Below are 72,089 nucleotides of genomic sequence, written 5' to 3' on the forward strand. Positions count from 1 at the left end.
ACAAAGAACACCTTCTGAAGGTCTTGGATAGACTAAGGAAAGAAGGTCTGAAGTTGTCCCTGGACAAATGCAGATTCTGCCACACCTCGGTCACCTATGTGGACTATATTGTGTCCACGGCAGGAGTAGCCACCAACCCAGCCAAGGTAAAAGCAGTAGTGAACTGGCCTAGACCAGAGAATGTGATGGAGCTTCGTTCCTTCCTGGTATCCTGCGGATACTACAGGAAATTCATGGAGGGATACTCAAGTAAGGCCAAGGATCTCAATAACAAGCGGAGGATCTATCCGGAAGACCCTCTGCAAAAAGCAGTGACTCCACAAATGCTGTTCAGTGACAAGGCATTCGTTGAGCTTAGGAAGAGTCTTACCGAAGCGCCTCTCTTGGCCTATGCAGATCCGGATCAACCGTATGTGTTGCATGTCGAAGCCAGCTTCAATGGACTGGGAGCAGTACTACATCAAAAATACCTTGCGGGCCTCCGGTCAGAAGCCTATGTGAGTCACAGTCTGACGCTGAGCAAGTATAAATACCCAGTCCATAAACTGGAATTCCTATCGCTCAAGTGAGCTAGTGTAGATAAGCTACATGATTATCTCTATGGGGTCTCCTTCGAGGTACGGGCCGACAACAATCCGTTGACCTCCATCAAATTGGAAACCACCAGCCACAGGTGGTTGGCTGCTCTATCTAATCACCGGTTCACCCTGAAATACAAGCTGGGTCCCCTAAATGTTGGAACCGACGCTCAGTCCCGAAGACTGGTTCAGCATCTGACGACGGCGAATGGGAAGAGATTCCTGGTCCTGGGATTTGGGCGATGTGCTCCAAAGCGGCTATAGTGAATGACAAAGTAGCCTTTCCGAACTCAGAGTGGCAGACACCTTGGGATGCCAGTCAGAGGCACTTCCTGCCGCATACTGCCACCCAGAATCCATGTCCATAACTCAAGACTCCATAATAAGGTGGAAGGAGCTTTGTCATGGTGCAGATACGGGATCCTGTGGCTGGAGCCCTACGTCAGGCCATCCAAGGAAATAATCCCTCTTTAGTGAAGCGTGCTCCCGCAGATACGGTCGCTACACATATTAGGGAGTGGGGCAAGTTCCAAATCAACAATGGCCTTCTCTATCGAGTTATCCCCTATTACAACCAAAAAGATAGGTGACAACTAGTTCTGCCGAGAATATTGCAGTACCAGGTACTAAGGTCTCTACATGATAACTACGGGCACTTTGGAGTGGATAAGACCTTCGGACTCATAAGAGACCAGTTCTTTTGGCCCAAAATGTTGGAATCAGTGGAGCACCATTGTCGGAGATGCTTGCAGTGCATAGAGCGGAAAAAACTGCCTACACTCGCAGCCCCAATGGCCATCTGAAAAGCTCTGGTCCCATGGACCTAGTCTGCATGGACTTCCTATGTATCAAGCCAGACTCTAGGGGTATTGGGAATGTTCTCGTAATAACTGATCACTGTACCCGATATGCCCAAGCTTTCCCCACCAAGGATCAAAAGGCCCTCATGGTGGCTTAGGAACTGTGGGAAAAGTACTTCTTTCATTATGGTCTACCGAAACGAATGCCCTCAGACCAGGAGCGTGACTTTGAGAGCAAGCTAATTAAAGAGCTACTGAAGCTACTTAATATCGAGAAGTACCGTACAACCCCTTAACATCCGGAGGGAGATGCCCTTCCGGAGCAATTCAACCGGACCATACTAAACATACTAGGTACCCTACGGGATTCCGAGAAGGCCGGTGGAGCAAGCATGTAGAGCATTTAGTGCATGCTTACAACTGTATGAGGCATGAATCCACAGTGTATTCACTCTACTTCATGATGTTCGGCAGAGGCCAGACTACCAATAGATATCCATCTAAGGGTGTCCACCGACGGTGTACCGAAAATGACCCACTATAAGTATGTAAAAAGACTATAGGATAACCTCCATAGAGTGTATCAGTTGGCAGAAGAAGCCACGCCAAGCTGAATCAAAATAACATACGGAGGTATGATTGCAAAGTTCGCTATCGGGAACTTCGGCCTGGAGACAAGGTTTTCTTGCGGATCCTGGGAATACCAGGAAAGCATAAGCTAGCTGACCGATGTTGAGAAGCTCCCTTTGAAGTGGAGTCACAGATGTCTGGGCTCCCCATATATACCGCATCAAGGATTCGGAGGGCCGGGTAAAGGTCTGGCACCGAAATCATTTGCTTCCAATTCCTCAAGTAGGGGGAAGTGATACCGAACCATCGCCCGTAATACGTCCGAGAGAACAGGAAGATTCCAGCGGAATCCCGGAAGCCTTAATGGAAGAGAACCAGGATCCAATGGAAGGTACTTCTTCAAACACCCACGGAGACTGGTGTAATCCTCCTGTCCTCCATGTGCCATCTCCAGTGGCTTCAACAAGCCGGCCTCTGGATCCACAGAGTCCCAGTTTCATACCTAACAGAGACAATGTAAACCAAGAGTCACACCTTATTAGAGGGTACGGAAGAAGAGACTCGTAGGAGTCAGAGAGTGAGACGCCCTCCAACACGAGTGGTGTATGATTTGCTAGGGGCACCCCATTACGAGTCTCAGCAGTTGTCTCGGAGCAAGTTTGCTTCTATGACGGTGCTCAATGAAATCTTTAACATTGTTTAGATGCGGTAGAGGAACTCTGTGTATGATATAGGGAAAGGCCTTACGATAGGGATTCCTTCACTATATCAATAGAGAGAGAGATATGCTGCAGGACAGTGCCTGCATGTCTTTGCAGCTTGATAGCTGAAAGGATATCTGGACTCGATAGTAGAGACTGTTACGAAAGGATCATCCGACTGGGGGTCCCTCCTCAGAGGAGTCAGATGGTGGAATCATCCACGCAAGGAGCAGCGCGCCGCGCAGCAGGACCACGTTGCAGAGCCGCTGATGTTGCTGTTTATCCTGGTCAGGAATATGACCAGGGAGGTATATTAAGTGCACCACCGGGCTCCAACACAGAGAAGCGCTATCCCTCACACGTACACTATTGTTTGTGGACACTCAGGGGTTAAGTGCCCAAGCACATTGCTATGGAAAGGACTGAGGGTGATGCAATGATTGACATGTGGGGAGGTACCATGATTAACATGATGAATGATGCAATGATGTCTATGTAAAGAGGTTATTATTATTATGCTTAGTAAATACTGTTCTTATTCAACTGCGAGTGTCATTACTGTGTATGTTTATTTATTTTTATTTATTTATAAAAATGTTTTACCAGGAAGTAATACATTGAGAGATACCTCTCGTTTTCAAGTATGTCCTGGGCACAGAGTTATAAAAAATACATGGTTACAATAAAAGAACAGGGTTATACAGTCACTTCACAGACATTTCATGGACAGATAAAGTAGGAAAATTGGGTACAGGGGATAAAGGGCTTGTGAGTTTCAGATAGAAATAGAGAAGCTTGAACATCAGCGAACAGCAGCAAACGGCTCATGCCCCTTGGCTGTGCCAAAGGCTGTGCGCCTTTGGGGCAATGCAGATGTACATTGGAGTGAACAAAAATATCTTTTCTTTGTGTCCCCATGGCTCATTAACATTCCAGTGGGTGGGGTTGCCGATTCAACAAAGAACAAGCACATATTAACCCTTAGCACGCTGGTCCTGTGCAGAGGGGAGCAGTCCTTGGGGGGGCCCCATCAGGCTGTGCGCCTTTGGGGCAACGCAGATGTACGCTGGAGTGAACAAAAAGCTGTTGGTTTTTGTGAGGGAACACTCCCACCACGTTGAGATCCCTCGCCAGTGGAGGTGCTGCACCGTGTATAAGTATACCCCAGGCTCCCAGTGGCGGAGGTACAGGCCTCCTGTTAGCCACACAGGTGACAGCAGCACGCGTAGTTGTAGTACCCCAGGGGGAAAAAGGCGTACACAAACATCATGGGACTGAAGGAAAATTGGTTCTTCGATGTTTTTAACCAGTGCACCAATTTCCTCATGGTATTCTAGGACAATGTGGACAGCACAGGTCAACTGTAGACTGGAAAACTGTACACAGAACAGTTAAGTGTATTAGACACTTATCAATACAAGGAAGAGACTGGTGGTAATGACACTGCTTTTGAAGCAGGTGACCCCTGTTTTAATCCTAACATTGGCTCCCAAGTCACTTTATCTCACTTTGTCTGACAATGTAACCTCCATCTGGGCAGGAGACTGAGGCTTAGAAATTCTATTTGTAGCATCCCATACTCGACACATTAATAAAATATATAATATTTTTAATACATGCACTAACACAGAAACCCAATTTTATTATGTGCATTATCCGTTTGTCCACATCATAAATAAGGTGACCTGTTTGACCGGGACAGTGCTGGTTTTAGGTTTTAGAACACTTGTGTAAAATGTCTCATTTGTATCGGTTTTGAAATTGCTGCTCCAAAACTTTTGGAGCGGCAATTTCAAAACAAGTTCACATATTGATGAGAAGTTTTAGTCCCCAGCTCTGGCCTAGCTTCCACTACCACCACCTCCGCCGTCGGCGCCAGATGTTGGGCCGAACTTCCCCACCTGCCCGCAGGTCCAGCACGGGACCGGAAGCACATTTTCTCATGTGTTGGTTATAAAAAAATTTTCATCTCTACATAACTATTATTATTATTATTATTATGGTAAAAGTATTGGTTTTATTTTATTAGTGTACATAGTTTTGTACATTTGTCACAAACGCCAGCAAATGGAGAATGTGGTGCTGTGAATCTACACTTTTTGGTATCTTGCTAAATAGCCCTCTTAATGCTATATACACGGATTGGACATACATAGTGAGCTGAGCAGAGAGGGGCTATGTGAACGTGGGGACCTACTTAATAAACTGTTAATAACCAGTACTTACAGATCTTGGGTTACTCCTGTGTCGGACGTAGCATTTCAATGTCGTGTTGACTGATCTGTTCTAAGTCTCTCTCATGCATGGGTTTTTATAGCCAGTAGAGCTGGGATTCTCCGATAATATTTTATCTTTGTGTGCTGTATTTGAATGTGTAGCAAAATGCCAAATAAAGAAAAAGCTCTTCTCAGAGGAAGCCAAACACTATAATTTGTATCCTCCGTGTCCCCCCAAGTCACCATAATCAGTGTCCTTTTTTTTTTTTTGCCATTGGAATTCTACAGAGATTTGCAACAAACATGTTTGTGAAGAGGGATAGTGACAAACGTGTTTTGTTTTCTTACTCTGCAATACCACATGCTCCACCCCAAAATAATATTTAACCCATGTTTTTAAATATTCTAGCCTGATTTAGGCATATAGCATCACAGGTGTCTGAGACCTACTCTATCTTATGTACGTGGTACCCACCAACTGGTAGGGCCTAGTTAGGTCAGACAGTATCACAACACATGTATTCATATAGTAAGGCTTGGTATTTATTAAATAACCCCTCAACAATCCTTTTCAGATTCTATCAAGAGGATCCAACATTAAATTACACATTTCACACAATATTTAACCTGTGTGTATATTGCAGTGCTACTGTCTTTCCGTGTCTCTCTCTAGGTCCCAATAACCCGTATTATCAAGGGGCACTTGTGGGAGCCTGTACAGCATTGGAGCTCCTTTCATATGTTTGGTAATACAGTTGCCGGTCTGTTTCTTCGCGAAGACTTGGAGAAACTCTTACTGTATGTGTTGTCAATGGTACTGCAGGGTTGCAAGTGTGATCCCTTTGTGGGTTACGCACGACTCCAAAGACACTATAGACTGCAACCTGTCTTTGGACCTTGGCCGGGCTTTACAAGGCGATTCTGACCCTGTTCAACTGGGATTGTTATGTTTGCGTGCTGATCTATGCCTACACCCTCCTTGAGACAGGGTCCGCTCTCCTCGTCTCTGTAGCTCTCCCCCCTCTGTCTCAACACTGATCAGAGTGAATTCTGGCGGGTAGTCCATAGTGCACAAATTACTTTTCCCGAAGAACCTTGACAACTGTAGTGGCTTGCTGGTCTTTGGTCAGGAAGGATTGAGCATACATTGTGAAATTATCTGTGACAACTAAGAAATTGCTATTGTTCTTATTGTCTGGCTCTAAGGACAGGAAATTCATGCATACAAGGTCCATGGGCCCGCTGCTGGTTATACAGTATTCATGAGAGAGGTGACCCATTTCGAAGTGTCTTCTTTGGCACACATCCACCACAATTCTTACAATACTCTGTAGCAGTATCCAGAGGAGCAGTAGGAGCAGCAGCATGGGCAGCAGGAGGTGCGGCTGCACGTGGACATTCCGAGGGCCCTCGATTTTCCTAAAGCTTTGCAAGGGCCCCTGACCTTTCAGAGCCCTCACAAATACTATTGCCCAAAGTTTTATTTTAAAGGAACGCAGCAAATGTTACTTAATTAACATTTGTTTGTTTTTTGGTTTGATTTCAATAGTATATTGCTTTTAATTTTTTATTTGTTTTTATAAACATTTTTTATTCAGAGATAATGTTTCTACAATTTGTTCTGGCATAGGTAATTTAATTGATTTGTTGGAAATGTATTCAAATGTTTAAAAACGATGACAGCCCAACCAAGTGGAGTCAACATTTCCCAACATGGAAATTGTTTTACGGAATTTCCTACCAATGACGGTCACAAACTGCGCAGGTGAAAGAAACGTATTAAGAACGAGCTCCGCAGTTACTGCTTCAACGGAGATTGTACGCTCTTTCATTGATGGCAATCGAATGTTAAAGTCCTTCAACTGTGCCACTGATTGAGCCACCTGTGCTGAAGCTAGGATATCATGAAAACCTGACATGTTGGAGAGGTCTTAATGACTGGAGTTGAGCACCACCGGTATATATTGTTACCGGTATAACCAAACCCATTTCTTTAGAAGAATTTCTTGTGTAGTCTCATTTCTGAGGATTGTATATTTGTATTGGTGGAGAGGGCCCTGCCACAGGAGAAAAGTGGGAGAAATTCATCATTTAGCCCAGAGGTTCAAACTCCAGTCCTTAAGACCCACCAACAGGTCAGATTTTTAGGATACCCCAGCTTCTGCACAGGTGGCTTAATCCACGGGAGCGCCTTCTTTTTTTTCTGCACCCCCCTGCTGGCTGTCCCCATCTCCTCGCGCCCCACTACCCCTTACCTCGGCTCTAGCGTTCTTGGCATCATATTACAGTCCGCTGGGGGGCAGTAGGATTTTTTTTTTTTTGCTTCCTGGATCCCGGTCTTATCTTCATTTTCGTTCTGCACTACAAATAAAAATGTTTAATTTCTTTTTACCTTTTTCCCTGTGCCGAAATGTTTTCTCTCTCAATGTTCTGCACAATGTAACATTTGGAGTCTGCATGTTAATGTGTGGGTATCAGTCTGCATGTACACGCGTGGGTATCGGAGTCTGCGTGTGAACGTGTGAGTAACGGATTCCACACATGGTGGTTAGGGAGGCCCCACTGTGGAAGTGAGTTAAAGCCTTGTAGAGCACAATGACTCTGCCAGCTGGGACGCAGAGAACCTAACTTCTAGGCTCACCTAAATTTTGCCAGACTAGTCCCCCCTGAAACACCAGGTCCAGGTCACTTGTCCCTCCCCCCTCCCCGGCGGGCCTCGATGTAGTATTCTTTATTTCAAGAAATCCGAAAACATCATTACTTTCACACAGTAATAGATTACAGCTGATATCAAGCCAAAGTTAAGATACTTAATGCAAAAGGTATTCAACATATAACAGGGATTACTTATCTATCACAGATAACCACCTTAGATCCAGCCATACAGTATGTAGGTAGTTCTAGCGGTGAGGTCCATGTATTCAGTCATCTGATTCAATTGTCAGAGCTAATTGAATAACATTTGAGCTACAGTAAATGTACTCTGAAGACAGACTACTCTACAAGGCTGTGTCCAGGGGCCTGTATGTCTGGTGTGAGTCTCTCTGATGGTCAGAACACTGTCTTTGATGTGAATTATCCCATTGGCATCCCAGTGTTCGCTCTTCTTGTCGCTTTGGACTGTATTTACCAAGTAGTCTTCTGCTGCTGGAAGACCTTCCAGCCGATTCAAGTCAATTGGTTTTAAAGTGTCTTTCAGCGAAGGAAGGTGTCTTACGACACAGCACTGCTTTGTAAATATGGGCCACTATCTCCCTGTACTTCAGGCACCAGCATTAGATTGCCAGCTCTGCAGGACATGGACTTGCAGTATCTACAATCCTCTATGTACAGTGCCTCGGTGCATTGTTATTTAGGATTACATTATATTACACCATGTACGTTTCAAGGGAGCTGGTGGGTGAATGGTAATGTACTTGTAAAATTATCACTATCTGCATCTTTCTGGCTCCACTAGGTTTGACAGGTCTGTGTTTAAACTCTGTCACCCACAGCTGTATTTAAAATTAGAAAGCAAAACACGTTTAATATCCCCTCGCCTTACAAATGTCTTATCCCTGCAGAATTCCAGCAAAATGCACAGTAAGTGCCCATCATTAGGTTTATTTTCAGAGCAGTCAAAATTATATCACTCTCACATTATATAAAGCAATTCAATCTGCGTTGTGCTTGGAGGACGGATTTATTTCATGCATTTGGCCATACAGACATACTGCAGTGACTTGTTCACAGTTACTGGGACAGATATTCTGGGCAGCAGATGAAAAGGGATTTGAAAGCGGCCGAATTACAAACCATTTCCGATGCTGTGTATTCACCTGCCTGACCAGAGAGAAATTTCTCAGTGTTTGATCCAGAAATGTGAGTATTTGTTCAAACTCATACAGACAATGTACAGAGATATTTACAATGGTAAAGAGCAATAGCACAGATAAAAGATTTAACCTGCAGATAACGTGTATCTATTCTGTTAGATACCTTAGTATTTCTTTAAATACTAATTTGTGCGTGTGTGGGGCCGCCGACAGGGGGGGACAGCCGGGACAAGTGTCGCGGACCCGTTGGCTGCGGGGGGCCCGGCGGCCGGGCAAAGCAGTTGGGCCCGTCCTCTCGATGCCACCTAGCCCCGGCTCTCCTCAGCCTCGAGACTCCCTCCATACTGACTGTCCCACGCTTCTGACGTCCGCGTGTCACCTGGCCTCCCTCTCATGCCGGTGCGCACCAGAAGTTCAGTCCAGCTTACTTCCGGCACTGCTGATGTCATAGAGGCCCGGCGCGCCCCAGAAGCTTGACGCGCGACAGTCAGTGAGGAAGGAGAGGCCTGTAGCTGGGGAGATCCCCCTCCGCAGCCCCTGGGCCCAACCTGGGGTGGGGGGGGGTTTAATATGTATTTTGTTTTTTTTAAATTTTTTTACATTTTTTAATGTATTTGGAACTTTTTATATGTATTTGTTTTTTTTTATATGTATTTTTTTTAGTATGTATTTGTATTTTAGATATATGCATGGGAGGGGGGTTATATGTACTGAGGGGGGATTATATGTTCTGGGGAGGCGTGTTTTTTTTAATGTATTTGGGGTGTTTGTATTTATTTGGGGGAGTGGGGATTTTTTGTATATGTATTTGAGGTTGGGAAGGTTTTTTTGTATTGGGGGTTGGTTTTTTTGGTATGTATTTTGTGGGGGGGGGTTGTGTGAGGGGGACGGAATCACTGTGTGGAGGGTGATTAAGTGAGAGTTGGGTAATTGATGGAGGGGGGAGGGAGGAAAAGAGGGATTAAGGCTGCGTCCATAGGACTGCAGCCGTGCGGAGGCGCGCAGAGGCTGAGGGAAAGCGAGTGCTTTTCCTGGCCTTGGTCCGCACGCCCTCCGGGGGCATGTCGGGGGGGCTGTGATGTCACAGAGCTGGTTCGCCCTCATTGGGCGAACCGCTCACTTGACCGGCCCTGCGCTCCCGTGAAAAATGAAAAATTGTTGTCTTTTATACTGTGGGTTCAATAAAAGGCATCATACTATCCATTTTCCTTTTCACTTTTGTTCCACATCAAATAAAGGAGCAATAGAGCTAACATTTTAGTTTTTTTTCCCAGCAAATATTAGAGAAAACAGCAAGTTGAAATATAAAAATATTGGAAACCCTACTTGGTATTCTTCAAGGTAATTGAAAATCCTCGTTTGTAGATGTACATAAGAAGACTTGAAAGCTGATTTATAACTGGATCTCTGAAACAGAAATACATGCTGATATATTAAAAGTTATCAAACTGGTTCAGTCAGTGCAGCTGCTAGAATTCGGACCACATTATTTTATCTGGGGTTTCAGCCTCACAAATCTGTGGGGAAAAAAATCACACGATGAAAGTTTCACACAATTGTCAACATTTTCAATAGCATTGTTATATTTCTTGTCTTTGCTACTTAATGACCTTTATCATTTAAAATAACTTATTCACCATTCCTTAAACTCATAATCCGCTCATGACTTAATTAAACCTGGTATATATTTTGTCTCTTTTTTTTTCCGGGCCAGTTTAAATTGCTTAATTATATGATTAACTAACATTTTTGAGAATAACAAGGTTTCTAACCAGTGCAACTCTAGAGCAAAAAAAAAGGCAGCACATTGTGTGAAAGAAAAACATCCTGTTGCTTTTATTCGAATATTTTGTATACATTTGATGGTATTTTATTGCCCCAGAATAACCCAAATGGGCACCAAAGAAATGTTCATACAAACGGGGAGATTCTCTAAGCTTCGATGAGGTATTCGAGTTGGCCACTGCATGAATTGCCAGGCAAGTCAATGGCAGTTAATGTGGGATCAAACACGGTTACCTCTTACCAGAGTTGAGGGAATCCCGGCATTAGATCTTTTACATTCTCTACCTGTGCTCATCTGAAATTTTCCACTGTAATTTACATGTAAGACACATGTGCAGGGTCTGCGGTGACCGTGCATTGAGGGCCGACGTGTTTAGTACATAAGATATGCCTGTATCCTGTCAATATCTACAGGAGTGGTACTTACCCCTTGGAGTGTATAGCGTTAATCAAACTGTCATTTTAATGTTTTGACATGGGAGATATCTGTACAGATTCAGTCTCTCTCATTCTAATTTTCTATGATGTTCCCAACTAAAGTGATCCAAAACATACTGTAGATCTATATTTACTAATCGGTGAAATAAGACATCTTCCGGCCCTATCAAGTGAAGGTGAGATGACGTACAGGTGTCTTATGGCTAGATACTGCTTAGTAAATACTGTATGTTCCTTAATATTGTATTTCTAGAGAACTGACTTGAAGCGTGTGTGTGTGTGTGTGTGTGTGTGTGTGTGTGTGTGTGTGTGTGTGTGGATGTGGTCTAAGCAACAGATTTTGTTTTCTTTTCATTATAGGTTGTGAACCCCATTAATTAGACCCACAAGAAAGTTCTACATAGTGGCATTGTAGAGAATTGTACAGACCCTCACATACTTAGTCTGTTGTTAAAATGTATCATGAGAGCCACAGAACCTTGTCTAAGGTTATAACACGACTTAATATTTCTAGAGGTCTCGTGTGATGTAGTATTCCTGGTTTTCACCTGGGCAGAGTACAGCGATGGTCCAAACTAGTCAGGATAACTTGAGCATGATACTGAACATGTTCAAAGCCTGGAAGACTCATTTTCCCTTGTTGCACAAGTTATATGCTGTGGCCTTAGTCTTGTTAACGCTGCTTAGTACTGCAGAGAATGAGCCCACTGTTTCGTCTGCCTGCGCTCTAAATGATCAAAGCGTGGAAGGCTATCTGCAGGAAGGTGACCTTATCTTGGGAGTTATTTTACAACTCTTCATGCTGAAGGACATTGAATGGGAAACCTTCACAAGAAGACCTTCCAAAGACGTGACATGTTATGGGTGAGTGATGAGAACATTAATCATACTGTCAAGTGTCTTTTGAAGTTGGAATGGTCCTGTAACTTGCAAATGGCACACACTACCTACAGTATACATCTCCCTCTACTGCAGATATACAATCTACTTCTAGAAATATGATTAATTGCATTGATGTTTAATGGAGGTTAGACAAAGTTATCCATTTGCATCCAATGCAAGTGTAAGTGAAAATCATCCCAATTTAGATTGTAAGCTCCTTGGGACAGGGTCTCCTTTTGCCTAGTGTTATCATTTACCTGCTGCTCTTATTATTTGTATTCCCCCCCTCCCCCATATTGTAATTTAGTAAATAAAATTACCCATACATGCATTAATTTTTTATATTAATGATATTTTAAATTGACTTAAAATGTATAGTGCAATATTCATTGATACCCTTAGATTAACCCTATGTGCTCCAATGTCAGGTCTGGGGTAGGTGTCCTCCCTACGTTCCTACACTCGCTCTAATACTGAGCTTGCTTGATTAGTAGAGAGGAGCGGCTCGGTGAGTAAAGACACTGTCTCTGGCACTGAGTTTGAAGGAGGGGAACCTGGTTCAACTCCTTGTGACATTGGGCAAGTCACTTAATCTCCCTGTGCATCAAGGAACAAAAAACATAGATTGTAAACTCTACGGGGCAGGGACTTGTGCCGGCAAAATGTCTCTGGAAAGCGCTACGTAAAACTAGCAGCGCTATACCAGAACAAACAGTTATTATTATTATTATGCTGTAGTAGCGCGTTTGAAAAAGTTAGAAACAATGTTACCATGAAATCAGTTTTATTCACTGAATGTTCTGTCTGGTAATCCTTTTTTCTATGCAAATCTTGTATATGCCCACTACCTGGTAAAGTTTGAATGATGGTGGTCTGTATACTTCAGAGAAACGTCTGTTTTGAATTTTGTGATAGTACACAAAGAGTTAACCAGTAAACCATGTTGCTGGATTTATTGATGTGCTGTTTTCAACTCTATTTAACAAGAAGCGCCATCTAAGCTCGAAGTGCCTTGGCATTTTTAATTACCATTTTTTAAATATAATAATGTATACTGCTTTTTAAATACATGCAGTCTGAGAGATGAGGAGGCTGACAGGAGGCGTTGAGTGTGATGTGATTGGGCGATATACCTGTATCTCCTATTCATGTATTAAACACACTGTATGACGTTGTGACTCTCAAACCACCCACAACCCCAGCCCCAGCCATTACTCAGAGGTACTTCATTTTTTATTTTCAGAGTTCGCATTCCTACTGCCAACCCTGCATACATGTTTATCTTTGAACATTAAAAGAATAGAAAAAAAACCCAGTCCTATACTGTAGCTGTCAGATTTATCACCCGGTGTCACCCCACCGCTAAAACATGTCACCAGCATTAGTTGTCATTGGTCTTAGAGATTGTGTGTGTTATTTCTTGCCTCCCGTAGCCCTTCCCTCCGGTATTACCGTCATCTTTTGGCTGCCGTTTTTGCCATTGAAGAGATCAACCAGAACCCCAACATTTTACCCAACGTCACCCTTGGATTTCACATCTACGACTCCTGCACCAGTGAGAGAAGAGCCTTGGCCACTACGTTAAGTATATTGACAGGGAGGGGGAAATCTGTCCCTAATTACAAGTGTAACCAGAAAGGGACTCTTGTTGCATTCGTGGGACACCTGCTATTCTCAATATCGTATGTCATGTCTGGCCTAACTGGGATATACAGATTTCCACAGGTAAGATATATTTGTCCTCAGAACAGAATTAATTAAGTCTCATTGTCTATTACAAAAAAAGTAACAGCGGAGTCATTATCCAAACGTTAGAGCTCAACGCCAGTCCTCAAGCCCAACAGATCAGGTTTTCAGGATATCCCTGCTTCAGCACAAGTGGCTGAGGTCAGTCCCTGCTTCAGCACAGGTGGCTCAATCAGAGGCTCAATCTACTGGGTTCAGTCCAGTCCTGAAAACATGAGAAAGGAGAAGGGGGAGCCTCCCCTAGCAAACCCACTGGAATATTAACTATGAGTGCCAGTCACGAAACTAAGACAGTCACTTTAAGAGAGGAATCGTCATCCAAGCTGAAGCAGAAAGATGAACTAAACTGTGCTGAAGCTAGAATAAAAATTAACTAAAAACTGTTTGACGTACAAAACATGCTATTTAACCTTTCATCACAGTAAGCATTATTAGGTAACCCATTGCATGCCTAAAGTTAACCCCTTACATGCCTATGCCATCATAAAGAAGATAAACTTCATTCTCACTACCTGTTGTTTCTGAGGCCCATGATTTTTACTGAAGGAGTTACTGAACAAAAAACGTTGACTAAATATTTGCAATCATGAACCATCCGGCATAGAATAGACGTCATTTTCCTTCAAAGAGTAACCCTGCTTCAGCACAGGTGAAAAGACCGAGCCATTGATTGAGCCATCTGTGATGAAGCAGGGATATCCTTAAAACCTGACCTGTTGGTGGCCCTTGAGAACTGGAGTTGGCCACTCCTGCAGTAAGCTTACACAACTAGGCTTTTGCGTTTAAATTTGCAAAGTCAACACACATTTGACATAAAACGGCAGCTCAAAGTGATAGAGATGGTGTTGCATGTCTGCCTGCTTTTACCTTCATTCAGCTGTAAGATATGTTGCTCTGTCAGTGGTTCCGCTCTTTTAATAAACCCAGGTTTCACAGATTAGTTTATTCTGTTCCGATACTTTTATTGAGATATTTTTAGCAGGAAATACAAATGTAGTTAAGACTCATTGTCTCCGGTGCCGCGGCCACAAAAGTGAAAGTCTGCGTGCCGGGACAGCGTCTACCGTGGTCGCACTGCGAGTGGTCCATGCTTTCCAATGGTGCTGCGACCACCGCGGTCTCGCAGGTCGCAGCTGCACCGACGACAGGTTTAGCTACATCTGTATGAATTGGGATATAGGACAAAGTGGGATATGTACCCCAAACACTAGTGCTCAAGTTTTGCTGGCACAGACAAGAAAAAGAAGTCATCAAATCCTTAGAATCCAAAGCAATAAAGGTCTGAACTGAACTGACTGCTTCACATATAAATCATCAGGTCTCATGGAATAAAGCGGACATATATACACAGGCTGGGGGGAGGGGTATTGAACACTGAGAAAGGCAGAGTAGCCGAGATATCCAATAAGGCTGAACAGCCCGGCCAACTCTAATCCTCCCAAGTCCCGCAACCCCCCACTATACCTGCTATCACGCCGAGACCTGGAACTTGTGTGCAGGGAATCCTCCGCATCAGTACATAATACCGCGCTCCTCCCTAGAGAAGTTTGCTGCAAGTAAAAAGATAGGCCTTACATATAGAAAAACAAAAAGAACGATTCCTGTGCTCCTATCAATTAGGCTAAGATAAAATAATATTCTCATGAAAATGGGTATTTGGTTAAACCCGTTGGCCAAAGCATTTGTAAGCCTGCATGCCACGTCAAGGCAACCCGTTTAATGCAGGTACCTACACTATACTGTATATATATGTAATAATTGTCGCATGGACTAGTGAAAAAAGTGTTAAATCCCTGAAGGGGTTAAATAAAGCATGAGCTTATGTGAGTAGTGCAATTAAAATCTGGCCAAAGCCAGTATCATACTTACCTTTGCTATAAAGGTAATCAAGGTGCACAAATTCCCTGGTGTGCAGGAATCGTTCTTTTTGTAATCCTCCGCATCAGTAAACAGCTGCAAAAACGATAGTCGCAGTGAGTCCTTTCCAAGCAAGGCGTGCTCCAGCCGAAGTAGTTAGAGTAGACGAAAAAAAGGCAAATCGTAAGACGGTGCACAGCGGAAAAAACGTACCAAGCGCAACCTAGAAAAAAGCTTGATTTAATAGGAAAAAACGGACTGTAACATCACCAAGCGCACTCTGGCGTGTTTCGTCCCGGCAGGGACTTTGTCAAAGAGTTGGGATATAATGCATGCACTCTATATGTATACAGCACAAATCATGCACGCAAAACTTTGAAGAGCAGTTGTTAGAATACGAGATAACATGCAGATTTAAGATGTGCAAACGGGTCACACATTTGCAAACCTTGAATTTGTTTTCTCTCTGAAAAAAACCCCACATTTTAAAAGTTTGATACTGTTGCTCTCTCCCTCTCCATTTTGGATTGAAAATGTCAAATTTCACATCAAAGTTTTCAACTTCTCATTTTTAGGTAAAAAAAAAAATCATCAAGGGAACATGTCATAAATTCTTTCAAGTTCAAGCAAAACATAGGCGAGGTGAATTTGGGCAGGTTTGCACAGCTCCTTAATGCATGTATAAATGAACTGGACATAGAAGTAACTGAGCAAAAAGGAACCCTTGCCTAAAAGATCATATAGTTTAAGAGGTACAGTGTGTATAGAGAGACTTGTTTTAGATGACAGGAAATGCAAGTGTCTGAGGCAGGAACTGAACCTACAATTTAAATAATAAAAAAAACATTTTAACCAAAACGCTTACTTCCTTCCCAGATTAGTTATGGGGCTCAGGATTCCATTTTCAATGACAGAGTACAGTTTCCAACATTCTACCGAACTGTGGCTGATGAAAATACTCAGTTTGAACCCATTATCCAGCTCCTCAAAATGTTCAACTGGAGCTGGGTTGGTATTGTGGCCTTGAAAGATGGAAGCCACCAGAGAACCAGCAAAGAACTGAGGGACGAGATCATCAAGAGCGGTGCCTGTGTAGCCTTTGTCGCTCTGATCTCAGAGGAAAATTCCACCACCCTTGCCATTGCTCGAGAAACGATCAAACAGTCATCTGCCAATGTTGTCATAGTCTACAGTAGCATGACTTCCTTTCTTCATATTCTCTTTGATTATCAGCAGGTAACAGTACGCAAGACGGTCTGGATAGCAACACCGGCCTTGTCCATTGCTACACCATATACATTTAGCCTACTTATACGCTCATTTAATGGGTCCCTGCTCTTGGGGATCCACCGAGGAGAGATCCCTGGCCTAAAGGACTTCCTATACAAAGCCAGCCCTTCAAGGTTTCCCAGTGATAGCTTAACAGCTCGGCTCTGGTATGTAATATTTTACTGCCGGTCTGTAAAAGACACTGCTAATCCATTTTACCCTGTGTGTAAAGCTAATCTTACACTGGAAGTATTTGACACATCAGCGTATGATGTGAATATATTCAGACTGACATACACCATGTACACTGCTGTGTATGCCCTGGCTCATTCTCTTCATGATATGTACTCTGGCAAACTTCATAGTGGAAGCATCTTAGAAACCTCAAGACCTTCAATTACATTTACACCATGGCAGGTATGAAGATGTTTTAGGAAATGCTTTAGAAAATTCAGACAGTATATCTTATTGGCCAGTATATGGGATTCCCAATCAGGGAGTTTAGGGAAGAAATGAGGGAGAACTCCTGATCTTTCACTGCTATACATTAGTAGTGGGGAAGACATCGTTATTCATAGAACTTACAACCTGAATTTGGTGCCTGAGCATAGAGAGATAAAGTGATTTGCCCAAAGTCCCAATGAGAGCCGACAGATTCAAACCAGGTCAACCTGCTTCAGTGACATTACCACTAAGCTACAGCTACTTAACTGCAGTGCTTGTCACAATACACCATGCATATCAATAAAATATCAAATATTCACTAAACGAATGTTTTGAGCCCCCACTCAATACTCACACGTGTTTTCCTTCAGTTAAACCAGTATATGAAGAAAGTCAATTTCAAGACTACCTCCGGAGATAAGATATTCTTTGATGAACATGGAGCAACGCCAGGACGCTTTGATATCTTAAACTGGAATGTTTTCCCTAATGGAACAGTGACCAATAGACAGGTTGGGACATTTAATTCTTCAGCTCCCCCTGGAAAACAGCTTGTCATCAACAAGGAGGCCATTCTCTGGGGACCCCAGTTTAACGGGGTATGGTACAGTACCAATTGATTGATTATTATGCTACCCAACTCCTAATCACACATTGGCTATTAGGTTGTATGGTTAAAGGTGTAAGCAGGAAACATTCAGTGCTTATAGATTGTGCAAAATAGTAAAGCGCAAACCCTATACAAATAACTAAATCAAATTATTAAATACAAATTAATATCACCAATGGAGATGTTGCTGGTGTAAGGATTAGGCAACCCCTCAGGGTACGATACAGAAGCACTCAAAGAGCAAAACTTCCACTGGTTGTATTGACTGTGATCACACAGGGAATCTGGGGGCAGAAATTCTCAGGATGATATACAAAGAGAGAAAAAAAGAGAATATAGTGCAACACAATTTAATAAACATAAAATTAGAGCAAAGCTCAGACCACTCACAAACGTTAGATGTAAATAAGGCGATTTGGCCACTCTGGGTCCTGCAGTGATGTACAGCTGATCAACTGGAGCAACTGGAGTCTGTGTAAATAATCCCACACTTCCTCACGCTGCCTCCTTCCTGGTTCGGGTGGCGGGTGACATCATCAAATAGGGATCCAGTCCTAGTTTTAGACCAAGCCCTCTTGGACGTATGGAGTACTACTACTTTGAAAAAAAAAACAAGAATACCACTGCATTTATATATAGACACTAACAGTTCATCTTATTAAAATAAAATATATTGTTTAAATAATCATCAATTCTGTTTTTAGAGCATACATATTTCAAACTATAATTCAGAGAGCCCTTTCCCAATCTTTTTACAAATGAGAATTTTGGAATCTATCACAATATAAATAATGTTTAAAGCCCCTTTGATTTCTGCTTTAAGATCCATCCAGTGCACTGGATTCCGGTCTGGAGAGCTCTTCAGGAGTTTAAATAAAATGCATGGACCTTCTTCCCAGAAATGTTGGTGAAGACTACCACAATAGAGTCTGCTTAGGCAGCGATCAAACACTGTATAAAGGGCAGGTCTCACATTGTGCATTATTGTATTTGTTAAAAGATTTCTTCACAATACTGTACAGTGGGATCTTTTCAATTCTATGCACTGATTTTTTTTTTTAAACTGTGTATGATTCCCAATGAGTCCCAACCCTAAATTAATATGGCTGGTAATCAACTCTCAGTGATAGTAGGCGAACTCAAATAACCTTACCCAAGAAGATTAACATAAAGTACATTTGTTTTCTTATAAAAACCCCTTTGATGTCTGCATAGAGAATAGCTGTTTAGCCTGGTGTGGTGGAGAAAGTGAAAACAAACCACATGAGTTAGCATGTGAACACTCTACTGCAGGTTTTGGGCCTTTTAAAATAAAAAAAACAGCTAAGGTAGAAGATAAAAATAAGGTTGGTAATCTGCTTTATAGGGCATTTTACATGGAGCTCACGTACAGTACAAAATCATTTTTTTGGGGGGGGGGGGGTCACTGCACTTACAGCAATGTAGTAAAATGGGCAGATAACATGGTACAAGTGTTTAAAAGCCCTTTTTCCACATGTGAAGGCACTGCACCTTGCTGGACAAGATTGATGTCCCATTCATGTCAAAGGAGCCAATCTCTACTGCAGCAGTGCAAAGTGGCTTCCCAGCATATTGCAGAAGGATCAATATTGTTTATAACATTAGAAACACTCAACCAATATCAGTAATTACAGCTGTGGCAACATTATACCCCCAGAAAACACAAAATATCACACTGTTCCTACAGAATTCAATGGTAGCGTTGATGCCAAATATCTCACCATAGTGGACAAGGAATGTCCTGCTACATCTACTGAGGCAGGTTCCTTTGTGTGTATAGCACTTAGGACATACTGTACATGGTAATATTGGCTTTATTCGTTGTATTTTTCTCATTACAATGCTACGTGTTTGTTCCAGCAAATGTTTGGTACTATTCATCCTCAGATCCCTCGCTCCACTTGCAGTAATAGTTGCCCACCCGGCTATCGAAAGGCTTTACAGGACGGGATGCATGTCTGTTGTTACAGCTGTGTCCGGTGTACAGAAGGAGAGATATCCACCATCGCTGGTAAGAAGCTGTGTGCATTTGTTAAACCTACACCTGTAATTACATTGTGTGCACTGGGCATAAATCAATCAGTGATCATACAGTTGGATTGGCACAGGAACAAGGAAACACTAAAACAGATATATTAAACAAAAATAATACAAATGTCCACTTAGCAGAAGGTTGTTCATTTTGCTCATAATAAAGATGATTTTTAAAATGTGTTGGGGATTAGAAGTGCAGTTTCCCCTGCACATTTATTTTTCACAATACTTTTTTCAGTAGGATATCTTTTGTCCCTGCTCACTGATTTATTATATTTCTAAAAAAAAAAAACCTATCCTAAATAATCTGAGAAGATTAAGAGAAGACATTTTTTTCTAATAAAACCATTTGTAATCTCCTCGAACAACTGCTCTGTGCTGCCTGGTGAGGAGGATAATGTGAAAATAATTACAGTAGTAGTAGGATTTTCCGCCATATGAACACTCTGCTATGTGTGTGTGTGTGTGTGTGTGTGTGTGTCTGTCTTCACTTAGGCCCAGCAGAGGTGAGCGTGTGCGCGTGCATGCGGACGCACGCTAGTAGGCTAATGGAAGGAATTACTTATCCCCAGTAAAGGTGGTGGATTCATCAAATAGTCTCCAAACAGAGACAGTAAGGGCTAATACGCAAGTATTTAAAAATGCTTGTGATAGACATAAGACTACCCCCTTTAATACAAAAGAATGCCAAAGAAAGTAGGGTCTGAGATTTTGTTTTACAGCAAATAGGAAAATGGGCAGACACAAGTCAAGTGTTTATCTGCCGTCAAATTCTCTGTTTCTAAGATCCCATACAAGGTTTCACAAACTTTAGCAAATCTACATTTTTTTCCAGTACTAATTCTGTTTTTAGATGTTTAAAGAAGAAATTGACTTTAACCAATGACCCTTTTCCTGTTGCTAGACATGGAAAACTGCATGAGGTGTCCTGAAGATCAGTGGTCCAACCCGAAGAGAGATCGATGCATTATGAGAGCCATTGACTTTCTTTCTTATGAGAATCCTCTCGGTTTTGCTTTAGCTTCCATTGCTGCTGTTATGTCTGTTTTCACAGTTACAGTGTTGTGTATTTTTATGAAGCACCAGAACAGCCCTATAGTGAAAGCCAATAACCGAGGACTCAGTTATAGTCTTCTCCTCTCCCTCACGCTGTGCTTCCTCTGCTCCTTGTTATTCATTGGCCGTCCTGCGAAGGTGACCTGCTTGATAAGACAAGCTGCCTTTGGTATCATCTTTGCCATCTGCATCTCTTGTGTGCTGGGGAAAACCATCACTGTTGTGATTGCCTTCAATGCCACCAAACCTGGAAGCAAATTAAGGATCTGGGTGGGCACCAGGATCCCCAAGTATCTTGTGCTTCTTTGCTCACTTGGGGAGGTTTTGATCTGCACTTTCTGGCTCATAAAGTCTCCACCATTCCCAGACTATGACAGTCACTCCCAAACTGCAAAGATTATTTTCCAGTGCAATGAGGGCTCTGTTCTTGCATTCTACCTTGTGGTTGGATACATTGCCCTTTTGGCTTCTGTAAGCTTCTTTGTAGCTTATCTCGCCCGCAAGTTACCGGACACTTTTAATGAAGCTCAGTATATCACCTTCAGCATGCTGGTGTTCTGCAGTGTCTGGGTCTCCTTCATCCCAGCCTACTTGAGCACCAAAGGAAAATACATGGTGGCTGTTGAGATATTTGCCATGCTGTCTTCCAGTGCTGGACTTCTGGGTTTTATATTTATCCCCAAATGCTATGTTATTCTGTTACAACCCGAACTGAACACTAGAAGTCATATCATAATATTGAAATCCAAATAAAGCATTATTCTGAGACTTTATATTATAGTGCGTAAAGCACAAGATAAATAAAGATAAATCTGACCGTTTTCATGGCTAAAAATAACTTACAGCTTCATATAACTATTGATTTAGGATGTTCGTCTTAAGTCACAAACACAAATCTTCAGTTGCATCACTAAGTTTGTAGATATTTAGATTTTTTAGAAAGGATAGGAAATATTTGATTAAAAATAAATTAGGGCAATTCTTATTTATGTATATTGAGAACATTTACAGCCACATTTAAAAAAAATAGCTCATGGGGTGGATCACATCTAAAATGTGTGTCCCGTAAGAAAGGGACAAGATGAACTACTGTACTGTAAAACACACTGTTGAACTCTGACATCTGCATGGGACATCCTGTATAATCACTCTTTGATATTACCTACCTGCTATCTGCTTAAAAGAATATGGACTTTGCCAACTTTGCGGAAATGCAAACAAACAGGGTTAATCAAAGGTTGTTGAGCCTGGACATAAAGATAGGTGACAACAGCTGTAGACGAGATACTGGCAAAATGTTGTCTATCTCCATCACTTTAAGTGAGGATTCCATCCTTGTTTCACCTTGCTTCAACTTCATCTTACTGACACTTTATTACCCTTGTATACAATAAAGAAGGTCACCTCTTCCATGATCCCCTGGGCATTCCTGGTTCGGGATTAAGTTGGCGTTTCCTTGCCAGTGGGTAATATGTACGGTATCAAGATAACTAGAATAAACTAAAAACAACAAATTAAGAAGCGAAACACATTTTGGCAGATTGAATAAGATGCTGGGAGACGAAATAGAAAGTTGGATTAATGTTAATGGACAGGCCGATTGAAAACAAATAGTTCATGAGCGAGATATCATTAAATTGGGTGTCTGTTTCCCTCTATAAAACTCATTTCCTCTCGCGCTCACACCTGCCAGGTTAAGTATATGCTACCGAGTTACTGCTATATTCACAATGACAAGTTTTCTAAGAAAAACAAAAAAAACAAAGGCCATCACTTAAAAAAAATGCTGTGGCCTTAAAGTAGCGGTCTGCGTTTAACTTCATTTTAACTGATGTGTCTGTTTTCTAATTCTTTGTGTATTTCTACATATATTGACATTGTCAATAGGATTATATGCAGATGCACCGAACACAGAAAAGAAAGAAAGCTCCCTAATGGCCGCACAGAAGAACACCTATGCCTATATTAAAAGTTACTATTTATTAATAAATGATTAAAATATATTTATTGCAGCAATACTAACGTGAACCAAAGTGAATAAAATAATTAAATTAAAAACGGAAAAGGTAACTGTATGCCTAATTCAAACTGACAGTGTAAGCTGGGAACAACTATTCTCAATCAGGATGTCCCACTGCTATATAATTATACTAACAGTGGTAGTAGTTCCAGTACAATTCTATGTCGTTTGAGGACTACTCCTAAATTAGAGAATGGAGAGTATAGCCAAATATAGTGTGCGCTCAAAATTAATGTGGTGTGTTAAATTGAGCCAGCTTGATGCAAATATATCTAGATATACACACACAATTGTACCAGACCATCAGGTTCAAAGGTTAATGAACCTATAGGTCTGTCATGGTAAGCAATATGCAGCTATCTCAAGATCACAAAGTATGTGTCTTGTACTCGGAACCATATCAATTAGAGAGTAGTCAGAGTGTTGTGCTTCCCATTGAAGGCTCCGAAACACTCTGACTGAGAAAGGCAACAGACCTCTCCGATATAGCCAGCGCACTAGGTGGTAGGCTAAGCGCTGTGTGTATATCTACATATATTTGCATCAAGCTGGCTCAATTTAACACACCACATTAATTTTGAGCGCACACTATATTTGGCTATACTCTCCATTCTCTAATTTAGGAGTAGTCATCAAACGACATAGAATTGTACTGGAACTACTACCACTGTTAGTATAATTATATAGTAGTGGGACATCCTGATTGAGAATAGTTGTTCCCAGCTTACACTGTCAGTTTGAATTAGGCATACAGTTACCTTTTCCGTTTTTAATTTAATTATTTTATTCACTTTGGTTCACGTTAGTATTGCTGCAATAAATATATTTTAATCATTTATTAATAAATAGTAACTTTTAATATAGGCATAGGTGTTCTTCTGTGCGGCCATTAGGGAGCTTTCTTTCTTTTCTGTGTTCATCATTAACCCCATCCCTGCCAGCACCACCTCCGCACCCTTTTTTGCAGTTTTTGTTCCGTTATCACACAGGTCACAATTTATTTCTTTTCCCTCCTTTAATATTGGTGTAGTGCAAGGTACACAACTTGACCTTTTAGGCCATTCTACCTTTCCCAGATGCACCGAAGCCTCACACACTAACCAGTGAAACATATAATCGGTCCAATGTCCTATGTAAAATGAGATATAGTGCATCACAGGACACCTCATTGTGGGTGGGACTTATATGGCTTTTAAGGGTCTCTGGTAATTACGTACCTGGGGACCTGACGAAGGGTGGAGGTTCCCTCTGAAACGTTGTTAACCTGCTTACCTAGAAGGTGCAAATAAATGTAGCTGAGTTTTTTTTTTTTGCTCTATCACAGTGTTGTTTCCCTGTGTGGGGGTCAAACTGTTTTCTTTTGATGTATTCACTACGAGTTCACTTCAGGACATAAGAATGTCAGCAAAGGGAGTATAATAGGCAGCTGTACCTTTAAACGACGATTTAGGTCCTGAACACACACCTGTAACTGCACGAGGAAAAGACTATTAATTATGCTCCTGTAACTTAATAGTTTAAGATCAGCCCAGTATTTAATTAAACGACTTATTGAGCCATGGCAAGACTGAAGGTGCAAGATTTCATAAAGTACCTAGACGAAGTACCAATATATTGAATGCTTTTTTTAAATTTATTTATTGACTTTCTGTGCAAACAATTTAACAGTATTTTCCCAAAATATGTAAACCAGTGGATTTTGCTAAATAAGTTTCTAGCTTTCATTGTCTAGGACAGGGATGGCCAACTCCACTCCTCAAGAGCTAGCTCAAGAGGTCAGGGTTTCAGGATATCCCTGCTTCAGCACAAGTGGCTCAATCAACAACGGAGCCACTGATTGAGCCACCTGTGCGGAAGCAGGGATATCCGGAAACCCCGACCTGTTGGTAGCTCTTTAGCACTGGAGTTGGCCACTCCTGGTCTAGGATATAACCCAACAGTATAAAAACATTCTATCTAATCCTGGCTTGGCCATCTTCAATTCGATACTGATGCCGCCAAGACCACTTAGCGTTGAGTTGAACATATATAGTAAGTGCACAGTCTTTCTAAACATTATGCAGATCTTTGGGTCAACTTGCTCATTACAGTAAGTCATATTATTTCATTTGATATTAAACGGAACGCCTCGGCTTCAATATTTTGCTACTGCACACAATGCATTGCAAAGACTTAAAAAGAAAAACCTACAGCAAAAACACAACCATAAACACATTAAGGCTTATTTACAGATGTGACAAGTCTCAGTGCCTTCGGTGCCATGCGTGGTTACGGCACTTTAGGATTAACGTTGGGGGAGGAATTCAGAAACATGGTCCCCCCGCAGCGTGGTCGCGGCAGCCACTGTCCCCGGCGCTGCCCGCTGTTGCTTGTACGTCCGCGATGCTCAGGACAGTACGGCCTCGGATATAGTAGGAGCGTGATGGAGCGCATGGCGTCGGGCGCACCTGCTACAGAGGTGATCCGTGGCCTGTGCAGGAGACGCGATGGAGAGGCATGCCCCCGACTTCACGTGAGCGGTTCGCCCTCATTGGCTGAACCGCGCACATGACCTGGCCGTTCCGCGACAAAACCCTTTTGTTTGCGCCGCCCGAACTATGGACATGGCCTAAGTTTTGCTACATCTGTATAAAGCGTTTCACACAGTGCTTCCCAAATTAGAGCCCAGAATATTTACGAGGAGGGCTCAGTAACACACTTGGGAGACACAGGGGGGCAAACAATGTAGTATGTGCAAGAAAGGGCAGCCTGTTTCCTGCATCAGTAACCCAACTCATATATTCCATGGGGAATCCTTATTGTATTCAATGGGATTTTTTGTGGACCCAAATCTTAAACATCTTCCCTTGTGCACCAAATACAAAAAGGGAGGTACCACATGTAAAACCTATGCTTTTGGTGGGCCCCAGTTTATAAACATTGAGGACCACTGGTTTAACTGTTTTTATGCTGTAACAATGTCATAATCGCCCATATAAAAAAAGAAAGTTTGGCATGACTTTCTCAAAACATCATAAGGGTCCATGGCCTTGTCATGTAACGAGACCACCATAAGGGCACTCTAGAGGTTAAAGAAAACACTAGGAAAGCAAAGTCTGTCTTTTAACAGTCTGATTAGTCCCTGGTCATGTGTAGCTGCTGATGCAGTTGTGTTACACTATCCTCCCTTGCAAAGCGGCCCGGTGGTGCACGTAGCCTTCAGACCTCATGCACAAGTCTAGCAGTGCCGTGTTGCATGTCACTCGCAGGCAGTGGTTAGTGTACTGTTTGGAGAGGCCGTAGTCATGGGACAGGGTCTTCATGTAGTTGCCCAGGGTGTTTTTGCCGACGGGTGTGTTGCAGTACCAGGAGGTGGAGTGGGAAGGAGCGGTTGCTTTGGGTCTCTGCCAGAACGCGCTGTGACCCGGATGCAACTTCATTAAGTACTTCTCAAAAGAAAGCACTGGACATCTGGGATTACCTGCAGTAAGGGAAGGGATTGTAATGACATTATGTATCACATTGGCAAATTGCATTATCGCCCTATTTCCAATCTTGCAGGCCTGTAACTGGGTGATATTCCGATTTATTATTCTTTACCATTTTAGAAGCTGTAGTAATACCAGGGTTAAACCTTAGAGGTGGTTATAGAATTGCCTCTGAACTAAAAATCCAAAGGGCCATACAGTATTTGCCAAGCGGTGCTATCCCATAATATGCCTTTTGATGCCGGAATGCACTTTATGGACCATTTACTTGAACAATCTGCAAGGTAGTCTTATGAAATACTGTAGTACTGCTTAGTAATTATGGGCCAACATTCTTTGGCATGAAAATGCTATATGAATAGAAATGCAATTATTCAAACAGGAAAAGCCCAAACGACTCAAAATGAAGAGTGATTAAACAATCTAAGTGATCCGAACCTTTCCCTATAAAAATGGTCGGTGCTGATGGAAAAAGGCTGTTCCAAGACCAGAAAATTGCGACGAAAAGAAAACTAGCGCAACATTCTTTGCATATTATTTTAAGGCGCAAGTAAATGTCTGCCCTGTAGAGCTTAAAATGTCATTTTCTGGTGGCTGAGGCCCAGCAAGATAAAGTTATTTGCTCAAAGTCACAAGGAGCAGACACTAGGATTTGAACCAGACTCGTCTGCTTCAAAAGCACTGATGTTACTACTAGACCATGGGTGTCCAACTCCAGTTCTCAAGGGCCACCAACAGGTCAGGTTTTAAGGATATCCCTGCTATAGCACAGGTGGCTCAGTTGAAAATTGAGCCACCTGTGCTGAAGCAAGAATATCCTACAAACCTGACCTGTTGGTGGCCCTCGAGAACTGGATTTGCACACCCTTGTTATAGGGTGATACATGTTAATTGCTTAAAAGCGAATACACTTCTGGGGGCTTTGAAAGCTTTTGAACAACATTAAATCTATGAAGATCTACCTTGCTGGTTCATTAAACAGTAGCTCAACCTTCAATTCTCCAGTGACTAGTTTACAATTATTGGAATTGCCATATCTCCCCATCTTCTCTCATACCTTTCAGTTCATACATGCGTGGCTCTTGGTCAGCCATTGACTCCACTGTTGGGTATCTCGGGGCATATCTTCTCCTAGCGCACACGTACTTCAGACCTCTAGAGTCCATGCAGATCTGGAACTCGTCCTTGCTAAACTCCCGCAGCTTCTCCCTCCCTCTGCTGCACAGATGGAGCATCAGATCCACAAAGACTTTGTGCTGCAGTCCCGACGGGGTGTTCATGTCACAGCTCTCGTACAGCTTCTGGAAGTCCTCCTTGCTTAACGGCTTCTTGTGCTGCACTTCTCCCTTGCCCTCGCTCTTTAACTGGGCGAGCACTGCAGCCAACGTGCAGTTGGCATTCCTGAAGGTGGAGTCATGCAGGATGTCCATCCCGTTGAGCCGGTAGAAATGCTTCTGAAGTCCATAGCGGAAAGAGATGAGGGATTTCCTAGCGTAGTAGTCACCACTGGGTTTGCGCACTCCTACGTAGAACTGGCAGAGCACAGCGTTCAACTGCTCCTTATCGTACTCTTCCACCTGCGATAGTAGAAGTTGTCTGGTCCGCAGGTAATCTTTGAAGACCGACAGTGAGGTTTTGATGACTATCTTGGTGTTCTTGCAGTCTCTGTCCTCTGCTAGTGGCAGAGTTCTGACTGGCCAGCCACGAAAACGTGTCCCACCAGGCCCTACAGAGGAGGAGTATACAATGTATATACAGTATAGTGTGGAGAAAAAAAACTGCTTAAGTGAAGGGTGTTAAAAAGGAAGACACAAAGGAGCCTCCACAAGGGACAGGAGACAGTTGCACAAGATACTGTAACTGGTAGGACCGAGCCATAAAAGGAACTCACAAGCATCTGTATTGATGACTAACACTAAATCGTGCCTTGACATGCTAAATCTCTTATCCTGCATGGCTGACATTTTAATTCCTTGAATAGCAGGGCCTACCAACATATTGGAAAGCAAAAGCACTGAAGCTGCTCTAAATGGTTTAATGGTGTTGTCATTGCTTTTCATGAGAGTGAACCTGGTTTGAATTCGAACTCATGCATGTTATTCAGCAGCATATTAGGTGGTGAAGTGCAAAGTACTTATCACACAACCATTTGTCACAGGTCTGGTTAACTCAGGTGCATGGACCAAGCTGTGATCACTACAAATCAGGGTTGCAAAACTACAGTAACGAGGGAGTCGGCCTGATGTGATATCTCTGTGTAAGGAGCTTTTTCAGCACATTTCTATCCTGACCTAGGATTAGACCAGTAAGGTTGTACCCCCTTCCTTGCCATTTGTACTCACCCGTCATGCAGCTTGATAAAGATTCTTCTGTTTTGCAGTCCTTCGGGGTGGGAGCTTGAAGCACACACTTCTGCTTCAAGCACGGTGAGCGCTCAGCGTCATCAGCTTTTACTACGGTTTATAATTAGATTGGGAAAGAGATTTATTAGAAGAGGCAGCCACTACATACAGATGTTTTCTAGTGGAATAGGACAATATAGCACAGGAGTGCCCACCTCCAATCCTCATGGGCCCCCAACAGGTCAGGTTTTAAGGATATCCCAGCTTCAGCACAGGTGGCTGTCGTTGACTGATTGAGCCACCTGTGCTGAGGACTGGAGTTGGCCACCCCTGCAGCCTGTTAAAAATGAATATGCTTTCTATTTACTGTGTCCACAGAAATCACCTGTTTGACTAATGATAGTGTTGTCATTACTTTACAGTGAAAGAGCAAAACAATCCCCCTCTAGTTTGGAGGGCCGACAAAAGGCATTAGGAAAAGGTTGTAAATACACCCCATGAAAATGTTATATTTAAAAACACTTATGGGTGTCAGATTTATATTTTAAAAAGGCAGCAACCAGCAAAATGTAACCCCCAGTGTTTTTTTTACATAGAATTGAAACAGGGGGTCTCCTGAGCAGAACCCCGTGAATTTCCGCAGCGGAACCCCCATACTTCCAGAGATACATACCTCCAAAGTAGGTGCCGGTAGCTGTTCTGGTTCAGCAAACAGGGCTTTCAATTTTGCCCTGTCACATGGTCCAATAGGAAGCTGCACGGATGATGTTACAGCTTTCTATTGGTAGCCGAGGAGAGCAGCCACCGGCACTTAATTTGCAGGTATGTATCTCCAGAAGCAGGGGATCCCCGGAGCTGAAATTAACGGGGTTTCGCTCCAGGAGACCCCCTGCTTTAACCCTATATTATAAAAATAAAACATTCACAAAACAATTTGCCCCCTGAGATTGCCTTTTTAAGTGTGGCTGATTAAAAGTATGGATAACATGTATTCCTGATGCTTCTATTTTCTTATACAACAACAAGCCCACCCCACCAGTTATGCAAACATATCAACATCATTTATCGTCTCATATAAAAGATTCACACAAAAAAAAGATATCCAACGTTCCGGTGCTGGAAGCACCTTCATCAGGATTGGAGGTGCTTCTGCTTTCTTGGCACATGGGACTTTAATTCATCAGACTAACCGGTGCTAGCGTTACTTTGACAGGTGTCCGGCTCGGGGACGCTGAAACACGCAGCCTCCTCCTCTTGCTTAATCCACAGGACACTGTCAGGTGCGGAAATTGTATATTCTGTAAATGGATGGGGGAAAAATACACCCTGAAGAAGATGGTACAACTGGCTGAAACTGCGTCCTTGTACGCCATGTTACTTAATGATAACACAATATAACCCATATTGAATGGCGGTGTCGCTGAAGGAATCCCAACATATCCCACCAGCGGGAACAATTAAGTCGGATACAACTGTACAAAGTCTCTTCATTTAATGTGTGTATGCTGCACTCCTTTTTACAATTGCTTCTCTTGCGTACCTGGACTGATCAGATACAATGGGGGCTCCACCAATTTCTTTTGTTTTTTAGCGTTTCTTGTACTTTGTTGATTGTGCAAAGAATCTAATAGTTTTAGGAATGCAAAGAGAATATAATTACTATACATTGGAAAGAGATGCAACGGTGCACAATTCTTCATTAAAGACGGAGCTTTTTAATTTCCTTAAAAGGTTATTCACTCGAAATTGATGAATATAATAGATGTGTGGCGAGCCCCTGTTGGACAGAAGGCTTAGATTTGAACTCTGATAGATTAATACAGATTTAGATTTACTTATATATAATCTATTGAACAGAGATGACTGGTATATATATATATACAGTGTTCGACAAACCTATACATTTGCTCGCCCCGGGCGAGTGGATTTAACCCCCGGGCGAGTAAATATTGGCCCAAGCAGCACACGTTTGGTACTAGGTGGCGAGTAGATTTTTTTGTGTGGCGAGTAGATTTTTTGGTGATTTGTCAACCACTGTATATATATATATATATATATATAATATATATATTTATTATATAAATAATATGTGTAGAGGTATCTGTACCGTGTTAGCTGAGCTTAATAATTAAAAACGAATAGACGATACCGTTCTGTGGCTAACTAAATGCTTTTATTTGTGCAAGCTTTCGAGATAAATTGATCTCTTCTTCCAGCGGTGTTACAATGGATAAAGCAAGAAAGGGTTTCGCTTAAAAACACTGCATCTTGGAATGTATCTGTGACTGGAGCCAATCCCTCCCCCTGTACAGTATGCAATTTATGACTTAAGGTGTTAAATGGTCCCTGAATGTAAGTGATGTAAGAGTGTGTGTGTGTGTGTGTATGTGTATGTAAATATAAATGTATAAAGCATCCACAGTTTATACAGCGCTTTACAAAAGGTGTGTGGAGTGGGAGTGTATAACAATGGTGTGGGTAGGTGTAGAAATGCAAGAGGGTGTTGCATTACTATTAGTGTGTGTAGATACTATGTGGTCCCCATTGATATATAGGGATAGAATTACATTGTGTATTTGTATGTGTACGAAACAGCTGTGTGCATTCATATAGTGCAGTATGTACAGACATGGCCTTTATCACTCATGGGAAGACAGTTTTCTTAGTAGAGACTCATGAAACTGCAGTCTTGGTTTAGGCCACTGCTAAGTGTCCCAAACAGTTGCACACATTTGTATTCATGCAACCGTCTCTCTTTTGGTGTTCTAAGATTACCTTATGAGTATGGTCACCTTCAGATCGTTCATCTTATGGCCAGAGTCAGAGAGATGTTTCGCCGACAGGACTGTCTCTTGTTCCGCGTGTGATGCTGTAGCGATGCAGATTCATTCTCTTGTTTAGCCCCTGTCCTGTCTCACCTATGTAGTAGCAGCCTCCTGGGCAGTTAATGCTCATGATGAGGGCTAGGCTCCAGTCACAGATACATTCCAAAATGCACTGTTTTTAAGTAAAACCCTTTCTTGCTTTATCCATTGTAACACCACCGGAAGAAAAGTGTATCTCGAAAGTTCGCACACATAAAAGCATTTCGTTAGCCACAGAACGGTATTGTCTATTCATTTATTATATATATATAGTCATGTGAAAAAGAAAGGAATCCCTCTTTAAATTCTATGGCTTTACATATCAGGACATAATAACAATCACCTGTTCCTTAGCAGGTCTTAAAATTAGGTAAATACAAACTCAGATGAACAACAACACATGACATATTACACCGTGTCATGATTTATTTAACAAATCCAAAGCCAAAGTGGAGAAGCCATGTGTGAAAAACAAAGTACACCTTATGATTCAATAGCTTGTACAACAACCTTTAGCAGCAATAACTTGAAGTAATCGTTTTCAGTATGACTTTATCGGTCTCTCACATTTCCTAATAATAAGAATCTTACCCAGTGATTGAGTGCAACTGGCCTTAGAGTTCTGATTGTCATTAAAATAAGGAACTTCAACTTGCTTAACCCACAGAGATGTGTCTGGGTGGAACACAGGATCACCTATGACACAAGCAGAAATACATGTAATAGTTATCTTTAGAGACGTTCACTTGAATATTTGGGGATTTTCGGTTCTGGTTTTACCTAAAGTCCTTCAGTTTTGGGAAAATGTGATTTTGATAAAAACGTTCCATTCGAGTGTTTGTAAATCCCAATCTATTTAGCAAAAATAATAATACTAACAATGTGGTTACCTATTTTAATAAAATAATTGAAAACTGTGAGTGATTGGAACTAATAATCAGCAAAATGCTATTTCATGGATTAGGTGTCATCTTCCAATAGACAGACTAGAGGTGTGAGCACAACTGGAATGGACTGGTAGACGAGTAGAGACAGGTCAGATGGTGGTATCTCTATGTCCACACACACACACACACACACACACACACACACACACACACACACACACACACACACACACACACACACACACACACACACACACACACACACACACACACGCACATCACCTCTCCATTGATGATGGTATGCCTCTATATACAGTATTCACAGAAACTAAACTGGAAGTCCTCAAGCTGATCATAAATATGAAAGAAATATCCTGTAATATATTGGTAGTTACCCCGTTTATAGAAGGAGCAGTTCCTCCCAAAAAAAACTACAGTATCTAGAAAGTGAGCTCAATGTAATGCACTTTAAAGCAGATTAGCAACCTTACTGTACTTATTTTTTTGTTTTTTTTATTTTCATGTAATATTTAAAAGGCTCAAAGCCTGCGCTAGAGTGTGCTCGTGTTTCTCGTCACTTGATTCCCCACGGCAGGCATCAGAGCGGTTTTCCATGCAGACTTTTAACAAAATGGTCTCATCCTGAGCCTGTCGGATAAATCTTTATCTGCACTTTAAGTGAGACGAGGCTCAGGAGCCAGATAAATCTGCACTTGTTTTTCAGGAATATAAATAATTTTAAAAAAAACAAAGTGTGAGCGGGGAAATCTAGAGGTAAAAACAAAAACCACATTGTACAGTGCTGTTTAGAAATGCAACAGAAACATACAAGGAAGATTCAAGTTATATTGCACCAAAACACGACGAGTAGTTTAACACTTGTGCGTTGTTTGATGGCAACCTTTACATAATGCCAGCCTCGCAATACTTTACCTGTAAATGTTCAGATAACAAACACTTTATCAGACTGCCCAATGTATCATTTTCAAGGCTAAAAAACAGCCAATGTGTTGTCATTCCCTGCTCCTCCATCAGACCTGATCAGGACTCCAGCGTGTACTGAGCGGTTCCCAATCATACACAGTGCATCATTCTCTGCTCCCGGCCAGGTCATTTGTAAACCATCACATACAGTATATATTTATGGGGGTGTATACAATATATTTATGGGGGTGTACCCCCATTACAGTGTTCAGGCTCCCATTCAGTGCTTCTGATATAGATCTCATTGGTTTCCCAGTGCATCATGCGCTGTGCCAACACAAACATTATATGGGGAGATACAGTGTGTGTGTGTGTGTGTGTGTGTGTGTGTGTGTGTGTGTGTATTACACACACCCTGACATTATGCTTTCTACTGCAAGCCCAATTTATTCACTAGTCAACTTTCACTGTTTCTAGCAAGAAATCAGCATTGAATATAATTGTATATATATATATATATATATATATGGACAGTGTGACCACCTGTAGCAAATACCACATGGCTCAAATTCTCCGGTCTTTCGGCACTTCGCCTCTCCTTCATATAAGGCTCTTCCCGGTGCTTTATTTGGAATAAAATGTCAGGTTTCACATATGGATCTCCTGCAACAATCAAACAGTTATCCCGTTAAAAGGTGCTGCATGCACAGAGTATTCATTGCTGCGCTGTCAACACAAGCTGTTTACGTGATCTGCCTCTGAGTTTCTAACGGTTTGAAAATGATGTAGTGCCTAATTGGGTTTAGTCACATGCAGCAAGTCATGGAAAAGTGGACTGGATGTGTAATGCATGGAATCAATGTCATATACAACTGTGTGTCACTTCTAAATCCATGTATGCTACCATGGCTGTCAAAAAAAGAGAAAGAAAAAAATAAGGCAGGTAATGTACTTTAATCACACCGAGTTCATTTTTAAGAGACAGTATGTACTTTTTGGGTGGAACTGCACCCAAAGTCGTAGTCATCCAGGTATTGAATCACCGATGGTGATCGGTGTAGGTTTTCTGCAGTTTGATATCTTTTAATTATGGTGTAAAGCTCAGCATCAATCTAAAATGTTAAACAAAAATAAATAATACAATAATTACTTACGTGAGTTACTTTCAGATCGACATTTCTTCCTCACAGGGTTGTGGTGGTTGGTAATAAAATCCTCTTCCTGTAGTTTAATTTTGAATAGAATTTCAGGATTTGCTATTGCGTAACCTGTATTAAAAAAAAAACAAAGTAACGTCACCCATTCACAATAAGGACAATGTTACATCTAACCTCCACAGTGAGAACTATGCAGGAATGTAACTTTAATCTAAAGATTATTTCCTGATTGCACAGTAATGAACAAAGACGCACAATCTGATACTTTTAATGTAAACGCATTACCTTTAAACAGTCCTTTATGTCACGTCCTACTGGCCAGCCAGGAAATGTCTGACCCGGAGGCCTGTATAAAGGTAATCCCTCCCCTCACACAGATCCGTGGTTTTCCGGAGGTAGGAGAGGTCACATGATGGCGTTTTTAGCAGACAGTCAGGGAACAATCCGATTGGTTACTCAGAGAGTAGGGAGGCTTCCTCCCTCTTTGCCCTTTTCTCTGCGTGCTATATTTGGGGAGAACACTAGTTTCTTGGGTCACAGTGGCAGGCCGCTTACCTTTGTGACACAGGAAATGGTTTCCCTTTTCATGCTAAAAAAAAGTCTCTCAACCTTCATAATGAGGAATTTTCACTCAATTGTTTTAAATGTATTGAATTCTTTGTGAAAATCTTTGTGAAAATCTCTTTAGAAATGACAAGTAAAGTGTTTCCACGCTATAAGCAGTTGTATTTTGCCAGGATTGCAGCTTTTATAGACACAGTGCAAGTAAGAGAGCAGTACCCAGTGCTGTTAAAGCTCCATGGATCTCCTTCATCACGTTCCTATAGAGCTCCTTCTGCCATCCTTCTAACAGCTCCCACTCTTCCTCTGTGAAATGGGCAGCTACATCACTGAATATTACAGACATCTAGAATACAAGAGCAAAGGTTAATAGTGCAAAATATCAAATGCATATCATTGGGGATAGATAGATATATAATCAAAAACGAATTGACGATACCGTTCTGTGGCTAATGAAATCTTTTATTTGTGCGAGCTTTCGAGGTACACTGTTCTCTTCTTCTACATTGTTCCGGATTGGTAATTTATTTCCATCTTTACCTGGTCTTTACATGTGAATAATTTCTACTATTATCAGTTTTTGTGGATGTGTTAGCAATGTATATATATATATATATATAATATATATATATTATCTATTATATTTTTGTATACGCTTCAGTGCTTATTTTTGGCTACTTCGAGTAAGGTCACTTATTCTGCGCTTGTCAGCATGGCCTGAACAGCAATACCAGCTCCCTACCTGTACCGAAGCATCGATAAATGGAAAAAAGGTAGTGCTTCACTTTAAGTACATTTTTGCTTTACATACATGCTCTGGACCCATTGCGGGGTATGCCTGTGTTTGTGTGTGTGTGTGTGTGTGTATATATGTATGTATATATACACACACACACACACACACACACACACACACACAAACACAGGCATACCCCGCAATGGGTCCAGAGCATGTATGTAAAGCAAAAATGTACTTAAAGTGAAGCACTACCTTTTTTCCATTTATCGATGCTTCGGTACAGGTAGGGAGCTGGTATTGCTGTTCAGGCCATGCTGACAAGCGCAGAATACATACATATATACACACACACACACACACACACAAGATTGTCTGTCTGTGCTTCAGACAATCTCCAAAAATGACATCTCCCAGCTTTTAACGCGCAGGCACCAGGGAGAAGCATCCTCACAGGGTGCACTGTGCGTGGCTCGTCTCCGAAGGTCATGTTACCTCCTGGCAAGACAGGGCTTGATGAGCTTTTTTTTACACACACACACACACACACACACACACACACACACACACACACACACACACACACACACACACACACACACACACACACACACACACACACACACACACACACAATACAAAAAACTTTGTTAAAGTGTAGTTAAGATTTGTAAGCAAACCCTGGATGCAAAAGTTCCTGGACATTTAAGGCGAGACCCAACCTTAACTCCCCCCATGCTTTGCTGATGTCATAATACCGTACATGACATCACAAATGACATGATCCCATCACATCAGTGAATTTGCGGTGGATAAAGCCATGTTAACCTAATGGTTATTGGATGAAAATTATGTTGATTTCAATCTCACGGGATGGGAGCCAATAGGAAGCCGCAATGTCATCCGCCGTGGTTTACCCATTGGTCCATGTGCCGCGGAAGATTTAAGACTCATGGAGAACCTGCAGCACCTGCAGAGGTATTATAGAAAGCATGGGATCCTGGAGCTGAAAATACGTGGCTCAGCCCTGCAGACCCCCTGCTTCATACCTCTTTAAAAAAACGTGTTCACAATGGATCGGGGCGCATTTTAAACACAGACTATCTCTGATTTAATTCACACGAAAGGGGCTGCAAATGAATCACTTTCTGGGTGACTTTTAGAAGTTGTGTGTGATTTTTTTATTTATATTAAATCGGAATATTTACCCGACACGTATTCTCCGCTGACATTATTCTTTACAGTTTACTTTCCTTCACAGCAGTATTAAAAACACAGGTCAATAGTTACACCAAACAACCTACGGAAAAAGAGAAGAGATATTAAAAGTGATATCTATACAATAGCGGTATAGGACCAGTGTTCAAAGTGTGTAAATACTGGGAGGGCTGTTACCGTCTTGAATGTCATTTGAGGATAATACTACTGTATCAGTTATCAAAATGGTTGGCATGGCTCGGTTCCGTTGCTTGCAAAGTAATTATGAAGCGAAATATATTACTTCCCCCCCCATAACACAAACCAGTTACTTTAACCCTTTATGTGCGAGAGGGGTGGCGGCACCATACAGTCACGTGCGCACAGATAAACAGTCACGATTTATTTAGGTTGCGATTCTCACTCTTTCCAGATCCCTGTTCGTGGCCAAAAAAATCCCTACCTTGTTCCCTCCCCAACATTCAGAGTAGAGTGAAATATGTTGTATATTCCTTAACATCTCTATAATTTATAATTATGTTCTGAAGTTCTGTATAACTGTTATGTAATATAATGCCTATAATTGTATTTTATCGGATTTTCGATCCTCCTCTCTCCGGACTATCCCTGTTACTTACTTATTCCTTTGTGGTTTCAGTACCTTCCCCCCCCACGCGTGTCCTTATTGTATATGAATTTTTTTTTAATAATAATTCAAGAGTTCCAAAAAAATGTTTTACAAGTGGTCAGGTCAGCACAAGTTTCCTTAATTCGGAAACGGAAGAGGGGCGAGTCCTCCTCTTCCCTTTGCTGCAGATCCCGTGCTGCTCTGCTTGGAAACGCAGGACACGATCGAAGGTGTTTTACAATGCGCATGACATAGCTACTACATCATAGGACCCCTGGAGTGCCGGAACCATGATGCAGTGACCACGTCTTAGTGCACTCAAAGTTCCACGGCCTCTTTAAAGCAACAATCCACATTTTTGTGTTTTACTGTACCCAAACCCGCTGATTCGTGGCCTTCTGTAGTTGTGCCGGTAGTCTAAAGAAAATATTGGAAATATGGTTGTGGGGGTCACCAACAGAGAATCACAACGTCACCTCCCTATGACATTGCATTCTTGTATTTCCCACGGCAGCGAGACTGGCACCCCCCTCCACCCCACAGACATTTAGTTTGTTCAGGGGTTAAAAATAACTAACTCGGGGATGCGCATGCGCGGCAGGTTGGAGATGATGGTGTAATTGCACAGCTCCACCAACCGCCGGCAGAAAATAGCTATTAAAATATACCAAAACCGATCTTGGAAATTTTTTAAACAGCACTAAAGACCCATAAACATTCCCCGGATCAGCACCTACGTCCAGAAGAGATATGGCAGCAACGAGGCAAAAGACCCGGCGCAAGTCAGATGTCCGGGCCTACTTCACCGGCCAGGGCAAGACCGGAGCAGCAGAGCTGTCGGCAATATCAGACTCTGACTCAGCCCAAGACATGGAGGGAACGGCGGCGGCTGCGGAGCAGTCCAAAATAATAAAAAAGAAGATCTCTCGGCTGCTTGTTGATTTAAAATCCTTCTTTAGAGGAGAAGTGGAGGGGCTCCGGAAAGATATCCTCCAGATTGGGACAAGGACAAATGAACTGGAGGAGCGGATGGATGTCAGCTCTAAACAACACGAAGAAACTAACTCACGGATGCAAGTCTTAGAGGAGAGAGTGACTGAGCTTGAGTCCCGCCAAGAAGATAGTGAGAACAGGGACAGGCGGAATAACTTAAGAGTCCGGGGGATCCCTGAGGAGATACTGGACCCGGAGGCCCTGCTGACCCGATGGATGGCATCTATTCTTCCGGACAAACCGGAATCCGACCTGAGGATGGATCGGTGCCATAGGGCCTTACGGTCAAAACCGATGCCCTCAAATCCCCCCAGAGACGTTATCCTGCGGCTCCACTACTTCTCCATAGAGGAGGAGGTGAGCAGGATTGCCCGAGCCACCCCTCACATCACCTACGAAGGCATTACCCTTACGGTGTTCCAGGACTTGTCCCCCCTCACTCTGGCCCGGCGGAGAGCAGTAGCCCACGTCACGAAGGCATTAAGAGACCGGGAGATCCGGTACAGATGGGCTTTTCCATTTGCCCTGGTGGCCATTAAAAATGGCCGCTCACATGTGCTTAAACACCCATCGGAGGGGGACCTCGGACACGGCTACCGGTGGAGCCCAAGAGGTGAACAGGGCAGACATACCACCGAGAAGGTCGGGATCCTCTTCCCCAAAGGAAAGGAGGCAAGAGAAGGACGGGGGGGGGGGGGGGGGCAAGAGTCCTTAAGCCACTAATTTAATAAAGTTATTAAAGTTATCTTGCGCCTGTTGCGGAAAATAAGAAAGTTTTTACCCCATGGAACATTCGAGCTAGTTGTGGACTGCGTCGGTGTTAAGCTGGCAGGATAACGGGGTCTGGACAATCGATTCCAATCCTATGGAACTAACACCCCTTCTCGGATTCTAAAATGGCTACTTATATCTTACCTGGGATGGAGGACAGGGACAGGGCGCGAGGATTTCCATGGCGGCGGGGTTTTTGGCGGGAGAGAATGCTCCGCGAGCGAGGCCCGCCCAGGGATCTGCCTTCTGTTCCGTCTTCTCCCCGTGAGGATCTGCCTCCGACTGAGCCCGCCTCGCCCAGCTTGGTGACGTAGCTGAGCCGGATCTCGCGAGATCGGAGGATGAGACGCAAACAGCGGAAACAGCGGAAGTCAGAGGGACGGCCAGGAGGATGCGAAGACCCGGAAGTGGAGCGGTACTCCCTGGCGGGGGCGCGCGAGTTCCGCCACTGGGGAGAGGTGTATGAAGAGGTGGAGGGCTGGAGACGGGAACTTTGGTTGCGGGACAAGGGTCAGAGGACTCAAAATTTAGAGGAGGTCGGCCGCAGAGGTAGATGTGGAGAGGTTAGGAGCGCAGCGGAGACCCAGGAATAAAGCAAGCACAGAAGCGGGCGGAGACTTGTAATGGCGTTAGGGGGCCCAGAAATAACGGATAACGCTAAACCTCTGTCAGGAAGGGGAGAATATATGCGAGCTTCACTACATGAGAGGCAGCTTGGGACAAGGGTATGAAGGGCACCAGAAGGGAGGGAGGAGGGGTTGTCGATTTAAAGGGGTACTTAAAGTAGGGTTAACAGAGATAGTATAGGGAGAGAAGAAAGAGGAGGGATAGGGGTAGTTACGGTTAAAAGTTGTAGATAGTTAGCAGTTAGGTTTTGGTTAAGCATGACTGTCGGCGGGTGGGGGGGTAGTTGCCACTGCCTGCAGGTATGTGCGTCGACTCCAGGAAGATGGGCTTGGCCTACTTCCCTGGCACAGACCCGGATGTCCATGGCCGGTGTACGGAGCCATGGAACTGGATCGGGAGGGAGGGGGGTCCAGAGAGAGAATATCTCTACCGGGCAATGAACCCGAGGTCCAGTGGGACCAACACGGTTCTTTTTGTTTTTATGTGTGCTATGTATATGTGTTTTTCCCTCATGTTTTATCCCTTCCCCACCCCAACCCCAAAAGGCGAAAGACAGAAGAAGCTCTGCAGATGCCAGCTCTACGGCTCACAAGTCCGTCAAGAAATCTTGGGTCTGGGTAAGCGCAAGTTTGATTGTAAACTACTACTACACGCACACCTCCTTATACAATGGTGGTAACTTTTATATCACAAAATGCCAAAGGGCTTAATAGTCCACAAAAGAGGAGGGTCGCCTTTTCGGAGTTTAAAAGGAGAAGGGCAGATGTAGTCTTTCTCCAGGAAACCCATTTTAGTTCACGGAACAGCCCAAAATTCCTAGACACACATTTTCGACAGATATACCTATCTTCGGGTGAAGAGAAAAAAAAGGAGTAGCTATACTGATACATAATAATACACCCTTCCAGGTTGAAAAGATCAAACGAGATCCTAAGGGACGATTCATTGTCTTGGTAGGACTCCTCAAACAGACTAGAATAACATTGGCCTGTGTATATGCACCTAGCGAAGGGCAACCTTACTTCTTTGACACATTCTTCAGGAAGCTACAGCAGTGGGCAGAGGGACACATAGTCTTGGGAGGGGACTTCAATACGGTCATGGACCCGAGAGTTGATCGCTCCTCGTCTCAGCAACCCATGAGGAGGGAGGGGAATGTCCCCTTACTGAAGGGACTAAAACAACTCGGTCTCGTAGACATATGGAGAGAGCAGCACCAAGGAGACCGTAGTTACTCCTTTTATTCCCATCCCCATGACAGCTACAGTAGGATTGACCACTTCTTTGTGTCTGGCAGAATGGTCCCACAAATATCCGACACAAGCATACATGATATTACATGGTCGGATCATGCATCAGTAGAGCTAAGATGCAGTCAAATTGGGTCTGTTAAACCGGGAGCAAACTGGAAGCTAAACGAATCTATAATTAAAATACCGGATATACAGAAACAAGTTAAAGCAGTTAAAGCTGAAATTTCGAACTACTTTCAGACAAACGAAGGCAGTGTAGAATCCCATTCTATGTTATGGGAGGCTCACAAGGCCACAATACGAGGGGTACTAATTGGTATAGCTGCGGGTAGAAAAAAGAGAAAGGAAGCCAAATTAACTCAGCTATATCAAAGGTTACGCGAGCTCTCTACACTACATAACCGGACAGGTAGAGATGATACATTGAAGGAGCTGAAGGATGTTAGGATTGAACTAAATCTCCTCCTTACCTCCAGAGCTGAGAAAGACATGAGTTGGACGCAGAGGAAGTTTTATGAGAAAGCTAATAAACCGGACACTATGCTAACCACCAGACTCCGCAATCGGAAACCAAATTTTAATATTCACTCTATTAAGACAGCAGAGGGGCTGGTCTCATCTAACCCCAAAGTTATAGTAGGGGAGTTTGCGAAATTCTACGCACAGCTATACAATGGGGAGAAGGTGGTTCACAACGCTAAGACAAGCAGTAAACTGCGGAAATTCTTAGCGGACGCAGCCCTGCCACAATTGACCAGATTGGAGCGAGAGGCAATCCAACGCGACTTTACAGGGGAGGAATTGGCAGCGGTAGTGAAAAATTTAAAGACGTCAAAAGCCCCAGGCCCGGATGGGTTCTCCAATCTGTATTATAAAAAATTTATCGGAGTCTTAGCTCCACATATGCTCCGGCTGTTTAATGGAGTATTAGCAGGAGAGCCTTTCACAGGACAGATGCTCCAGGCGTCAATCTCGGTAATTCATAAAGGGGATAAAGATCCCACAAATTGCCAAAGCTATCGGCCAATATCATTAATTAATACAGATGTTAAAATCTATTCCAAATTACTGGCCAACAGATTAAGTGTCATCCTGCCGAGGCTAATCCATCCGGATCAAGTTGGCTTCATTAGAAATAGACAAGCGGCCGACAATACTAGAAGGATTGTAGATATAATAGACTTTATAGGAGCCAACGAGATCCGAAGCGTAGCTTTAAGCCTAGATGCGGAAAAGGCCTTTGACAGGATTGACTGGCCATACTTGGAGTCCACGCTTGGAGCATTTGGGTTCGGAGGCATATTCCGGCAGGCAATCAAAGCATTATATGCCGCACCAGCAGCTAAGGTGGTCCACCAGGGGTTCCCCTCGGACTTATTTCCAATTAAAAGTGGCACGAGGCAGGGATGCCCGCTATCACCCCTGTTATTCGCCTTATGCATCGAGCCACTTGCAGCACAAATTCGGAACAACGCTGATATCTCTGGAGTACAAATCCACTCCCAAGAACACAAAGTGGCTTTGTACGCAGATGACATTATTCTAACTCTTACTAAGCCGCTCATCTCGTTACCCAATCTGTTCGAGCTTCTAGAGCGTTTTGCCCAGATCTCTGGATTTAAAATAAATCAGACTAAATCAGAGGCTTTAAGCCTTAACATCCCTAGAGAGATGGAGAAGCCGATAGAACTCAATTTTGAGTTTAAGTGGCGTCCCACATCCTTGAAATACTTAGGAGTGCATATCACAAAAAAGGTAGGCTCTCTATATCAAGCTAATTATCCCAGCCTGTTGAGGACTCTCAAAAAAGAGCTACAGGATTGGAAGGAATATGGTATTTCTTGGTTGGGGAGAATCTACAGCGTCAAGATGAATATCCTTCCCCGAATTCTATATCTGTTCCAAACTCTTCCGATAGCCGTGGTACGAGCAGACATTACAGGGCTCCAAAAATCAATCTCACAATTTATTTGGAATGGTAAAAAACCACGGATTAAAGTAAAAATGATGCAGAAAGCTAAGGAAGCTGGTGGCCTGGCGGTTCCGAGCGTTATATCCTACTACAAAGCGGCGCAGTTGTGCCAAATTACGCAGTGGCATGGAGATCCGGAGCTCAGGCGGTGGGTGGCGCTGGAGAGAGAGATATGCGCCCCGCTTGAGCTCAAGGACCTGATCTGGTACCCGAGGACACGGGTGAAGGATGTACTCATTCCGCTGACCTCTGTTCTCAACTCTCTCGGTTTGGGAGGCCTCTAAAGGTAATCGCTCGATAACCTCCAAACACACACTGATGGCTCCCTTGTATGGCAACCCAGACTTTGCTCCTGGTTTAGCAAACAAGAGTTTCCCGCTATGGCGCAAATTGGGGATTAGACGATTGAAGGACCTGGAGGGTAGTGGTAAGATTAAATCCTTTGAGCTATTACAGTCGGAAACGGACATACCTAACACTGAATTTATGAGGTACCTCCAGGTTCGGGCATACTACAACACACACCCGGTGAGACCACCGTTAACGAATTTTGAACAGCTTTGCGTGCGCGGTGCAGACACGCGGGGACTGATAGCTGCCTTATACAGAGGAGTGGTTAATACTGACACGGACAGGACAGCCAAACCCCGTTTTATGGTTCAGTGGGAGGCGGATTTACAGGGCACATTAGAGGACGAGGTCTGGTCTGCGGTGTTTAAGGCCGCAGCTAGTAGCTCCATTTGCACGACATTAAAGGAGAACTCATATAAGGTGTTGTTACGCTGGTATCTCACCCCAGTTAGATTAGCAAAATTCATCCCGGGCTCTTCCCCGCTCTGCCCTAGGCAGTGCGGGGAACAGGGGGATTTGGTTCACATGCTGTGGTCTTGTCCGAAAATAGTGCCTGTCTGGATCCAGATCCGAGATTGGCTACAAAGGATCTTCTTGGGGCTCAAAATTCAGCTGGACCCGTGGCTATTTTTATTAGGCAAACCTACAAATGAGGTATCTAGATCGGGTAACAAGCTGATAGCACACTTTGCTACAGCTATGAGGTGTGAGACCGCAGCATTGTGGAATCAGAACGCAATTCCTTCTATAGCTCAAATTAGAAACAGAATTTGGTTCATATGCCGAATGTAGAAGTTAACGAGCTTAGTTAACGACTCGGGCGATAAATTCGAAAAGGTCTGGTCATTATGGCTGGCACAGACTGATATCCAGGGGGTGAATGATGCCACAATATGGCTTTGATAGATATAGGTGAGTTCTCCTTGGATGGGTGGCTGGGAGCTAGATATGACGGACGGACGGAAGGGACCCCCCCAGGGCTTAGCGACATACTAAATGAATAAATAAAAACAAAAAAGTTGAAGTGGATCTATTCCAGGGACCTCTGTGAGATGATGAAGGGCATGGAGCTAGTAGTTGTGATGCATTGCACCTGGAAACACGATAAAGGTGGTTATTCTTCGCCGATCCCTTCCCCCCCCTCCCCACCTTTCCTCCCCTTTTTTCCCCGCTGTCGTCATTGGTCTGTTGATGTCTTGTCCTGTTGTCTCCCCATCATGTGATCGTTTTGTGTGGTTTGTCCTCAATAGTTCGGTGTATACTATGAAAAGTTATCAACATCTTGTATTTTCATGTTTGTATGCACAAAAAACTAATAAAGACAAAGTTGAAAAAAAAAAATAACTAACTCAAGCGGGGGAGGGGGTTCCGAGAGGTTGGGGGACCACAAGGTCTCAGAAGGATTCTTACTTCAGGTAATTATGCAAAAGAAAATATATATATATATATATATATATATATATATATATATATATAGATATATATATATATATATATATATATATATATATGCAAATACAACTGTATGCTCATCTGCATGTCTCAGGCACGTCTGCAACCCCGCCTTTCCCCATTATCACCCAGCACACAGCACTTCCACTGCAGCAAGGGATTCTGGGAAATGACATGCAAATGAGCACACAGTGTCACTATATATATATATATATATATATATATATATATATATATATATATATATAATGTTATATGCTTTTGAAGCAAAAGGTGGCACTGTGTGCTCATTTGCATGTCATTTCCCAGAATCCCTTGCTGCAGTGGGAGCACTGTGTGCTGGGTGATAATGGTGAAAGGCAGGTTTGCAGACCTCTCTAAGACATGCAAATGAGCATACAGTAATATTTCCATTTGCTATTGATATATAATATATATATTGAAGGCAAACCGAAATAATTATAGCACCAGCTGCTGCTTTAGGCTGCACTTATAGTGCCGACGACAGCGATGCCACGTCAAAACAAATGCAATGCCGCCGGAGCGCGCGCTAATAGTAAGCGCGGAGCGACGGCTTGGTCGCAATCGTTGGAAGTCATCTCAATTTGATTTTTCCACCGACTGACGTCGCCGGCACTATAAGCATAGCCTTAATCACAAGCCCTCTAACATTGAATATTATGTACATTTTAACTTCTCTGTCAGTGTGGGATACAGGAGCTTACAATCGTGTGTACCTCTCATAAAGACACCTTAATCCATGTTTACTATATTCAAAGATCATTTTACCAATAAAACACGTGTGTGTGTGTGTGTGTGTGTGTGTGTGTGTGTGTGTGTGTGTGTGTGTGTGTGTGTGTGTGTGTGTGTGTGTGTGTGTGTGTGTGTGTGTGTGTGTGTGTGTGTGTGTGTGTGTGTGTGTGTGTGTGTCCTTTAACTTGCAGAGCCTTTATATGATATCATATCATATCACGTTGATGTAACTAGCTGAAGGGTCTGTCCCTCAACCAATAGGAACAGGCAGAGGCGCTGAGCTCACACACAGGGTCAGAAATAGGTGCAGCAGGGTTTAATAGGTTAAATTGGTACTAACATCAATAATAAGGTACAGGTGTGGGGTATGTAATGCCCGAGGCTTCCCCCCTATAACAAGCAGGCGGTGAATCCGCACTCTCTTTACCTCCCTGGTCCGGTCATCAAGGATAGGTGAGCCGAATAAATCCACAGGTTATGGGGGCTGCCATGTTGCACTCACTGAGCATGCGCAGGAGAGATACTCTGATCACATAGCAACATACACAGAGGCTGCTGTGAGCATGCGCAGAAGAGACACTGATTACACTGGACCCTCAAACAGGCAGGGTATTCATCTTCTGAGCATGCGCAGAAAGGAGACACCGCATAGTACTGCAGAAGGTCCTGGGCACAGCGTTTGACCCTAACCTCACAAATCAATGTATGCACACATGCATGAAAAATAAACCTTGTACATTAAGATTATTTAAAAGTAGACCAAGTATATATATATATATATTTGTGAATTTAAAAATATATACACATAAGTCAAAAACAAATCTAAAATGTGTCAATGCAAAAAGGTAGCTGTAAATACTAAATATAACATGTTTATATTATTGAGATATTTATTATAGAATATCTTAGTCACTGATTTTTAATATATATATATTATGCTCTAGTCTATTTTACTCATGAGAGAAGATATTACAGTGATGGATTGATTCTTTTTTTCTCAGTCAATATTTTAGAATTCATTTTTTCTTTTTTTGTTACAAGGAAAACTGTTTGCATCCACCAGATAGAAACAAAACATTTAAATTGGCCCGTTTTCTGGCCAATCCAAGAATTAACTACATCCGTAACTCCTGAGTGATGCAGGAGACAGAAGTACAAACTCACAGACCAATATTATAATATCTTGTTTTTCTCTCCATATATAGCACCAATAGTGTATACTGTACAGTGCTGTGTATATACAATAAATCCCTGCCCAGATGAGTTTAGAATCTGAGGCACAGGGAGATTGAGTGATTTGCCCAAGATCACAAAGAGCTGACCCTGGGATTTGAAGCACCCTCTGCTGCTTCAAAGTCAATGTTATGGTTTCAGAATCAGTGCCTTTACTCACTGAACCAGTCCTTCTAAGGGCTGTTATATAGTGTGTGCAGCCGTGTGCGTGTGCCTGTGCGAAGACGCGTGCACATGCTGCACATGTTTTGTGTGTGTGTGTGTGTGTTTTCAAATAAATAAATCCTTTAACAATTTTTTTTAATAACATTGTACATAGATACACACACACACACACACACACACACACACACATATACACATATACACACATATACTTACATTTTCAGCGGCGCAAATTCTTTCTTTTTTTCATCTTCCCCCCTGTCGGCCGGTTCCACTCTCCCTGCCATGCGCGTGCGGCGGCGCCGCCATTGTAGAAAGGCTGACTAACGTCAGCCAACTATAAATGCCGCGCACGCACGGCGCAGCAAGCGCTGGCGCTATAGAACGGGCCTAAGGAAGGTGTCATCTTATTCTTATCTGGCTGTACAATAATGACACAGATTAGGTATAAAAACACACGTCTAGGTATGTTTAAAAAGAAATAACATAAAAAGAGAAAATGAACAAAAGTGGTGTATTGGAAGTGTATATTGAGTATTGATGGGGAACCTCTATCATGTAAAAACCTTCAGCATCTGAGATTCCCGAGGGATAAGTTGACTCTGCATACCTGTACTAAGCAGGCCTGACGCTGCATAGGTTCCAAGATCACACTAAATCGGGCATATCCCTGTGGACCATGATGGTGGAGTTTGAAATTGTCTTCTCACTGCAAGTTTCAGCTCCTGCCCACATCTGCTTCCCTGACGGTCTCATCCTTTTACTGTAGGTCCACTTCACCTTTTCTCTTCACTCTGTCCGAGCATTGCTTCCATTTATACATGTGTAGCAAGACTACACTAACTGTCTTCAGCGCCACCACAGTGGTCGCAGCACCGAAGGATTTACGTTGTGGGATGGGGGGGAGGGGGAGTCCAATGCTGAAGCATGGACCCCACACAGCGTAATCGTGGTAGACACTGTCTTTGGCCGCGACGGCAGGTAACAGTAAGTCTTACTACATCGCTAAGTACATTCTCCCACTCCATATTCCTTTTGGACGTTGAATACTAATCCTTCCTCTCATCACTTACCCCCTCTCCTCTTAGTGATTTTAACTGCCACATTGATGACCCCTCTCTTTACTCGGCAACCTGTTTACTTTCTCTTTTGGTCTCCAACAAGATGCTACCTCCAGACCAGCACCCACAAGGATGACCATCTTTTCTTAAAACTGCTCTTTGATTTCTCAATCTCCCCTTCCCCACTCTCGTGCCATCTCATTTTCCTTCTCACATTCAACATTCAGATTCTCCCATAGCAACCTGCGTTCCACTGACTTTCAGTGATTTGGAATCCATCTTAAAATCTAAACTTTCTTCACTACCACCCTCCTCTAACCCAAACAGTCAAAGACAGAGAAGAGATGGTATGGGTAATGACTTCCTTAAGAAGCGTTCAGCGCAAATCCTGCAGGAGAGTATAAAGCGTGTATGTGTTGTGTGGCAGGACGGCCTCGTGGCAGGGTCAGTAAGACGCTACAACATGGTGTGAAGTTTCACTATAGTGGTTTTATTATCCACCCGGCAAGTGGACATCAGGGGTACTGTCTCTTAAAGTGAAAATAAAGCATAAAATAAATTACTATTCCCTTTAGGGAATCTAACTCAACTTTACTGTGACCCTGTCTAACAGGGCTGCCAGCTAATCTGGTTCTCTGCCCAAAACATATTATCTCATGGAAACAAACAGTCTTTTAAATATTGCAGAGTCTTATGTATGGCTTATCTGTTTGCAGGGGATTCCTATCCCGGGGTCTCTGTGTCACTCCTTCAGTCCTTGAGGAACGCCGGTTCTGGGGAGCAGGCTGTCCAGTCTGTGGTGATCTTTTATCCTGGGCTGGGGTCCCAGCAGGTCCCAGCAGCCGAGCTTCTTGCAAGGCTGGGAAACTATTGCAGCCAGGGTCCTTCCTAGCTGGGTGGAAGCCTCTCTACCCTCCTGGGGAAAAGCTAACGCTTCTTGTGCAGGCTACTTCCTGCCTTTTGAACCTTCACTTAGGAGTGCTGTCTTAATTGGTGCCTGGTGCAGCAAGTTCACAGAGAGAAACTTAACCTCCTGCATACTGGAACCTATCCTCTCTGCTAGCTCTCAGTGTTTAGTCAGGGTTGGGGCGCCACGTGTGCTGACACATTTTACACGCTGGAACGGGTTGCATAGCGATGATATTTCCCTTTTATCACACAGATATACTGACAGCAGTTGCTGGCACATACTGCCTATGCTATTAGTATATACAATAGATGTATGTACAACTGAGTTGCAAGTCCTAATATTCTTATGCAATGCAGAGTTAAAGCATTTGATCACATGGGTGCATTCATTATATAGCCAGCCATTTTGAACTTTGAGTGGAGACCTTGATTATCAATAGGTCTTCATGACATGAGCTGTATAGTACTACATATGAATGGTTTATTTATTAATAACCAACAGGGCTCTGCTACATCTCAGAGCCGTTGACAGCATGACCGCTCATATATAAACATATACAGTGTGAGAGATTCCCTTATGGGTTCACCTACATGACCGTTTGGGATTATTGGAATTCCTTTCATGAGTCTTCATTTATGCATTCATTTGTATACATATGATTACACATGTATGTACACCTAACCTATATCACAGGTATCTCCATTGTAGCGCATACTGTATATGAGAGCTGTAGTTCCAACCCTCACCACCGGGGATTATTTTAAACACATATTTTAAATAATTAACACAAAGTGAGTTTATTATGTAATAAAGTTTTATTATTTTGTTGCATAAGAGGTGCCTTAGCAATGACCAGTCTCTTATCTATAGGTTAATGATACCAATAACAGATACCCTACTCTGACATAGCCTAGGTGTTAATACACCAGTTACCATTAATATTTAATTTGGAGACAAATGTGTCTGTTTAAAAACATAATTGCCTACTGAACGAGTGCAATATTTGGGGAACTTTTCTTCATCCTCTTGGAACAAACTCTGTGTATATGTCCTACAGTATATTTTCCCATGCACCTCCTGTACGTTTATACATTAACATCAAACACTACATGTTATTAAGGTTGAGAGGTTAGTTTTTTTTTTTTTGGTGTATCCACGGCTAGTAACCCCTACAAATCATCCCTCTCCAATCCTCGACCTTGGCTGGTGACCCCCTACGATCCACACCTCTCCAACCCTGACCCGGCTACACGCAGGGCCACCAGCAGAAATCATGGGGCCTGGGACAAATGAAAGGAGCAGGCCCCTCCCCCCCCCCCCCCGAACCCCTAGCGCACCTACCACGAAAAAATATCTTTTAGCGCGCAATTTTTACTTCACTGTTTTCTTATTGTGATACAGAAAAAAACATTACAATGCAACCTGTTTATTTTTATATTTTCAACAAAAGACATGTGCCTGCCTGCCTGCCTGCCTGGGTGAGTGGGTGGGTGGGTGAATGACAGTGGTGGGTGAATGATGGTGGGTTTGTGGGTGGATGAATGACGGTGGGTGGATGAATGACGGTGGGTGGGTGAATGATGGTGGGTTTGTGGGTGGATGAATGACGGTGGGTGTGTGGGTGAATGACGGTGGGTGGATGAATGATGGTGGGTTTGTGGGTGGATGAATGACGGTGGGTGGGTGGGTGAATGATGGTGGTTGAGTGAGTGACAGTGGGTGGGTGGGTGAATGACAGTGGGTTGGTGGGTGGGCGAATGACAGTGGGTGGGTGGGCGAATGACAGTGGGTGGGTGGGCGAATTACAGTGGGTGGGTGGGCGAGACTGGTGGGCTAATCCCGCGGCTGTTGCCCAGGGCAGGAGGCGCGCGCGGGGGAAGTTAGGTTGGCACCAGGGCCATCTTAACAACATTAGGGGCCCCGGGCAAAGCAGTGCACGCGGCCCTGCCTACACAATCACTCACTTGAATAATAATGTAAATTAACGATTTGTTAACGAATAGTTAATATCCCCTGAATATCTAGTTTACAATTTATTCATAAAACAATCTTTTATATAACTTTTACAATACCTCACAAGAGAAACGTCACTTTGCAAGCTATAACTGCAGTACAGTGAAACAACTCAACCTGTACCCCCTTTTTTATCTGAAGAAATATCATAATAAAAACAGTCACTGGTATATACTTCTAACCTATGCAGACTGTCGCTCCCAGCCTCCCACACGCTCACTAGCAGCAGCAGGCACCAGAAGTGCTGCACTGCTAGGCTGCAAGCGGTTGTGACGTGAGCCGGGGTGCCGGGGTGCCGGGCGGGCGGAGATCGAGCGGAGCCAGGTTTCCACTTCCGGGCGGGGGACAGTGAGCGGGGCGGGGGGAGAGCGAGCTGGGGTGCCGGGCGGCGAGGCGAGCCCTCCTAGCTAGACGTGGCACTGCACCCAACGTTTCGGTCATCAAAGTGTGACCTTCCTCAGGGACGTTTGATGACCGAAACGGATGCAGTGCCATGTATTTGTTTTGAATACAACATCTTTGGATTTCTCTGGCTGTGTGCTGTCTCGTTTTTCCTGGAGAGAGGGGGAGAGAGGGGGAGAGAGGGGGAGAGAGGGGGAGAGAGGGGGAGAGAGGGGGAGAGAGGGGGAGAGAGGGGGAGAGAGGGGGAGAGGGAGAGAAAAAAAAACAAAAAAAAACAACAAAACAACAACACAGGTGCATACCTAGTGAGAGGGAGAGGGAGAGGGAGAGGGAGAGGGAGAGGGAGAGGGAGAGAGAGAGAGAAAAAAAAAAAAACAACAAAACAACAACACAGGTGCATACCTAGTGTATTACCGTAAAAAATATGTATTTATGGGACATAAATTTAGATAAATGCCCACTCACACAAATAGGAATAATTTGAGCATGTATGAGAAATATCTCAATCGCCAACCGCGCGGTCCTCTCGGTACAACTCGAGATCCCAGCGTTCACCGACATCGCTTCTCCACGATATGCGGAAGCGGAATTTGCTCCCTCGGCACCCGGATGGATAATCTCTCCGGATACAAAACAGTCCAAAGTTCGTGCTAGCAAATGCAGAACTGTCAACACTGGATCATTGGGAGCCTCGGAAGCTCATACCCAGCCTCAATCTCGTCTGCTATGCGAGTGTAAGCCACACAATTAAACCACGCCCTACGCGTTTCGTCATAACGATGACTTCATCAGGGGCTTCTTGTTAGGTATAACCTCCCAGTATATACAGGGAGAATTGACTCGTTAATTAGTCAAGCACATGTAATATATTAGAAACAAATTGACATTTGATTTGATGAGCCCAGCATGAAACTAGCTATTAGATGATTCAATCTTCAACATATATCAGTTTTAGAATTAAAAAATGCTCTACGATCAGCAGATTCCTCCAAATTTTCAAGTAAACATTTAATTCAATACACCCAACCCAATACACCAGTGTATAGAAACATTGGATTGTATGCAATGATTCTCTTTAATTAGAACAACATTAGATGTTGAATATTAAACATTAAACATCCAGGAGACTGAAAAACCACAGGACGATTATACTCATTGGTGCACACATAATCATGAATAAATGTCAAAGCATAAATGTTAATAAGGATAATGATTTGATTAGGAACTATCAGTTCAATTCTAAAAGCCCCCTAATATAACTCAAATTCTGATCACCAAAGGATATATATGTGTGACCAGTACTACAGTTGAATATACAGGCATACCCCGGTTCAAGGACACTCACTTTAAGTACACTCGCGAGTAAGGACATATCGCCCAATAGGCAAATGGCAGCTCGCGCATTCGCCGGTCAGCACGTTCTGAACAGCAATACCGGCTCCCTACCTGTACCGATGCTGTGCGCAAGTGGGGAGACTATAGAGCCTGTTACAAATATGTTATTTACATCAGTTATGCACGTATATGATGATTGCAGTACAGTACATGCATCAATAAGTGGAAAAAAGGTAGTGCTTCACTTTAAGTACATTTTCGCTTTACGTACATGCTCCGGTCCCATTGCGTACGTTACTGCGGGGTATGCCTGTATACAGTATGTCCATCATAAGTGATATTGACAGAACAAGTTTGAAAAGGAGCCAGAGGGGTACAGAATAAACCGCAAAATAGGGATGGAAGCAAGAACAGAAGAAAAACAGGCCAATGGTATCAGTGTTACTGTGATATGTAATGATTAGTGTATAATTAAAAATTGGTAATGAATAATAATATTAATAAACTATTACTATAACCATGTTTATTGTGCTATATATAAAATATTATATAAGAAAATAATATAAATACTTGTATATAATACTAAATAACTATAAGTGTGCATTATGTGAATGGCCACCTAAGTGTCTAATTAATATAAATGATACTAATAATAATAATATTATTTATATTAGTGTCTATAACCACAAATTTGTAATTAATAATGACATAAATAAATACATTTCTCAAATATGATGTAGATTATTTTTGAATACTTAATAATGCTTTTAAAGTGATCTAGTTTTGGATCCCAACCTATAACATCCGAAAATGACAATCTCAATGGTGCACAATGACCAAACCGTAGAACCATAGTCCAGAGGGAATGCATGACAGCATTCAAACCAGACCTCTAGAAAAATCACATCAACCAGGTGATTTATACTATGGGTACTAACATCGATATGGTCATTATGTCCCTTGGGATACATAGTTCCCAAAACGTATATCCAGTATGTTTCTACATGTAGCGGTCATGTAAAATGGCTACAGTCATCTCTCCTGCTGACAGTAAGGCCTGGTAAGTTGTGGGCATGCCAGCAGTAATTATGGAGGTTTGCCCTCACACCCTGGTGAGGTGCCCTATGTAATGATGGGAGTGGTCACAGACTCTGACTCCCTGGTTGGTGATGTCAGAGTTGTGTCCGCCCCCAGAGTGTACATAAGGCACAGCACTGTGTCTAAGAGTTAGTTCAAGTGCGGGTTCGGCTAGTTCTACTTCTAGTTCAAGTACAAATCCAGTTATGTTCTAGTGGCTGAAGCAGGAGTCTGTGTCCAGGGACCTGGCACAGAGTAAGGACATCCCGGCTGGGATAGGGAATCCCTAATTGAGGCGAACAATACCTTTCAAAGGGAAGTACGGTGACAATGGAGGGCTAATTACACCCATTGTGGAGGGCAGCATGGCCCACCGTACAATAAAGATGCTCTTAATTACAAACCCTCTCGTGTACATGTGTGGAGTGAGTGTACAGAGAGGAGCACCACAGAGGAGTTCCTCGCCAGGACCATCCCCAAGTGACCGAAGGGACCCTGATGAGGTGGAGGCGCTGCACTGGATTTAGGTAGGACTCAGCCCACTACCTCAGCTGCCTGTCTGGACGGGTCCTCCCCACACACCATCATGCAGGAGACTCAGGAGTCCTGTTGCCAACAGGTGCACCACCAGATACTATCACACTGTAATGGGGACTGGTTAGACCACAGGGGCCAATATGAGATTGGGTGGGTCAGGCCGGTTCACAAAAACCGTTACATATAGTACATAATTTTTTTGAACCGTTCACCACCCATAATTGATGAAGGGATAGACTCGATTCCCATGATGGATAAGGACTTAGGGTCCTTCTGGTGAATAGTACAAAAGTGGCGAGAGAAGCTATGCGTTTGACAACCATGGATTACATTTCTGCGGTGCTCTAAAAATCGTGTGCTTAGTGCCCTAGAGGTTCGGCCTACATACTGTAGGCCACACTGACAGGATATGAGAAATATCACATACTGTAGTCACTTAAGCAGTCAATGTAATCCATTACTTCATATGATGTGCCATTAGAAAAAGATATACATTTATTAGTCTTATTTATATGTCTACATGTAAGGCAACGGCCTCTCCCGCAGCCAAAATTCCCTAACTTATTGTATACATTAGGACCCTCTATTTTCTTGGACTTTTTTTATACATAACTTTTTGTTATATTGGTTAGGTATATTAATATTATTTATTCAGCCTAATTTCTAGACAGATCTTTATATAATCTCAGCTTTGTTTTAGGGATTCACTAGGCGCTACTTCATAGTTTGTTTTTGTTGTGTATAAATATATATACATATATATATCACAGGGAAAAATAAACCCTCTCACTAACTACTAGATATGCTCCCTAGCCTGGGGTTGTATATACATACTGTAAAAGATTTTGTGTGTAGGCAAATGAGGACAAGAACAGGAGAATTATACATAATGTAAGTACAGCTTAGCCCACAATAGAGTGTTAGATAAATACATTAGACCATGTGCACAACACTATAGTAATTGCAATATTAGGATTTAAGTTCAGCATTGGCACTTTGATTGTTATTTCAGTTTTGGTTTAATTACTTTAATTACTTTTTAATTACGGAAACAAATACTCAAACATTTTTTTTCTTGAGCATTTAACTTTTTTTGCAAAGGTTTGCACTTATTTGTTATTCACCAACTAAATCATTTGCCCAGTTTATTAAAAGATAGAGCTATTAAATAATCTGAGGTTGAGCCTTTATCAGATGCTGACTCGCGTTTCACATGGATTTGAAAATTAATCTATGAAGTTTCACTCAAACATCTGAAACGAACTTCGACATTTGTGAAGTTCAGATTTTGAACCTGTGAGAGCCTAATCGTCCTTACATTTAATATAGGGTTTTCAAAGTTGTAACATCAAACTAATCGGTTTGACTCAACATGCATCTGCAAATTACCTTTTTTACTACTTTTGCAAATACCATATAGAAACTATTACCCTTCATCCGAAATTCCACAAATGTTCAACTAAAAGTGGGTTTTCTTTTCTTTTAGCATCTTTTGAAACTGTTTCTCTTCTCTCCTCAACCCCTGTTTTTCTGATTTTCAAGTAATCTCCATTTGTAATATCCAATTACAGGAAGTAATGTAATCAGGGATTTTAAATATCTGCCAGATACAGTACTTACAGGGAAACCAGAGGAGCCAACCAACAAGAAAAATAATCTAATAACCCTGGGATCTACTGTAGGTTCTGTACACCATGTAACTAGCATTAGAGGATGGTGTGGAACCCCATGGCTTGTATAGAGTATACATAATGCACTTTAATGTCAGCAGAGCTACACAAAATGAAATCTAAACTGAAATAATTTATATGCTTTTATTTCTCCCTAGGAGACAGCAATATTTGATTTGTAATATGGCAGTAATGTCCATATTTACTAAGTGGCGCAATGCCATCAGACAACTTTTAGTGTGGTTGAAACACCTTATAGCCCATGCAAGTGAATAGGCTGTAAGGTGTGTTACAGTGTTGGAAGGTGTCTTATGTCTCAGTAAAGATGGCCCTTGATGGCAGGCGTACCCTTTAAATTCACTGCTAGTCCATCTGTCCTCTACTTCTGTTTCAACAGAATCCTGTACATTCTCCATTGTCTTCTTCATCGCAAGTTCCAAGATGTTCCGTGTGAACACGTGGATGTGACAGGCAATGGCAATGAATCTACGTGTACTTGTAAACTTGTATCACAAATGGCATTGCACATCAAAGATAATGTAGATGGCTTCTCACTCTACAGAAAAAGGTGACGGAATCTGCATATCTTTAGTTCAGATTTCAGTGTACACTATTAATTTAAAGGATAAATTAAAAAATATATATATATTTTATTTATAATATGTTTTACCAGGAAGTAATACATTGAGAGTTACCGCTCATTTTCAAGTATGTCCTGGGCACAGAGTAATGATAATACTGTATATGATTGCATTAAATGAACAGTGAGAATACATTCAATTTACAGAAATGTCATGGACAGTTATAGTATCTCTAGGATTATGGGCATATGTAGCAGTTTCAGACAAGGTTAAAGCAGCAGTCCAAGCTCCGTTTAAAAAATAAATAAAAATCCCCTTTAATCTGTGCATCAATGCAATCCACACAATGATAAGTAATTAGCTAAGTTGTCGATCGATCTGTTCTCCTGTGATCGATCAGCGAAGATTCAGCTTGGGGGTTCACTAAATGGCTGCAGAGGAGTATTGATTCAGTATCTGTGACTTTGTTAATGGTTGCTATAGAAACAAAAAAGGCTTGTTACATTATAATACTTTCAAAATGTCATTCAGAGTTGTTTAAAAAAAATGCTACATTACAAGTATTTTCTCCTACTACAGAGCTGATTTATTAAACAACAAATAAAGTAGGATATTGCTTGGTCTGCAGCTTTATAATTGTGTTATGCGGCAGTCTGTCTTTACCGTAGAGAACAATTGGTACAATCAAACAGATTCTGCCTTTTCCAGAAAGATATTAATCATGAATAATGGCATCTTGTCTTTAAGACTGCACGCTCTGTGTGCAGTGAGAGCTGTCCAATCGGATACCGGAAATCAACGCAGAATGGAAGGCCTGCTTTCACTGCTGCTTCCCTCGTTCTGAAGGAGAAATAGCAGATGTAACGGGTGTGCACAAATTGATAAAAATTCATATGGTTCTGCTGAATTGAACTAGCTATGTGTAGTAGCAGTCTGACACACATGCATAATGAAGCATCATGAGTCCATCAAACCACTTTCTTAGTATGGTAATAATAAACATGCATGCAGAGGTCTGTGTTTAGAGCACAGTACAGTATGTTATGCAAATCAATGAATCACTCAATATATCGCATAGAAAGCCACAATCCCGTGTGGTGTGTTGGTTAATCTGAATACTGTATGCTATAGAAAAGAACAAGGTTATTATTAAGGATTAAAAAGAACAAAGTAACGAGCTTAACTATGTCAGTATAAGATGCTATAGAGGTATATTAGGCCTTCTTGCTCCCTCCCCCACCACGGTACGTTATGGGGGATAGTTTGGGGTATTCTGCTCCATCACTACCATTGAATCTAATGGAAACTCTGTGATATTCTGCTTTATAATAAGGAGATATGTTGTATTATCTGGAGGAAGGATGGCACGCTACATATGTGTATGTTATTGAGTATTTAGTTTTTATTACAGCCTCCAAATCTAATAGTCTTACGTGCGAACACTCATCCGCCGGCCGTTTCGCCAATAAGGTAAGTTAACTTAAGAGGGTTTAGCCATTGGGTAGGGGGTTAAGGATAGGGGTCTTAGGGTAAGGGGTTAAGGTTTTTAGGGTAGGGAATTAGGGTAAGGGGTTAAGGTTTTTAGGGTAGGGAATTAGGGTAAGGGGTTAAGGTTTTTAGGTAGAGGGTATTGACAGTGTTAGGGGTTAAGATTAGGAGTTTTTAGGGTAAGGTTAGGGGCTTACCTTGCCTTTGAAACGGCCTGCAGCGAGATGAACAGTATCTGCGGCGAGGTGAGTGGCTGCTAAATGCCGGCGGCGACTTGGTCGTGACAAAACGGTCACTACCCAAAGTCCTAGACCGCTAAATTGAGTAGTTCAGTGATCCAATCATTTACTGTAATAATGTATATAAACACTGATTTAATTTCCATTTCCGCGGATATTTTGGTTTGGTTACACTTTGCAGCACTGGTGCCAGACTCCAAAGTGAACCAACACGAGTTTTAAAAAAAAAAAGTAGCACGGGTGTCCGCCTAGGAGGTGAACCGGGCGTAAACCCTAAAAAGTCTGTTAGAGCAGAATTACATTTCTACAGGTATGTACCATCCAAAAATGTATTTGACGCAGCACGGATATTTCATGATATATGTGAACAAAGTTAATTCATTTTACAGTATGGATATTATAAATAATATTACTATTAATATATTAATCATATAGTTTATATTTGCAGTAGTAATAAAAAAATACACAGTACACATTTTTATAAAGCTCTGTACTACTTTTTAGCACTAAAACTTTGCCTCACAAACCAATGACAAATATGACCTTAGTACCTACAGTATGCCCTGTGGTTGTTCAGTAATTCCAGAAGTCGAGGAATGCTGGGCTTCCGGCATCAAAATGTTATTGTTCCTTTGTGAAAGTGGCATTACCAGTCTGACTTCGTCATACATTTGTTTGTTTTTTTATGACTGTTAATTTTTCAGCATATTTACTGGGTTACAGAAAAGAAAAAGGGGAGACGACGGTATGAATACAATAGTTATCTTAGTACGTTGCAATTTCATACAGGTAATGATAGTTGGTATTATGTAGCAGGGGGGTGGGTAGGGAGACAACAAGGGGGTTGGGGGGCAGGGCTGGTCGCCTCACCTCCGACTCCACCAGGAACCACCCAACAAGGTCCTCACCATTTTACAATAACAAGTCTAGCAGAGTCCAATCTGGAGCATCAAGACACCAAAATTAGTACTTATAGATGAGATGAATCACAGACACTTGCAGACCTATTGAGAATGATGCTAGTGAAGAAAGTAGTACTCTAATGGTCTTCGCACGCCTGGCTCCTGCGTAGGAATTGTCTGTGAATCATCTCATGTATAACTACTAATTCGGTGTCTTGAAGTTCCAGATGGGACTCTGCTAGACTTTTTATTCTAAATGAGAAGTACTACATTTGTTTACATGTAGGAATGGGCCGGAAGAAAGGACTGAACATCCTGAAACGTTGATGTTGCTCCCCTTAATATTTTGGCTGCTTTGTGTCATTTTTCTATTTGTATTTTTTCTGTTTTTTTTTATTCAAGACCCCTTTTTTTCGTTTTTACGTCTTTTCCCCCCACCCCCTTTTTTTTTAATACAGTACTATGTTAGGTCGTTCTGGTTTTACATAGTTACATAGTAGATGAGGTTGAAATAAGACGTAAGTCCATCAAGTTCAACCTATGCTAAATTTAGACAACAGATACTTTATCCTATATCTATACTTACTTATTGATCCAGAGGAAGGCAAACGAAAAACCCCAGTGTCATATCATCCAATGATATCTCATAAGGGAAAAAATAAATTCCTTCCTGACTCCAAGAATTGGCAATCGGATTAATCTCTGGATTAACATCCTTCCCATGTATACTTATTTGGTATATCCCTGTATACCTTTACTTTCTAAAAAGATGTCCAATCTTTTTTTTGAACAAATCTATTGTATCTGCCATCACAGTCTCCATGGGTAATGAATGTTAACTGCCCTTACTGTAAAGAACCCTTCCCTTTGTTGCTGGTGAAATCTCCTTTCCTCCAACCTTAAGGGATGGCCCAGAGTCCTTTGTACTGCCCGTGTGATGAATAGTTATTTTGAAAGCTCCTTGTATTGTCCCCGAATATATTTGTATATAGTTATCATATCCCCTCTTAGACGCCTCTTTTCGAATGTAAATAAATCTAATTTAGCTAGCCTCTCCTCATAAGTTAGATTGTCCATCCCCTTTATTAATTTGGTGATTCTTCTCTGCACTCTCTCTAGTTCCATAATGTCTTTTCTTAGGATTGGTGACCAAAATTGTACTCCATATTCAAGGTGTGGTCTTACTAATGCTTTGTAAAGGGGCATAATTATGTTTACTTCCCTTCCATCCATTGCCCGTTTGATGCAAGATAAGATCTTGTTTGCCTTTGCAGCTACTGTACTGCATAATTTTGGGCACTATTGCTAAGCCAGCTGTCTACAAGCACTCCTAAATCCTTCTCCATCAAGGATTCCCCAAATATATTTCCATTTAATTTGTAAGTCGCCTTTTTATTCTTACATCCCAAATGCATAACCTTACATTTATCTGTATTAAACCTCATCTGCCATTTACCTGCCCACGTTTCCAGTCTCTCCAAGTCCTTCTGAAGAGAAATTATATCCTGCTCTGATTTTATTACCTTACACAATTTAGTATCATTAGCAAAGATGGAGACTTTGCTCTCGATCCCAACCTCAAGGTCATTAATAAACAAGTTAAAAAGCAGGGGTCCCGGTACCGATCCCTGAGGTACTCCACTCACGACTTTAGCCAAACCTGAAAACGTTCCATTTATGACAACTCTCTGTTGTCTGTCCTTTAACCAGTTTTCAATCCAGGTGCATATATTATTACTGAGTCCATTTTTCTTTATTTTGTACACCATCCTCTTGTGTGAAACCATATCAAAAGCCTTTGCAAAATCTAAGTAGACCACATCAACTGCATTACCATGGTCTAAATTCCTACTTACCTCCTCAAAGAAACAAATACTGGTAAGGTTAGTAAATAAGGTTAGTTTGGCATGATCTATCCTTCATAAATCCATGCTGACTATTACTAATAATTTTGTTTTCCATTAGGTATTCCTGAATATTATCCCGTTTTAAACCTTCAAGTAGTTTCCCCACTATTGAAGTCAGGCTTACAGGTCTGCAATTCCCCGGTTGTGATCTAGCTCCTTTTTAAATATAGGCACCACATCTGCTTTTCGCCAATCTTGTGGTACTGAGCCTGTGGAAATGGAGTCCTTGAATATTAAATATAATGGTTTGGATATTACTGAGCTTAACTCCTTGAGAACTCTTGGATGTATGCCATAGGGGCCAGGTGCCTATTTACTTTAATTTTTTCAAGTCGCTTATGAACTTCTTCCTCAGTTAACCAATTGTTCATTAATATGGAGGTTGTGGCTTCCTCCTGCGGCACTACTATTGAAGTAGTTTTGTGTTTGTATCGGTGTTTCCCTCGCCCTCTGGGAGATTCGTCCATTACACGGTGTGGTGTGGTGCATACCTGCTGGCTTACAGTAGATTTGAATTTCCTGCGGTATTGTGGAGAATAGGACAGGCTTCTGGGGTGGTAACTGATTCTCTCTCACGGGGACAGCGCCTCCATCTCTTGCAGGCCCCAGGGATGTGGGGACAATTCCTGCAGGAGAACTTACTTCCACTCCCCCTGATAGATTGTTGTCTCAGGAAGGAAGATATCTTAGAACAGGATCACTTTATTCTGACAGCACACTCAGTTGGTGAAGCATACACATCAGAGATCACTTCTTGGGCTTCACCCTCAGGATGTACCCTTGACCTCCACTCCAGGCCAAGGGGCCCTGAAGCAGTCCTTGCTCTTCCCCCGCTCATCTAGTGGAAGGAATACAGATTGGCAGAGCCCTGCACAATTATTATTGGTAGACCAGCCTTTCTCAAGGAGGTAGAGGCACTGACTGCATTTAGCAGTGCAGCTCCTTAAGTACAAGGGAAGTAGGTACCAGGTCAGAATCATGATTGGACAAACACAGGCCTAGTCCCACCACCTCCCCTGTCAATCAAGAAGCTACTGTGAGTGGGGAAAACCCATGATAACTCCTGGCAGCCTGTTCTTACTGGGGCTTACTGCCAGGAGGGGGCAGACGGGTAGCCAGAAACCAGTCCCAGCTACATGTTATTTGATTACGTTTGTCCTTATTAGTAAAAATATTACTTTGGACCAACTTTTTGTATCTTGTTTGAGTGCAGGGTAGACGTTATGTTGGTTTGGAGAATAAAGTGGGGCATGTAGATCAAGAGAGGGAGACAGGGCAAAGTTGTAGTTCATAACCAGGTTGTCAGAATCTGGAGAAGAGGGAGGAGCGCAAAGTGGAATAAAAAGCTGGTAGGTTAATAGAGCGCAGGTTTCTGCAGAAACGTGGGCTAGATGAAGGTGGAAAAGGGTAGAAGTGAGAGAGGGAAGATGAAATGATGGTCAGAGAGGAAATGGAGAAATCCAAAAAGTTTATTTTGTGAAAACCAGGTCTAGATAGTGGCCACCCTTATGAGTGCTGAATGTAGTCCATTGGTGAAGGCCAAAAGAAAAGGTTAGAGTGAGAAAGTTGGAATCCCAAGAGAAAAGGGGGTCATCAATATGGCAGTTTTAGTCTGAGGGGAATTTGCTTTGTTTTTTGCGCACTTACCCTTTTCCTTTGGCTTTTGATAGTGTGTGGATTTGGATGTTGTGTCTTTTGTCGCATATAGTTTTTTGCATTCCTTGTTCTTATGTCTCTGTTTCCATCTGTGTGACATTTATATGAGGATATTGTTGATACTGCATTTTGGATTAAAAAACTGTGTACTCTTTAGTGCATTCTCTCTTGCTTTTTCTGAAATTTACTAGTGCTGAGGACTTCTTTTATTTCTTTAGGAATTTGGGGATTTGTTTTTGTCCGTGTGCACTTCTGGTTCTGTAATATTAGTCTTGATTGTATGGTGCTGTCTTTCATTGTATACTGTATAACAGTGACAGTAGGGGCAATGCGTCTAGTATAATAAAGGTTAAGTCGAGCCATTGGCCCATACGACTGGATGGATGTACAAGATTTCCCTGTAGAACCATCCTTCTGTTGCTTATCTGGCACCCAAAAAACATGTTTTTAAAACTGTATGCATGTATCTGTAACGCTTGATTCCCTGTATTTCTGTGTGAGTAACCAGGGCCACCGACAGGGGGCGAGAGCCGAAACAAGTGTCCTGGGCCCGGTGGCTGCAGGGGGCCCGGCCTCTGGCCAGGCCCAACTTCTTTACCCAGCTGCCGGTCTTCTCGTTGCTGCTAGGCCCCGGCTCTCCCCAGGGGAGCCGGGGCAGCAAAGGCCTGGGACCATCCCCAAGGTAGTTAAGTCTGTATTTTGTATATATTTGGGGGTATTTAAAAAAAATATATATATATAAATGGGGAGGGGGGTTGTATGTATTTAGTGGGGGGTTTGTATGTATTTGTGGTGTGTGATGTTTTTTGGTATTGGGGGTGGAGTTTTTTTTTATTTGGGAAGTGTTTTTTGTAAGGGGGGGTTGGTATATATTTTGTGGGTGGGATTGTGTGTGTGTGTGGCCAGGGGGTAGGGAATGAGTGTGAGGAGAGGGGATTAAGGGAGCGGGATTGAGCGAGATTGGGGTAATTGATGCAGGGGGGGGGGTGAGAGTGAGAGGAGAGAGGGTGAATAAGAGAGGGGGTGATGGGTTGAAGTGAGCGAGGAAGAGAGGGGTTAAAAGTTAGATGGAGGGAATAGAAATACATGGGAAGAGGGTGGGAAATAGAGGAGGTTCGTGAGGTGTGTAATGGGGGGGCTCGCAAGACCACTGACACATGGGTGACTCAGGGTAGAGGGGCCCAGTTGTAACTCTAGTCATGGGCCCCAGGAAATCTGCCTGCGACCTTGTGTGTAACTGTACCTGTATATTTATTTGTTTTCTTGGTGTGCTAGGTTGTGAAGAGCGGAAGTGCATTGGTGTGGGGAGGGGTGTGTACTCAGACCTTTTGGAGCTGTGACTGTGAGGACAGGGCCATTGTTCAGCCGAGACTGTAAGTCATTCATCTCCACAGGAGATATCCGGCTGTAACTATAACCTGAGGCCTGTGTCTAAGCCCCAATTGACTCATGTCCAAGTTGTAATTTTGAATTTTCCACTCTCCTTAAGCCCATTCTGTGTGCTGTCTTGAAGCACTGTCTTCTCCCATGGCCCTGCTTGGCCCATCACACTCAAGCCCTCACTCTGTGATTGGCCCACGTACCATAAAGGCTCTGATTGGTTGGCGGCCCTTCATAGTTTCAGATGGAGGCAGATGTCTATGTAAACAGCTGCCAAACTCACTTTCAGTGTTCATTCTCATCCTGTCATCGAAGTGGATTAAGCGGTGTGCTCTGAGGCTGTGCCGGAGACACCTGAAAACGTGGCTGGGAGCTTGTCCGAGAAGGAGATTTTAAAGGGCTTTTGTGCTGTGGAACGGTGAGTTGTTGGAGAAGCAGAAAGCAGGACTTTTGAGCTGGTGATTTGAAAGTGCTCAATTGCGAATTCCACCAGGGTGGTCTGGATGGTCCCTACTCCCACTGGAGTGTAAGCTGCGCCAAGTAAGATATTTCAGTGGCGCCGGGCACTTACTGCAGGACTACTAGGATTCCCCCTTTAGTCCCTATTTTGAGTCTCCCTTCTTCAGGTATAATATTTAGTGAGTATAGCTCTGTTGAGGGATGTTGTGTTGTCTTTGCCAGCTCTGGCCAGAATAAATACTCTTTATTTGATCTCTGTGTCCTGTCTGGTGCTTGATTCCGTGAAAGAGTTCTTCCGTGACAATAACATCCTCAAACCTTTCTCCACTCTTAATCCATGCACGCGCTTGGTCAACTCTTTTAATCTTGTCAACATCCCTTATCATGGGAAACACTCTGCAATAATAACAAAAAATGGTTTAGGCGTGGAAAATAATATAATATCGACGAATATCAATTAGCATGTGCATGAACAGTACATGTACAGCGCTTTACCTCACACGTCCACAGGGTCCAGACCAAATCCCATCTAAATAGCCTGATGCTGGTCTCAAGCACTGGAATATCATGCTTCTGCTGCAGAATATCCCAGACTGCTCATTATTTGCCACACTGATGCGCCAGCCAAATCATTTCACTGTGAAAGACAAAATTAGAAAGATGAAAAAGAGTTCAAATTCATAGACATATAGTACATGGTGTGTGAAGAAAAAAATTATAGAGGAAAAAGTATACAGGCATACCCCGCATTGACGTACGCAATGGGACCGTAGCATGTATGTAAAGCGAAATGTACTTAAAGTGAAGCACTGCCTTTTTCCTACTTACCGATGCATGTACTGTACTGCAATCGTCATATACGTGCATAACTGATGTAAATAACGCATTTGTAACAGGCTCTATAGTCTCCCCACTTGCGCAAAGCTTCGGTACAGGTAGGGAGCCGGTATTGCTGTTCAGGACGTGCTGTCAGGCGCATGCGTGAGGCGCCGTTTGCCTATTGGGTGATTATGTCCTTACTCGCGAGTGTACTTAACGTGAGTGTACTTAAACCGGGGTATGCCTGTATACAGTACTGTACTTACTCGGTTCTAACCGTGATGACCATCTTACAAACAGTTGTCTGCCTAATAGCATGATACAGTACCTAATGTAGCATAGTTGCGTTAAGTATCCCTCCTTATACATATGCCTTATTTTAATGCTAATCTTCCAAATTCACCTAAAAAATGAGAGGGAAAGACAACGCAAAACAGTTTGACATTTATGAGTGTATCAACAATTCCTCCCACCCCCTCCCCCCGGAAATACTGTTTTGTGTAACTCTCTTGCACTATTTGTATTTTCTCTGTGTTTATTTTTATATATACCTTGGGATGATTTGCACCCTGATATACGTTTGTATGCCTCTAACCATTGCCTATCTTGTGACCACTGCTACCTGCCTGCTGCCCACCTCTGACCATTGCCTGTCTGTCAGCTCCTGCTTCCCTTGTTCCCAGTAATGGGACTCCATCCCTGCAGTCCCTCCCCGTGATATATGAGGAGAGACAATAGAGAAAAAATTGACAGTGAGTGATTTTGATTGACTCTGCGCTGCTCTGGTTAGTGTTCTTGATTGGCCTGACTGGGTACTGCTGCTGTTGTTGCTGTGGAACTAGCAGGAGTAACCAATGTGACAACTCAAGTAATGGAATGGCAGTGGCTGCGGGCCTCATTGACCTGGGCTGGGCACTGTCTGGCACATTAGGTGAAGAGAATGAGAGAAACTAAATGTGTGTAAATGTATCCCAACTTTAAACTAAGTGACACTGTATTGTTATTATTAATATACTGCTGGCGTGCTACCATCCTAGTAGGTTGAGGCTAGGATTATTTTTGTGAGTTTTTGCCATAGCCAGGGCGAGATTCACTTGGTGTCAGTAGAACCAAGGCGCTATCCGAACTGGTGGAGTCTGATAAAACCAAGTGTACCGGGGATCTTCCGCTTTTTGGGTACCGGTGGTCTGATGTTATGTCGCACATATGCATTATTGTTCCCCAACTCTGGTTACTAAAGTTGTACTTATCCCAGAGCCCCAAACTAAAATGAATATATCTGCTAAGCCTCTCGAACTTTGTGACATGACTTCAAAAAGACTTATCAGAGGAGCTCAAAAAAGAAACATTCATTGGAGGTGGCGGGGTAGATTGCACCTTTAACACTCACCATTAACATTACTAGACTTGTACTAATCATAACAAGATGAGACGTGTTCTTGAACTCCTCTGACAGCAAAGATGTTAATAAGAAAGAGTTAAAGTTTTTGTATTGGGCTGTTTGAGCAGGTGCACTCCACGTGGAATACAGACATCTTACTCTGATGAGAGACATTGGGGCGTATTCAGGATAATCAGTATTGCAGTGAATGGCTTTACACATACTATGATTATTTAGAAGCATGCTAATTATGTCAATGGTCAACTGAGAATAAACATGGTTATTATCCTTTTTATTTTTTCACATAATTGAATAAAGCCAATTATTTCATCATACCAGTGCTTACTATTGATTAAGTAGTCACATAAATAGAAATCAAAGCCCCAAGTAGCTATTATTGAAGAATAAGGGCAAGGATATATGAAGGTCTGCTCTTAACACAAGTGTACATCATTCTTATTGCAATCTTGATTCTGTGTATCACATAGTTTTTTTTTAGCTTAATCTGACACATCCTGAGCTCTATTTGAAATTCTAATGGTCACCAGGCTAAGACAAGATGGAACGAGATTGTTCAAGTACTACTCCCTCCTGTAGGATCTTGATGCTTGTGACACAGATTGCAGCTTTGCTCATGCTTCCTGATGCCACAGGAGAGGAGTACTTCAGTACAAGACATAGTTGTACACTAAGAGGGGGTGCTAGCCCCATGAATTACTCCAGAGATGGGGACATCATCGTAGGTGGGATTCTACAAGTCTTCTTAAAAACTGATGGAGAAGAACCTAATTTTTTAGATGTCCCCACCGCACCAGTTTGTACAATGTAAGTGATCACTTAATGAATGTGTCTTACTGAAATGTCCAGTACAATATCACAGCAATATAGATTAAATCATCATAATGCAGCAGATTTAACATTGAAGACTACATGTGTACATCACAATAATAATATTAATAATGCTGTAATACACATGCAGATTGGAATTTGTTTGAATTTACATTTGTATGACTAATAAACCATGGTAATCAGCTATGGTTTGATCATTTTATTTATGCTTAAAGATGTGGTAATTGTTGTCCAAATCATGGTGAGATAAAATACTGTTCCTACAGGCCAACGTTTCAATACCTGCGGCATCTCCTGGCTTTTATTTATGCTATCGAGGAGATCAACAACAGCACTGAGATTTTACCCAACATAACTCTGGGATTCCAGATCTATGATGCTTGTAACAGTGAGGTGATTGCATTAAAAAGCACTTTGAACATAATATCAGAAACACAAGACTCAACTCCTAATTACATCTGTCAGAGACACAGGATGGTAGCTTTTATTGGGCACTTGTTATCTTCTACAACCTACTCGAAGGCAGGAATCACTCAGCTTTATGGATACCCTCAGGTAGAGACTTGGCCTTCATAAACAGACACACCAATTTTCAGTATTTAATTGTAGTTTGTTTCAGGATCCTCAACCCCATTCTATGCTTGTTGGTGTCTTCTTTGTAAATACTGTATTTGCATACCATATGTTAAAGACAAAGTACTGTAGAAGCTTAGTGATAAAAACATTCTCAGATCCCAGTGTCAGCTCTCCCTGTGCAAGTGAATTTATCTCCCTCTGCCTTGGGCACCAAAATTAGATTGGAATTAATAAGCACATTGTCTCAGGGATCTATTTTGCAGGCAACAATTCTATGTATATTATGATTTTTATTCAACATGAAACGCAAATGATTATTTTCTCTCTATACAGTATTATGCTTTGGGGCATATGAGATTCCGAACTGGTTCTCAGAGATTTATTCTTAGACATTCACAGCAAAACATTTTTAAATATTCATATACAGTACATGAGCTGTGCAATTGATGCTGCATATTCTAGCATATTCAAGTGAATGTGCAATAAGGTGCCCTATACTGTAGTTCAGCTTACTGCTGAGTTAAAATGGCCCTATATCTGAGATTTAACATTTTGCCTGCCCTCCACTTTGTTTTCTTATTTTGGTATTTTTACCCACACTTTGGCATACATTTTCTTTATTACCTTGTGTAACACTTTCTTACAGATAAGTTATGGTGCCCTGGATCATATGTTTAATGACCATGTCCACTTCCCATCCTTTTATCGGACTGTTCCAAATGAGTATTCCCAGGTCAAGGTCATCATTCAACTGCTGATCCACTTTGGATGGACATGGGTGGGCATCATAGCATTGGATGACGCCAGCAATTTACAGGCTAGTGAGGAGCTGATCAAGGAGATCAGGAGAATGGGAATCTGTGAGTCCTACTTATCTGTGATCTCAAAGTATTCAGCACTCAGCCTCTTCAGAACCATTGAAATAGTGAAATATTCCTCTGCCAATGTCATTATTTTATTCTGCAGTCCCGTTTATTTCCTACGCCTGCTACACTATGGGACATTTGAAGCCACCTCTGGGAAAGTCTGGATATCTTCAGTGACCATGAATATTATTACTGATTACGGTTTGCAGAATGCTCCTTTTCTTCATGCATTTAATGGCTCCTTATTGATATCATTTCACAAAGGGGAGATCCCTGGCTTTAAGAATTTTCTGTCTCAAGCTACTTTTCAGAATATGCCTGACAATATCTTTGTAGAATATTTTTGGGGCTTTACCCTTGGATGCCTTCATAACAAGCACAAATTGAGTAACAGCGGCTTTGTCTGTTCAGGGGAAGCTTTATGGAGAGAGCGTTTGTCAGGAGAGGAGTCAAACACATATCATATCCCTCACACCATTTACATTGCTGTTTATTTGCTGGCGAAAGCTTTACATGAAATGTATTTAGCCAAAGCACTATTGGAACCGTCTTCTGAAGGATTTGCTGCTAAAACAAGATACCAGGTAAATATTGACATGCTGCAAAAATACACACAGTCAATCTTACACACAATTTAAACCCATGGACACTAGTACAAAAATATATATGCAAAGATATATACTGTACATACTCTCATGTGTAAAGATACACACAGGCCCATGCATGCTTATATACAGTATTCTTATATACTGCCAAGAACATATAGAAAAGTGCCGTGCACCAGATTGTGAATCAGTGAAAAATAATATGTTGTTTGCTAAATGCTTGGAAAATGCAAATAGCTCATGCTAAAGGGTTTTTAACCAATGTGAAATATCTTGGTGTCAATACAGTAAGTGAAAAAAACCATTGTTTCATACAAAAGTGCTATAACAAAATAGTACCCAAATGTGATTATTTTAGAACCTTATATACACAATATGAGAGTCTGCTGCACATCAGTAAAGATGGCTCAGCATCTCAGGAACTGATAGAGAAAGAAAAAAAAGAGCGCATAACTCTCATATTATAGTAATTTAGTAATGTTCTATGGTGAGACAGGTAAGTATTGCACTGAGATCAATTTTGATCTTTCAAGCATTACGATGTAGTCATGTCTCCATCTGCCCCCCTCCCCCTTCCCCTATTCCTCCTAACTACATTGCTCCGCAGTCTAACTACACTCCGCAGAATGCCCGAGGAGCTGAGGTCATGTGACACAGTACAGCCAATAGGGCTGCTAGAATCTCCTGAGGGGAGATTGGAACGTTGGGAGCGCTTGAAGTGCAGGCTGACAGTTAGTTCAGTTGGAGCCAGGACTGAGATAGGGAAGATAAGATCTGGGTGTCAGTGGCACGCAGACTATGTCATATTAACCCACTTAGGTCCAAGATAGTTCCCAATCACCTAATTAGATTTTGGCTGCTTCAGGGAAACCCCTAGCTAGGGACATTTCCCCATTAGCTGTATATAGGTAGTTTATAGTGCCAGTGAAGCCACATTGTGAAGCGTAGCCTGAGTCTATGGCCCGATCCAGGCATACATCATTAAAGACTATTTTATTGTTGTGACCATCCTGCTGAACCCACTCCACGCAAGGGCGGAGGCTTCGCTGATGGCGATGTCGCTGGCTCTCCAGGATCCCTGTTGTTAATCGCCCGCTCCAGGTGTTGGAGTACCCAGCAGGAACCTCAACTACAGTGCACCAACAGTTCACGGATAGTGCTACCATATACACTTTTGGGTGGGCCTTGACATTGGGTAAAAGGACATCAGGGTATTGGTGCCAAGCACCCTTTGTACTATGGGGACACTCACTTGGTGTAAGGGGGTTGGGAGGGTATATATATATTGTGGGGTAGTAGTATTATATCCTGTTCAGAAAACCTGTTATATTCTACTGTTGTGTGTTTATTATATTGTCCTGCACGGGGTTATCCCACATTGTTAGGATTCTGCACAGGTGGAGGCGCTGTTGTCAACCGGATAAGGTACACCCCAGGCTCCCAGTAGTGGAGGTTCAGGACTCCTGTGAGCCGCAGTTAATGCACCACATACACCGTAGCCGCTATACCTTCCAGGGGGTGGGGGAAAGTGCGTTACAACATGTATTATTGGTACATGTTACCAGAACAGCACACAGCTTGCTCCCACATCATGAGTAGTTACTGTCGTCCCCCCCCCAGGCTAGGTTACTATTAGCATCCTCGCATCAAGCTGCTTGCTTCCGAATGGTGTCGGCAACTGCTAGCTAGTCCAGTGTGTCCGGGGTTAAGGTAATGTAGATCTCCACACTGTCGGCTGAGGAGCGGGATGTACTCAATGCATGCCGAAGGAAATCCTTGTGCCTCAAAGCGGGCGACTGATGAAGTCACTGGATCGCGTAACTAGCAGCGACCAATCTACGGATCACCACTTTGCCAAATGGAATCGCAGGCGCAGGTATCTCTACCAGTGAATATGGAGTTCAGGTACAAAGAATAATCAATCTATTCCAACATGTTTCGTAGACCTGACATACTGCATCAGGGAAAATAGATATGGTCTACGAAACGCGTTGGATTGGATTGATTAATCTTTATATCTGAACTCCATACACACTGGTAGAGCTACCTGTGCTTGCTGTCCTATTTGGCAAAGTGACGCTCCACTGGTTGATCAAAACTTGTGACACAGTCCAGTGACGTCATCAGCCACTGCTTTGAGGCGCAAGTAGTTCTTTCGGCATGCTTTGAGGACATCCCGCTCCTCAGTCGACAGTGTGGAG

The 72,089-nt window shown here is 42.5% G+C and overlaps 3 protein-coding genes and 1 long non-coding RNA gene across 4 annotated transcripts in view; 2 read left to right on the forward strand and 2 right to left on the reverse strand.

Moving 5' to 3' along the window:
* Positions 1–17,518: 17,518 nt before the first annotated feature.
* LOC142498886 (uncharacterized) lies at positions 17,519–22,768 on the reverse strand. The gene is made up of 3 exons (XR_012802574.1): positions 21,989–22,768; positions 19,454–19,776; positions 17,519–18,305 (listed from the first exon to the last, which is right to left on the reverse strand). It is a non-coding gene; the product is annotated as an uncharacterized LOC142498886 (long non-coding RNA).
* Positions 20,673–21,575, forward strand: LOC142498593 (vomeronasal type-2 receptor 26-like). Its single transcript, XM_075606801.1, has one exon. It carries the CDS (start codon positions 20,673–20,675, stop codon positions 21,573–21,575), a length of 903 nt encoding a protein of 300 aa, XP_075462916.1.
* A 1,688-nt stretch (positions 22,769–24,456) lies between the features above and the next one.
* On the reverse strand, positions 24,457–46,318 carry LOC142498885 (uncharacterized). The gene is made up of 11 exons (XM_075607508.1): positions 46,205–46,318; positions 36,989–37,080; positions 35,264–35,390; positions 34,481–34,594; positions 33,870–33,989; positions 32,107–32,211; positions 30,192–30,275; positions 29,842–29,949; positions 28,652–28,762; positions 27,367–28,035; positions 24,457–26,302 (listed from the first exon to the last, which is right to left on the reverse strand). The coding sequence occupies exons 2-11, from the start codon at positions 37,010–37,012 to the stop codon at positions 25,995–25,997; spliced, it is 1,770 nt and encodes a 589-aa protein (XP_075463623.1). The 5' UTR covers positions 37,013–37,080; positions 46,205–46,318; the 3' UTR covers positions 24,457–25,994.
* A 21,233-nt stretch (positions 46,319–67,551) lies between these two features.
* LOC142499944 (vomeronasal type-2 receptor 26-like) overlaps positions 67,552–72,089 on the forward strand; it is a 9,091-nt gene continuing 4,553 nt past the window's right edge. The window contains exons 1-3 of the mRNA XM_075610001.1: positions 67,552–67,817; positions 68,108–68,396; positions 69,064–69,867. Of these exons, the coding sequence (XP_075466116.1) occupies positions 67,552–67,817; positions 68,108–68,396; positions 69,064–69,867 (1,359 nt within the window). The remainder of the gene's footprint in view (positions 67,818–68,107; positions 68,397–69,063; positions 69,868–72,089) is intronic.

Source organism: Ascaphus truei, chromosome 7, assembly GCF_040206685.1.
Source record: "Ascaphus truei isolate aAscTru1 chromosome 7, aAscTru1.hap1, whole genome shotgun sequence".
NCBI classification, from domain to species: domain Eukaryota; kingdom Metazoa; phylum Chordata; class Amphibia; order Anura; family Ascaphidae; genus Ascaphus; species Ascaphus truei.

Excerpts from the sequence above, each read along its gene's own strand:
- LOC142498885 (XM_075607508.1), bottom strand. The coding sequence starts at position 37,012 with ATGTCAGCGGAGAATACGTGTCGG. Across the intron at positions 33,990-34,480 it reads TCGATCTGAAAGTAACTCAC|GAGATCCATATGTGAAACCT; the intron begins GTAAGTAATTAT and ends TGATTGTTGCAG. Across the intron at positions 28,036-28,651 it reads TTTATCAAGCTGCATGACGG|GGCCTGGTGGGACACGTTTT; the intron begins GTGAGTACAAAT and ends CCTCCTCTGTAG.
- LOC142498593 (XM_075606801.1), top strand. The coding sequence starts at position 20,673 with ATGGAAAACTGCATGAGGTGTCCTGAAGATCAGTGGTCCAACCCGAAG.